The sequence below is a fragment of the Ambystoma mexicanum genome, chromosome 14 (genome assembly GCF_040938575.1).
Source record: "Ambystoma mexicanum isolate Mex_15411 chromosome 14, UKY_AmexF1_1, whole genome shotgun sequence".
Lineage (NCBI taxonomy): Eukaryota > Metazoa > Chordata > Amphibia > Caudata > Ambystomatidae > Ambystoma > Ambystoma mexicanum.
Window position 1 is genome coordinate 209,143,429 of NC_090940.1, and position 72,089 is coordinate 209,215,517.

General features: G+C 48.1%; 1 long non-coding RNA gene across 1 annotated transcript; it reads left to right on the forward strand.

Moving 5' to 3' along the window:
- The first annotated feature begins 5,684 nt into the window (after positions 1-5,684).
- On the forward strand, positions 5,685-59,547 carry LOC138527275 (uncharacterized). The gene is made up of 5 exons (XR_011283847.1): positions 5,685-5,749; positions 17,605-17,813; positions 58,759-58,859; positions 59,040-59,134; positions 59,232-59,547. It is a non-coding gene; the product is annotated as an uncharacterized lncRNA (long non-coding RNA).
- The last annotated feature ends 12,542 nt before the right edge of the window (positions 59,548-72,089 follow it).

The following is a 72,089-nucleotide window of genomic DNA, read 5'->3' on the forward strand; positions in this document are numbered from 1 at the left end:
CATGGGACACCCCTACACCAGCCCCCTTCACCCATGACCCCAAACTGCAGGCAGCCCTCTCCACATGGGATAACCCCACCCCAGGCCCCATCACCCGTGACCCCACCCTGCAGGCAACTCCCTCCAAATGTGACTCCCCCAACCCAGCCCCCATCACCCATGACCCCACCCTCCAGACAGCCCCCTCCACATGGGATACCCCAGCCCCCATCACCTGTGACCCCAACCTGCAGGCAGCCCCTCCACATGGGATACCCCAGCCTCCATCACCTGTGGCCCCAACCTGCAGGCAGCAATATCCACATGGGACACCCCCACCTCAGCCCCCATCACCCATGACCCCACCCTCCAGACAGCCCCCTCCACATGGGATACCCCCACCCCAGCCCCCATCACCCGTGACCCCAACCTGCAGGCAGCCCCTCCACATGGGATACCCCAGCCTCCATCACCTGTGGCCCCACCCTGCAGGCAGCGATATCCACATGGACACCCCCACCTCAGCCCCCATCACCCGTGACCCCACCCTGCAGGCAGCCCCCTCCACATGGGATACCCCCACCCCAGCCCCATCACCGTGGGCCCACCCTGCATGCATCCCCCTCCACATGGGACACCCCCACCCCAGCCCCCACAACCATGAGCCCACCCTGCAGGCAGCCCCCACCACATGGGATACCCCCACCCCAGTCCCCATCACCCATGACACCACCCTGGAAGCAGCCCCCTCCCCATGGGATACCTCAGCCCCCATCACCCATGACCCCACCCTGGAGGCATCCCCCTCCACATGGGTCACCCCCAGCCCCCACAACCCATGACCCCACCCTGCAGGCAGCCCCCACCACATGGGATACCCCCACCCCAGTCCCCATCACCATGACACCACCCTGGAAGCAGCCCCTCCACATGGGATAACCCAGCCCCCATGACCCCACCCTAGAGGCAGCCCCCTCCACATGGGATACTGCCACCCCATCCCCCATCAACCGTGACCCCACCCTGCAGGCAGCACCTTCCACATGGGACACCCCAGTCCCCATCACCCATGACCCCACCCTGCAGGCAGACCCCAACACATGGGACACCCCCACCCCATCACCCGTGACCCGCCCCTGCAGGCAGCCCCCTTTGCATGGGACACCCCAGCCCCATCACCCGTGACCCCACCCTGCAGGCAGCCCCCTCCACATGGGATACCCCTACCCAGCCCCATCACCCGTGACCCCACCCTGCAGGCAGCCCCCTCCACATGGGATACCCCTACCCAGCCCCATCACCCGTGACCCCACCCTGTAGGCAGCCCCCTCCACATGGGTTATCACTGCATGACGAACCCTGACATACTGACACAGCATCACTGCATCGATTGTCTGTCGTGCACCTTGTGTAACTCACCAATAGCTGAACTGGCCGGGGCGTTGCTCAACCTGAAATCCGCAGATAAGAGGGAGCTGCTCCGGATAATAGTACAGCCCAAACTGTGTGTTTTCCCAAAAGGGATACACTCAGAACCAGACCTCCTCAACTTGAGGACCTCTTTTAGGCAATATACCTCTCTGCTATGTAAGATGACAGACAGAGTGATTGATTACTCAAAAGAGCGGAGATACCCACACCACTATGCCAAGGCTGTAAGGGAAACAAAGAACACGTTAGTCAGCTTAAAAAGAGATAATATTAGCACCACTCTTTCCTTGGTATTATCTATCTGTATAACCCTGGACTGGAAGGGATGATAGGAATGGTTCTCAACAATTTAGCCAACAACTAGGAAAAAATTAGAGAAAACAATAAAGACCCAGATATCCCCTATGTGATAATATAGAGTAGGAATTAGATCAACTAGTCTTACCCTATGGGAGAGAGGAATGAATCAAGTTATTAGAAAAAACAACAACAGGAGAAAATAACAAAGAGGGAAGGTTAGTACAGGGAAAATCCCCGGACGGCAAGCGGAACGCAAACTAGAGCCGGGATGGTGCACTAACCAGGATAGCGTCCAAAGTGCACAACAATTCCAGAGAAAACAGTTCCACCTGGAAGGAGTCTCTATGTGGATCAAGGGTCCTCTTTGTTCGAATAGAAGAAAGTTCCAAAGGGAACTAGAACAAAGTAATACTAATCCTTGTCCCTTCAGATAGTAACAGTGAAGTAATGTATGAAGACATAGAGTTGGCAAAAGCGCTGAAGGCTCACCTGCGAAGGAGGTAGGGCTGTATCCAGTTTCAAGGCGAGAAGTAATGGAAATACACTGCCTGTTGGAAAACGGCCAGCACGATTGGAAATGATAGGACGTGCTGATGCTTCTACACAAGAACAAACAAAAGGGCTGCAGCGGAAGAAGGTAGTCCACAGGACGCTGCAGTAATAAGGAAGTCTCAAGGGCAAAGTCCTTGAATCACCGGAGTAGACAAGTAGAAGAGTCAGGTGGAAATCTGTGGTCTGGTACACAAATACAAGGTTTGAAAATGGAATTTGGTAAGGAAACGTTAATTAGAAGCAGCATCTTCCTACGCGAGTAGCGTTTATGAACGTCTTGCCGGTGGGCGGACCCTTGACGCACCATGATCAGCTGGCCTGACACGTGACTTGGTGCGGAGCCGAGAGACGCGAGTCCTGCGTCTCCAAGGCAACCTCCAGTGTTGGAGGAAAGGAGACGTGCACCGCCTGAATGAATCTAAACGGGCATTGCGGGACCGATATGTTACACCTTGACTGCCGTGTAGTGACACCAGCCTGACTATACACCGGAACATGTATCCTGCAAACAAAATTTAATGCATTCACCCGGGCCACATCCATGAGTGTGGTAGCCTGGCAAACAGAATAGCTGTCTGCAACCATCCCCCAACATACACATGTAACAGGTGAATGCAAAAGTGAGGGCCTGCTGGCTCTGTAACAATGTCATAGCATCAATCCCCAGGGACAGATTGTTCACCAATGACAGATTCCAAACCACCCTCAATGTTTCCCACATGAAAAAACACTGGCCAGGTGTCCCACAGCCTGAGCAACATTCAGCTGCCATTCCTAGAAGATAATCCCTAATGAACACATCACTGGTTCGCCAATGTGTGAAGGACGTGGCAATCAGACAATGCACCACTCACCGAGGCAGCTGCAATGGGCAGCCAATGTGTAAATGAATAACGTTCAAAGACCTTGGCTGTGAAGCCAGCGGTGCGTGCTACACTCCTTTGTCCATTGCTACGTGGTTTCTTTAAGTTTGTGGTAGGTATATATCCAAGGTATGAAAAATCACATACTCAGTTTGTTTTATATGATTTTACTGAATATTTGTTAATAGTAATCTGAGATTTTAAATCTCTATTCATGAAGGTTCCATAAGGACGGCCAATGCATTTCAGAATTAACTTCCTTCATCAGGGCCTTACTATACTGGTTTCGATAATTGTAATACAAAATAAAATTTAAAAAATCAAGAATCATCAGCGACCCAGAAGACTGTGAGAGACAACTAGAACTACTCCAAGAATGATTGAAACAAAGAGGCTACCCACAAATGGATTTGCAAATGGCACACGAAAAAACAGAGACACAGGGCCTCATTACAACCCAGGCGTTAAGGGTTTAACGGCGCCTGATTACCCTTAACGCCTGATTACCATTTTAACGCCTGCTTTTAGCAGCCGTTAAAATGCAAGGCACTAACCCGCCTTGGTGCTAATTACGGCACCGTAATTTACGGTGCCGTAATTAGCGCCTTCCCCACTCCCATTATGCCCTATGGGGCAAAAATGTGAATGGGGAAGGGTAAATGGGGAATGGGGATTTACCGCCCCACTCACCTTGGAATGGGGCGGTAAATCCGCCATCCACCATGGTGTAAACAGAGTTTACACCATGGTGGTAAAGTAGGGAACTTACCGCCTGGGTTGTAATGAGGCCCACAGACACGAGATCAACTTCTCACTAAAAAACAGATCGACAGAATCCAGAATTAGTATTTGTCACAACATATTCCATACAAAGTAATAAAATCAAAGAAATAATTCTAGACAGATGGAGCATACTAACAAGTGACATAAGTATTAAAGATTTGTTTCCATAACCACCAGTTTTCGCCTACAAAAGAAGCAATAACCTACGTAATATGCTAGTTAACACAAGAAGCAAGAATACCAACAGGAAACCAGACAAGCACCCTGGCACTTACCCCTGTATGAGCTGCAGCAATTGCAATAACGTGATGAAGGGTAACACGATAACACACCCAAAAACAGGAGCTAAAATCAAACTCAAGTACCATGCTACCTGCCTGTCAGAAAACGTAATTTATGCCATTAAGTGCCCTTGTGGTATCTACTACGTAGGGGAAACAGCACGCAAGATACGAGTGAGGATCAATAAACACAAATCATGTATCGTTAACAACAATATGACCTCAGCAGTAGCTAGACATTTCAAGGCAAATGGACATTCCATAACACAACTAAGGTTTGCAGTACTTGAGGTACAAACCAACAAAGACATGAAGAAATGGAGGGCTCGGCAGGAAGATTTCTGGAGTGACAAATCAGACTCATTATCTCCAGATGGGATTAATGAGGAGTTTGATTTAAGTTGTTTTCTGCGACTCTGCATGATATTAGCTACATAGCTACCATTGAATTATGTGAATCATGCCTAACCATATTCTTTACCATGCGGTTCTTGACATAACCATCCTAGTTAACGCCATTTCAGGTGTCGAAGAGATTCCTTTGAACCATCCCTCCCGTCTATACATCATGTTTGATAGGCACAAGCTACGAGTAACTAAGAGTTTAAGTACAATTATAAATGTATATAAGATTAGTATGATACGCATGCATAAATGTTATTCTGTAGTGAATCTAATAGTTCATTTAACTGATTTAGGTCCCCTCAACACGCATTTGCAGTGTTGAGCTACCCGAGGTAAATATATCTATTGGAGACATTGTGAATGTCACTATATGGGCTGTAGTATTACACGTGTGGTCGCTAAATTTCGCTTATCTTAGAAATCAGGATGAGATATATATACATGTGATAACACGTGGTGAATACAATAATTGATGTTATTAATGAATGGCCCCTTAACACTGATTTTCAGTGTTTATGTTCCCCATTTCCGCATAATAACCCGATACCTCCTACATAGCATCATTTCTGTACCGATACCCCACGGGTGAATACAATAATTGAGCTTATTAATGAACGGCCCCATAAAACTGACCTTCAGAGTTTATGTTCCCTATTGCAACATAACAACCCGAGACCTTCTTATGGCACTATTTCTGTACTGATACCTCACGGGTCTGCTTGTAAATAGCACCCCGTACTATACAGAATTTGTTTTCACGTTAAACACACAAGTATATCTATTTAGGTCTTATCGTAGTAGTACCAACGTCTACAGAATTCAGGAATTGTGCACACTACTTACTTTTATCTTTTGACTATTGTACAGCTTTTCATGTTTTTTTAACATCTGGCGTCTCTTTTATGCTGACAAAGCATACGTTTCCTCACCTGCTATTAAAGTAATAGACATACTGAGAACCATGCACTTGATACACACAGCACGGCTACCTCTAGGGTCTGTGTACACATTACAACATGGCCGCCAGGCTTCACCCATAGCCATCCTTACCTTCAGGAGTTCCCATAGCAACCTTTTATCAACACTGCCGCTCGCAAGGAAACGCGTGCCCTTGCGGTTTCATGGAGAGTCAGAGCGAGTTGTTATGAGACATAGGTAAGCACCAGATAACGTTAGGACTCCGTAAATTGCTCAGAATGATCACAGATAATGACCCTCGCCCATGTGTATAAACTTTAAAGATCTACTTTGAGAGATCGAGTCTTTAGCCTACGATCGCATCTAGCAACGCAGGGAGAATCCCCACCCACACTGTAAACGTGCAGAAACCACGCAATAGAGATAAGAGGTCAGTTTCTACTGTTTCCTTTTTTCACACTTGAATTCAGTTCGACCATGACGCCACGAATAACACACTTTCCTTTCTCTTTATTTTTCTACACATTTCGCAATTTCATCATTCAAATCAATCATACCAACCCGTGTGTATACCCATCCATTTTTGTTACTAATCGCTTTATTGAATGATGTTGATATTCTCGTGTTTGCGATACATATGACTACATGGGACCAATACTTTCATGTATGGGGACTAACCTATTCTTGGAATGTCTGTCAATGGGATGTGATAACTATGGCTATTATAACTGTTAATGTTTGAAATGGGAAATATTCGTGGAATGAATATGGTTAACACTGGAATTATGTAACATTAACTCAGGGACTGCGGTCAATTATGTCATTTGAACATCGCTTGACTTTGGTGATTTTTTTAGTTTTATTTTGTGTTACAATTCTCGAAACCAGTATAATAAGGCCCTGATGAAGGAAGTTAATTCCGAAATGCATTGGCCGTCCTTATGGCACCTGCATGAACAGAGATTTAAAATCTCAGTTTACTATCAATAAATATTCAGTAAAATCAGATAAAACAAACTGATTTTGTGATTTTTCATACCTTGGATATATACTTACCACAAACTTAAAGAAACCATGTACCAGTGGACAAAGGAGTGCAGCCCGCACCGCTGGCTTCACAGCCAAGGTCTTTGAACGTTAGTCTTTTACAGTGCTACTTCACTGAGGCACTTTTTGTAGCGGGTTTGCACCCTGAATATTACGAATTGATCAAAAATAAAAGAAGAAAAGTTAATTATTAAAGGTAGTGCACACTCACCTCAAACTCTAACAGCCAATGTGTCAATACAAAGAAATACCAACAGTGTATCCCAGTGCAAGGGGTTGACCAACACCAGAGATGATGATAACTGTAAAAACACATGCTGGTGAAGGGGAAAGCACCACTTGTGTGTTACACAGCATCAAGCAAATCACGTGCAAATGTCCTGAACATGTAACACTCCCACAGTCACCCCACCCACCCCACTCACAAACACAGTGAGGGCAAACACACAGTGATGCTGTACATGTGAAAGGAAATGCCATTTGACAGTGCACACACAAAATCCCACTTCACACACCACCATGTGTATTGTCACCCCGCAAATAAACTCCGAACATAACACACGCACGTAAGCAAACACACACATCACTAACAATGGGCAGGATCGGGGCTACTAAATGGACTATCAAACAATCACACTGCAAAAATAACTGTGACTGACAATGACTGTGAGAGTGAAAAATAAATATATTGAACAGTTGTGTTTGAAACATACATACTGTAAATAAAATCATAAATCATAATCTTAAAAGATGTCCATGTAAAAATAGAAAAAGAAAATGCCCATATGTATAAAAATATTTACACTGTAAAATCTACAATATTACAAATAAAACACCTCAAACACACCAAAAAACAATGTACAAGAAAACATGGAGGATGGTCCAGAGTCCACTCCAAAACCAATAAAAAATAAAAGGAAACTTACACCTACAGAACTATGTACATAAAATGTAGTAATGTCCGTGATCCAAGCTCCAAATAATACAAATTTAAAGGAAACTTATATCTACAAAACTATGTACACAGGCAGCAAGCTAGTTCTCCATGTCACCATTGTCACTCAATGTCTTTGCCAGGGCATCATCAGAGACTGCATCCACTTCCCCTAGGCGGGCCTCCACTCTCTTCTCGAGTGCTTGCAGGGACTCAAACATGGACCTCTCCATCCCCTCCCACTCCCTGCAAGTATCCTCGAGGATGTCAGCCCGCCTCTCTGCCCTTTGCAGTGCAATCTCCACCTTGGCCATGGTGACTCTCGCCTCCAGAGCCCGCTGCCTCTCTGCCTGGATTTGCTGCCCGTATCGCACAAACACGGAAGACATCCTTGTTCTGAGGTCCACATTTGCATCCTGCCTGACGTCGGATACCTGCCTCCTTGAAATGGGATGCTCTGAGTACAATAGCCTCCTACTTTGAGCCTGCTGCTGCCAAATCGCCCAATGCCTGCTTTGTGTGGACACCCTCTGGGCTGATGGCATCACCCGGGGGTGTCAGGCCCGTGCCATGCTCCTGGGTGCCTGCTCTCCCTCCATCGCCATTGCCTCTGTCGTTCCTTGGATCGGTGTGGTGACCATCTCAGCTGATCCACTGTTGACTCCCAACTCATGCAGGGATGTTAGCTCCACCAGACGGGCCGACATGGGTGGGACTGGTGCACAGGGGATCCAGGTGGTATTTGGGTCGGAAGGCACCCGGGAGGATGACTGGTGCACAGAGGAACAAGATGAGGAGGGGGCGCAAAAGTGGCCAGCCCATGCATCCAATTCAAGAGCAGGAATGCTACTAGCCAGTTCAGGAGTCGCCAGACATCATTGTGATGATATGCAAGCACTTGAGTGCAAGGCTGCACATCATCATGAATGGTGCTGGTACGCTTCCTGATACTGACTAGTAGGGGTACCACTCTGTCCTGAAAGGCAACATCCGCAGGAAGTGGGGTGTCGGTCTGGGTGGAAATAACCAACACCTGCGCATGGATCCGGCCTGGGGCATGCCGGCAGGTGCATTCTGCTGTAGGCGCTGCAAGCGTCTTCCGCAATGGATGGCCCCTGTGTATGCTCACCTGTCGTGTGAGTGGGCCTTGCATCTCTGGCCGGTGGAAGCATCCTTGCTGCCTTGCTCCACAGCACCTTCTCCGCCCTCTTCTTCCAACGCAACTGTGGATAAGGAGACATAGAATACAAAATCAGGGTACTGCACCGATGTGTGTTTGGCACCAAAAATATGCACATGAAGTACACTGCTAAAGGTTACAACCATCATCACCCTCCACAACACACAGGTACATGCAATGTACATACATACACATACATGTAATTCCTTCACAACAGACAATCACATCCGTGGACATGGCACTGTCACAACCTATCAATTGCGCACGCTACACTCATGCATCATGGGCCATACACATGTCTTACACACATATCACCTGACAGTCCTCAAGCAGTGCACTGAGCTATCACATCAGAGTCCCCTCAACAGCAATCACGCAACAAGACTAGGTCACACATTGAAATGCACCTGTTACATCCTGTTACATCCATCCAGGAGTGATGGCCAGTCACACAGTCACATCTTAGACACATGCACATGAACACCATGCATGTTCATGATGTTGACTACACCACCCATCTGCCACACTTCTCACACGGCATGTCTCAGACACATGTGACAAACCACGTGCACGTCATGAAATGCTGCAGTACAACACACAATGCAAAAGTAAGACCATTGAAATTACACATGGTTCATAGAACATATGTAAAGCACTGTCTGGGACATGCACACAGACACCCTTACAAGAGGCATACTTGATGTAAGGCCAAGGTGCACACTCCCACCATACATCCACATGAACATGCACTGTGGAGGCCAGCAACACATGGACACTCACCTGACGACTCCAGACGGAGCTGGAAATCGCTGATCTGGGTGTGCAGCGCCGGGTAGAATTTCTCCAGGACCCGCATGTCAGTGGTGTTAATCCAGCCCCTGTGCCCCCCATTCCCGGTTTGGCACCAGCCTGGTGGAAGCACAGGGCCTTGCTGTGGGTCCTGGATTTGAGGTCTTCCCTGCGCTTGTGCACGTGGTGGTAGTCACAGGGTGTCACCCCCTCCGTTTTGATGGCACCCACGATCTGGTCCCAAATCAGCTTCGTCCTTCCTTGCCGACTTGTGATGTTCCGTGGAAGAGGTCATCACAATGCCCCAGGACATGCTCCACCAGGATGTCAACTTCCCTGGTTGTGAAGTTCACAGCTCTCTGCCTCGCTGCCATGGGGTTGCCACTAACCTCGGAAGATGTTGGTTGAGACATGGCAACCCCCAAGGCAGGTGTGGGTGGGCAAGGTGGTCCTGGGGCTGGGCTGTGGAGTGGTGGTGATGGAATGGCACGTTGGGAGTCTTCTGGATAAGGTGAGGTGGTCACAGGGCCAAGGACAGGAGCATTGGCAATGGCTTAACAGCGGACACTGAAATTGCATGGCAGGTGGGCAGCAGGCACACACACAGTGGGCAGGCAGCAGCAGATGGCTCATAGGATGCAGCTCAGGGCAGTAAGAGGCAGGTAAAAAGGCATGCAGGCAGGAGTGTGGGTCTTCGTGTTTGTTGCGTGGGCAGCAGGAAACAGAGTAACGGTTATTCTGCGTGTGCGACATTAGCGCGTACACGTGAAATCAGAGGAAAGGGCCTAATCGCGTAAGTTACGTGACATGTGCTGGCTGTTGGGCGTTGGAGTTCAGATTTGGGGCAAAGGAGTCCCTAGCAGAACATTACACTGCACGTGCGAGTTGGAGCGGACGGACGTTTCGCCTTTTTTGAGATTTTTGGGGTGCCACGCAATTTGTTCACTACGGTGACCGTGCAAACTTCTTATTTTGGTGGGGGATTTGCCTCAGCGCAGACACACGAGGCTAACAGTGAGTCGCGTACGCATTATTCATACTCTGGGTGCCCCTCATTATTAACATCACAGTGGCTTTTGTGAGCTTCGCGTACACATTTTTTCTGCTGCTGGGTGCCACAGCACATTGCGTAATGCTTTTTCTTTTCACGGGAGCTACCGAGGGGTCGCGTACATGCATTCTTTGATATTTGGGGTGCCTGTGCGTTACACCCCTCGTTAATCTTTTCACCAGGGGTAATATTGAGCCTTGCTGCACCTTTTACAACACATACCCTGCCCCCTAACTACTATTTCCCAGGACAATTGCTTGTCAGGCCTCCCATTGTACAAATCCATCTGTACCATGGTTGGGAAGGCCCCAAGAGGGAAAGGTGGCAGAGGTGGCTGAGGTGGCCAGGGTTGGGGACATGCACAGAGAGCTGTGCACCACCCCCAACAGGGTCAGGGAGCTGCAGGGTCATCTACTCTCCCAAGCACCCAGGTTGAAGCACCTGCAGATGCAGCTGCTGCCCCCAACCGCCCGGGTCAGGGAGATACAGCAGTATCTGTTGTCGTCCCCCCCAGGTACACAGATACGCAGGGGCAGCTCATATCCGTGTGTCCAAGGGGAAGGAACGTAAAGTTAAAGGCCCTGGACCCAGCTCCCATGTTGAGGGACCTGCAGGGCCAGTAACTGACCCAACATCAGTGAGTGATGGCATGGCCCAGGCCATTAGTTGTCCAGCCCCTAATGCCCTGAGAGGTCCCAACCACACAGGGTCTGCACCACCTTCCAAGCGGCAGAAGCGTACAGAACAGGGAAAGGCTCAATCCCAAAGCACGGCAAAGGAGACAGCCACGTCGAGCAGGAGGAGCTATAATGATGAAGAACTCCAGATCCTCGTGGAATAAGTGTGTGACCACCACCGTGACATGTGCATGCAGCAAGAGACCACACATACGCCTGCCCAGCATATGGTGCACTGGCAGCAAGTCACGGATCGCATCAACGCCTTGGGGAATGAGAGGCACACAGCTTGTGAGGTCATGAAGCGGTGGAATGACCTCCACGTCGAACCAAATTGAAGCTGGGTGCCAACCTCGCTTCTGCTCTGGTGACTGGAGGTGGGTCACCACAGGAGCAGGAGCTCACGCCACATGAAGAGGCCATGAGTGAGTTGATTCATGTGGATCAGCTGCAAGGCGTGGGAGGCCTGCCAGATTATGAGGAAACGTCCAGTGAGTGATGAAGCATGTGTATCCTTAATAGTGTATGCAGATTAAATAAATGTGTATGATTGTGTAGGACTTCTGCCTGCATTTGTTTGACTGCCATGGGTGAACCATGTCAATGTGTACTGGCCCGTGCTAAGTGCACTTCAGAGTGCATACAACCCATGTGCTGAACATCGGTTGAACATGGCTTAGGGACAGTAGTCATCCACAACCGTTAGATACTAAAAGACATTTCCGGCATGCCAGCACAATGTGGCAGCCCTCTGAGTAAGGCCCACTGGCTGGAACTGTTTTCTTTCATCTGCTTCTCACTGAGAGTGAGGTCCTGTTTCCACCCTCCTGGTCATCTGTTGTTCTCCTGCACATGTGCAGTTTGTTCCTGGCTACTGACCATTCCATTAGGTAGGTGCACTTTCTGTGCATTACTACACCTCTAGGGGAATTATTGATCCTGAAATATTGAAATTTGAAAAAAAGAGAAGAAAAAGAAAAAAAACTAAATTTGCATAAAATTGTTGGAAAGGACTGTTTTATTTGGCATTTTCATCGTGCTGCCATTTTCTTTTAGCTTTTTAATACCTGGAGCTGCTTGCTATTTTGAAAGCACCATTTTTTCCCAGATGGCTGCCGTGGTTTTCTTTGTTGTGTAGGCAGGCTGTGCTGCACCACCTCTCCCTGTGCTGCACTCTCATTGGTTGCTGAGTGTTTTGTTCAATCCAATCAGGGACCAGCAGGCTTCAGCCGGCCCTCGCAGCAAAGGCTCACTTCTAAGGCCCCTGTCTGCTCCCTGTCCGCTTCCGGAACGCTAATTGGGGTCCTCCCTGTACCTTAACCACAATGATGCTGCCACCTCACTCCTTTAAGAAATCCGGACTGCCTTGACTTTGCCTCCTCCAGAACTTTGGGTTAGTTCCCTCCTTATGGACTCACTCCTACCGCCTTTGACTATCACTGTTCTTTGTGCTTGTTACTGCCATGTTGTCATCCTGATGTGCAGTGCTTCCTAAAACCCTTTGCTAACATCCGATTCCAAGATTGAAAAGTCAAATCTTGCTGTTTTTGCTTTGTTCTAAAGAGTCAAATCTTGCTGTTTTTGCTTTGTGCTAAAAGGTCAAATCTTGCTGTTTTTGCTTTGTGCTAAAGAGTCAAATCTTGCTGTTTTTGCTTTGTGCTAAAGAGTCAAATCTTGCTGTTTTTTCTTTGTGCTAAAAAGTCAAATCTTGCTGCCCATTGTGAAATTTTCTGTATTTTGCTTGTATTCTGTTTCTTCTCTGTAACTTGCCAGCCCAATAACCTCACCACTCTCTTTTGTCCCACACCTACCTGCCTTAGCCCCCCCAGTATCTCCATCCTCTCCTCGCTTCCACCCCAATGGCACTTTCTATTTCTCCTCTCTTTTCCAACTGCTTCTCCATTGACTATCCTTCGTCTTCTCACTGAGTGTGGTAGGAAAAGTTCAAAAAGGATATCTTGGCCTCTAACTCTGGTCTTCCTATCGCAGACACCTACTCCAATGCGTCCGCCAGACAGACCCTCACCGACATCCTCTTTGTCGTTCCTTCGCCAGATCTATGGACTCCTCATATGGTTTCTGTGCTTTGCCCTATCTCCTCCTCTCCCATTAATGGTGGCACTTGCTGGGAAGTTCTCATGGCTTCCTTTGACTCCTCTAAAGTCATCATTGATGTCTACCTAAATGGCACTGTCATGGTCTAAGGCCCTCAGGCCAATCTCCTCCTCTTTGATAGGCGCTTCCGTCGCCTCATCAATTTCCTTTCATCTCCTGCTGTCCCCTCCTCTCCCCCCTTGGCTAACTTGCCCTCTCTCTCCTCATCCTCCTCTGCCCCTTCTAGGGCTCTTTCTCCTCCGCAGGGCATACTTCTGATCTGTACCCCTCCCCGGAAGGTCTTTAAGGCTGGCAACCTTCTTCATATTGCCACTCTCAACTCTCATTCTGCTGTCAAACACTCCTCTGACATCTGCCACCTCTATGAAGAACTAGACCTTGATGTCCTTGGTCTTACTGAGGCATGGTTCACGGCCAGCTCTGTCATGAGCTTTGACACTCTCCTCCCTGATGCTACAAGATCCTCTCAGCACCCAGATCCTCCCGGTCTGGTGTGGGGGGGGGGGGTTGCCCTGATCTTTCCTGAGTGGATTCCTGCCTCTATCATTCCCACTCAGACCTACTCCTCTTTTGAATGCCTTGTCTGTAGGCTTTCTCTCTCGCCTACCAATTCTCTTACTGTGGTTACCATCTACCGGCCTCCGCAGACCTCTCCTCCTCCCTCCTGGCCTCTACCACTCAATTCCTCCTCCTCAGTGACCTCAATATACATTTAGACTCTCCTTGCTCCTCCTCTGTACTCATCCGTGACCTCTGCGACTTCCTCTCCCTGTCCATCCTCTGGCCCGACTCACTCTGCAGGGCACACACTCGATGTATTGATCTCCTCTGACCTCCCCCTCGGCATTCCTCTGACCACTCCTCTCTCCTGGAGCGATCACTCCCTTCTCTCCTCTCATCTCGCCCTCTCTTCCCCCCAAGCCAAGCCTACCCCAACACTGCCACCTACCTTCTCGGACATCCAGCCCATGAAGCGTGTGTCAGTTGAGGCTTTTGCTGCCACTTTCTCCCCCCCCCTCCACCTTTGGCTGTCTCACATCCTGACACAGCCCTGTCTCTGCTCTACTCTTCAATTTCTGATACGCTTGATGCTATTGCCCCTGTCATGAGGATCCGTTTGAAGTCCAAAGCCAAGTGCAATTCCTGGTATGACTCTGACCTAGCTACACGTAAACGTAAGTGTAGGGTGGCTGAGAGGAAATGGAGGACTTCCTGTTCATCCTCTGACAAACTGGCCTGTCGCCTGCTACAAAGGCAATACCGACTCTCTGTCCTCACCAAGAAGAGCATCCACATTCAAGCTCGTGTCTCTGCGGCATCTAACAACTTGGCCGAAATCTTTAAAATCTGCAAGGAGCTGGCCAACCCTGCTGCAGTCTCTAACCCTCCTGTTGCCTACCAGGCTCTTTGCAATGCCCTTGCCTCTCACTTCATTTAAAAAACACATGACATCCTGTCCACCCTCTCCACCCACACCCCTCCTCTCCCGTCGCCATCTGTGCTTGCTGACCCTTTAGCCACCCCCACCATCCTTCTCGTCCTTTCCTCTTTTCTCCCCTGACGAGGTCGCTAGACAAGTCGATCTACGAAAGCCTTGTCAAAACAGGTTCATCCCTGTTCCTCTAAAACCATCAAGGGCCACATTGACACCCTCGCTCCAGCCCTTGCTGATTTTTGCAACCACTCCTTTGCCTCTGGATCCTTCCCCTCCCCTCTGAAGCACTCCTTTGTGCATCCTCTTCTCAAGAAACCCACAGCTGATCCTTCTTGTCCAGCTAACTATCGCCCAATTTCCATTACTCCTTTTCTTGGCAAACTCCTGGAAAAGTTGTCCATCTCTCATTTTAACCTTCATTCCAATTCTGTTGACTGTCTACATGACCACCAGTCTGGCTTCAGAGCTGCCAGAAGCACGGAAACTGCTCTCCTGAACATCCGTGAAGATCTGCTCTCCAACCTTGACTCTAACATTCCCTCTGTCCTCATCCTCGATCTCTCTTCTGCCTTCGACACGGTCAACCATACCATCCTGCTCAACCATCTCCTTGAAAATCTGGGTATCACTGATCAGGCTCTGGCCTGGCTGGCCTCTTTCCTCTCAGATGGACCCTCCTAGGTCCAACTTGGGTCCTTCCTTTCATCTATCTTCCTCTCTACCTGTGGTGTTCCCCAGGAGTCTAACCTCTCGCCCTGGCTTTTAAACCAATACCTGGCAACTCTCGCCCACTGCATTGCCACTTTCTGCTCAAATATCCAGTGCTACGCTGACGACACTCAACTCATTTTCAGGCTGCCCTCTGCCACCTCCTCTCCCTCTCTCATCTCTGATTGCCTAACTGCCATTCAAGATTGGTGGGCCGCTAATGATCTTTGTCTGAATGCCAGTAAGATGGAGATCCTCCTCATCGGCACACCTTCACCATCCTTTCCCCTCACTCTCTGGCCGGCCTCCCTTGGCCCTCCTCCTACCCCCACCTGCGAGGCTAAGAACCTCGTGGTCATCTTCGACTCCACCCTTTCCTTCTCCGCCCACATCTCTGAGGTCTCTAAAAAGTTACATTTCCGACTGCACCTCCTAAGAGGTACTCTGCCTTTCCTCTCCTTCCCCTAGAAGCTCATGGTATCCCAAGCTCTGGATCTCTCTAGCTTGGATACTGTAACAACCTCTTTCTAAATCTACCTACCACTACTGTCCGCCCTCTGCAAATAATCCAGAACAGGACTGTGAGACTTGTCCTTGGCCTCAAGCCCTGGGATCGTATCTCTCCAGCTCTGAAATCTCTCCATTGGCTCCCAGTGGATGCAAGGGTTGAATTCAAAACCCTCTGCACTGTCCACAAGGATCCCTGAGGCCTGGGTCCAAAATACCTTCAGCTATCCCTCCACAAATACCTCCCCTCTCGAGCTCTTCACTCCTCTTCCTCCAACTCCCTCAGGGTCAGTCGTTTTTCAAAGAAACAAGCTGGGGGGTAGATCTCTGTCTTCGGCTGGGTCCTCCCTCTGGAACAGCCTCCCTGCCACTCTAAAACTTGAGGAGAATCATCTCTGGTTCCTGGAAGCACCTCAAGACCTTCCTCTTTTCGTCTGCCTTCGCTCCCCCTCTCCCCTGCTGATCTGCTCTCTCTTGGCACTGTGCACCTGGCAACCCTCTATCCTCCGGGCCCAGGTACCTGCTCACCCTGCCACCCTCCCGCAATGCCTCCAGGCCACCCCTTGCACTGGGGTCTGTATCTGTACCCATACAGCCCCCCTTTTTCTTCATGCACTTATCAGACCTACCCTGTCTGCTGCCTTAAACCTAGCACTTGCAAATTGCTGGCTGCCCTAAAACTGTTTGTTGCCTTTATTACTTATTTATTGTTATTTATCTGTCTCCTTTGCTTCGCACTTTTCACTTCTCCCCCCTTCCATGCGCTTTTCCCCTCCCCCTCTCTCATGCACTTGCGCGTTCTCAATGTCACTGGGCCTAGTAAGATCGCTGTTTTGTTCTCCCCTATTCCCCTCCCTTGCCTTGTCGTGCTCTGAAACACTTGTGTACGAGTGCGATAGAAATAATATATCAATATCAATATCAATATGTACATCAGTGATGTTGGTGACTCAGTTATGCTTGTGTCTGAAGCACGTGCTACACATCATGCACTGCATGTCATAGAAATTCCATCCACACATGTCCATAGGTGGTTTCATGCTACCCGTACCTTCCATGAACACTGTCAGCGGGCGTGACATTGTGCCATGAGTTACATAGCATTTTACTACACTGTGAAAATCCCTGCCGCAGCTATGGCACCAACCCCCTTGTAAGATATTTGTCTGAAGTCATCCATGTTGACCTGCCACACTCAACACACCCCCCATGGGTGCATGGCCCTTTCCCTCTTGTGTGTCACAGCCCCTTCTTCCCATCTCCCAGCACATGTCATTACTCTCTCCACATCACACACCTGGGACAACCCACTCAGGGAATTTCCACATTGTGTGCACTCTCTGTGCCAGTGGTACACTGGTGTTAGATGTAATTGCAGTGGACTTGGCTGTGATTAGGTGTGCACATGTTCTCCTGTAGGTTAATGTCATGTTGCATATCCACTTGATGAGTCACAAATCAAATGTTTTAGTTTACTATGGCAAGTCTGCACGCGCTATTATCTCAGGGATTTTTGTACATAGTGTGTGTATGCAAATTATGGCATGTTAACATGCATGGCAATGTGTTACAGGACAGCATTGTGATGACGATGCATGTAGTGGATGCAATTAACATGATTCTTCATGTCTTTATGTGTCCATGTGCAGGTGATGAGCCATCAGATTCAGGGGAGGAGGTAGAGGAGGAACTGGAGCCTGAGCCCCAAGAGAGCACCAGTGGAGGGCGTGTTGTGGCAGCCCATGAGAATCCACTGGTGCTACAGGTCATCAGGGGCATGACTCAGTATGAGCCCGACACCAATGATACCAGTAGCTCTGGTATTGAACCGGATATCCATTCCTATTTGTTGTCGGAGGTGAGTGCATCAAGGGTTGGAGCTGTTGTAGCCCGTGCATCTGCATGGGGTCACCTCCCCTCACAAGGCCAGTCAGTGTTGCCCCATCCGTCTGTGGTGGTTACGGTTTCAAGGCCACGCTCCACTGTATTGGCTTCCAGTCCTGGTATGGATGACCAAGGGAGGGATGCAGTCCTGCAGCCACAGACAGTGGCTTCACATCAAGGGCCATGCTCCCTTGGGTCCGGAAGACGTGGGGCACGCCCACATGGTGGACATGTGGCGGCTGGGAAACAGTGTGGGAGCAGTCTATGTATAGTATTGCACAACAACAGGGTGCTTCCTATGAGATGTTGGCTCAGGGCATGGATAGGGTGGCCAATTCCATATTCTCCTGACAAACACAGGTAGAGCACCAGCTGCAGGCATTGTGGTCCACATACCACTCACACAGGCCACACATGGAGGCCAGCAACAGGAGCTGACGGGCCAAACTGAGGTCTATGCAGGCATCCCTGCTTGCAGAGGGTCGGGCCCACAGGGAAGCCCTGAGGCAAGAGTTTCTGGCCCTCAGAGCTTCTATGGAAGTGCTAGAGGCAGCCCGCAGTAAACAGTACCAACAGCGGATGCAACTATTGAGTCATGCATCCTGTGAGGTGTTGCAAGCGGACCTCTGAGGCTTCATCTTGCAGATGCATTCATCTGGGTCCCGCCTGGCTGCTGCCATGAGGGATCAGACCAAGGCTCTACGAGGTCTACATCCCGTACCACTACCACCTTTGCGTTCTACACATGAAGGTGGTAACAGCAGCAACAGCCCTCCCAATCCATGATAGCCGTGCGGTCCATGTACCCATGGAGGGAATTGCTTTTTTCAACATGCACACATGTGGGTGTTGATGTGCACCCACATGTGTGCATGTTGAAAAAAGCACACATGTGGGTGTTTTTCCATGGCACGTGTGTGCTGTGTCAATCATACTACACAATGGGTGTTTTAATATGTTCGCCCATGTTGTTCCAGTAATCCGTGATGTGGCAGTGACAGCTGTCCCAGGTGAGACATGCTGCACCATTCGAAGTCCACACTCCTCATGCCCTCCACCAGACATTGTTGTTCCTTTAACAAATTAGGAAACACACTCAGGTCATGTGGGATTTACAACATGCAGATACAGTTATTTGGTAAGCATTTGCACTGTCTTGCATGTTGGGCATGCTTCATTGTTGGGCATCTTTGATGCATATGTCGGTTCTCTTATATGTCCTTTGCATGCTCACATGGCGTTGTGGTAATTTGATTGGAGCTCATGTCACTGTGTAAGCTACCTATGTGGATACCTCAATGGGCGCACTGACTGTACTGTGCAGCATGTCATTGTACATCGATAAACTAGGCCATGGACTCCTTGATCTGTCATTTCCTTGTTATTCACTCTCTGTGGCACTCTCTCTCTCTCTCCCTCGCTATGGTGTGGTACACTGTACTCCCGTACAAATCATTGTCAATGGCCATTCACACTGTGTCACCCTGTGTTGCTCCTGCACTCTGTGTTGTATGCATATTTTCTTTCTGGTGTCAACTGTTGTCATGTATGTGCATGTATTTTGTACTGTTATTCTGCATTGCATTCCGTGTGGGTAGTGCGTCTTCCGATGGTATGCATCATATGCAAGGCAGGTCAGTTCCATGGACAGGTGAGTGCATGGCATTTGCTGATACTAAGGTGGTGTTTGCATGGGAACAGGGCCCTGTGTGTGTTCACTCTGGCTTTACTAACCTTTACCTCTGTCACTATTACTCAAGGGTTGTATTACTCACCCAGGGGTGATGCCAATGATAGTTATGGTCTTGTTAATCTGATGGATTTCTGGGGACACTCTTTACTGATTATGATAACTGTTCTTTCTAACTGTGTGTTCACTTTTCATGGTTGGTTGTGAGTGTGTAGCATGGTCAACTGTGTGTGGACTGTAGCAGGGGCAGATGTTTGAGCTGAGGTGTGCCTCATTCAACCTTCATCAGGTCTAATGAGTGACAAATCTGATCCCTATCAGGGTTTGGTGGATTAGGAATGTTTCTCAGATTGGCTGCGTTGAATTTATGGTTCAACTATTAGTGTGTGCTTAATCCATATCTGCTAATGTTCATTCCTCAATGCTGTCCCTCCAGAGCCATTTCATCATGTTACTCTGACCTTCTTCAGGTGAGGCAGTGATTAATGGAGATGTTTTCCAGGGGATCTTTATAGTCAGCATGGGCCAACCTCTGGGATACACATCCTGCCGCCCTCGGTTTGGGGATTAATTTCTTTGCTTTCCATGACCTATGCATGTGTTACATCTTCTTCTCTTCCATCTCTCTCCCTCTTTCCTGCTAAGCAATCCCTCTGCTCTCTCACTCTATCAATTCCTTTTGTCCTGGCTGCTTGATGACTGTCTGCTTGATGTGCCTCAAGGTCTCACACGCCCCTGTCAACCCCAGCAATTTGTGGGGCAGTTGCCTCAGAGACGTGGACTGGTGTCATCATCACTGCACTTGCGGAATGACCAGAGGGAGTTTCATCTCTCTGCACTTACCTAAGCATCCACTGACTGGTTGCACTTGAACCACCCCTGAACTTGTTACCACCCTCTGAAAACCACACCCCTCTGAACATCTGTGCCCTTGCTCCTTCTAATTGCACCATGCAGGTACAGTGTCTGTCTGTTCCACCCTGTCTTCGGTCCCTGCATGATGGCATAGTGATGCACTTGTGAAAATATTATGAATACCTGTCCGACAGATTCACTGTTACATGCACTTTTAACAGTGTAGTATATTTTAGTATGCAATTACTGTTCCTGTCCAGAATATTATGGATCTCTATGAGCGGGTATTATTTTTGTACTTGTTCCATACATTATTGAGCATACTGAGACACCTGCATTATGTATTGCCCATTTATCTGTCTCCTTTGACATTACATACCATAGCAGAGTCTGTTGATAATTGAACATGACATACGGGATGGTTTATGTGACACACAGGCAATTGGATGTCTGGTTTGGCATGGTGGTAGTGGCCTAGTCCCTCATCTATGTGTTTCTTTTGGAAACCCAAAATTAAATTTGTTTTAGTTCTAAGGGATGCACACATTGTTGCACCTCCAAGGACACATTCTCAGGGTGGTTTGGAGGGCCCAGATGATTGGCCCTTTGTCATCATTCAATGGCACCTGGAATGGATCAGGGCTATGTGAACTCCACAGGGTTTGGATTTTAGGTGAAAAATGTAGCCACATGCTAGGTACGGGCAGCCTCGGCACGTGTCCTTTGACCTGCCGTGCGCAAGCGGCATGCATGTGGTTGCGGGTGTGGGGGCACCACCATGTCCACCGGTATGCCACGCCGTGTTGCAACATTATGCAGGACACATGCTGCCACAATGATCCTGCACACTAGTGGTGGTGCATATAGCAACTCACCACCAAAGTGGTCAAGGGAGCAGAAACGTGACTTGAGCACTTCGAATGTGCGCTCCACTATGTCCAAAGTTACAATATGGGCTGTGTTGTATTCTGGGGTGGTGTGGCAGGGTTCCGTATTGGCATCATCATGTAGGTGCTCAGAGTGGGGGAACTGTCCCCTCTACAGGTGAACATTTTTGTCATTGGTGTGTATTTGTCTGTATGTGACATGCATGCAAGTGCAGGGGCATTTAAACTCACCAATGAGCCATGTGTTCCCATGCCTCCCAGCTTCCAGGGCCCGGTGTAGGGGTGACATTCTGAATATGAAACTATCCTGGGTGGACACTGGATAGTTTGCATATACAGAAGTAATAATATCCTTGGCATCACATACAACCTGCACGTTGATGGAATGCCAGTGCTTGCGATTGCAATATATGTGCTCTGTCATCCTAGGTGGACCTAGAGCCACATGGGTGCAATCGATGGCACCAAGTACTCTAGGGAAGTGCGCCACCCCCTAAAATCGTGGACCACGGCCTGCCTTTCTGCAGGTGTTCTGGGCATGTAGATGTGCCTGCAGACTGAGGGGCGTGCAGTCATTATTTCCAACACCTGGTGCAGGCAGCATGACTGCGTGGACTGTGAAATGCCCCCAACTATGGCAGTTGTCCGCTGAAATGGCCCAGTGGCCAATAAATGCAGAACATTGAGCATCTTTTCCAAGGAGCTCAGTGCTTGGGAGCACACAGTGGGTGATGTAAGGTCCTCCTCCCACTCTGTGACAAGGTCTAATACGACAATCCTCCTGCCGTGTCTCATGATCACTGCTGCGACAAATGGTACATTCTTCGTAACTGTATACGCGTGTTTTTTGATCTTGCAGGCTTTTTATGCATTTAATTTTGTGCGCGTTGACGTATCCGTCAGCTATCACGTGGCGTACGTGTTTCCGGAGGATTTGCACATATTTTACAGCGCCCCGGCGAGCCCTGTTCAATTCCATGAATACAGGTTTTTAGCATGCATATGGGCGTTGCGAGGATTTTACTTTGGTACATCCCTCGTTATGCCCATACTTTTGCTTGTTGTTCCCCATTCCACGTGTTCCACCCCTTTTTTAGGTGACTGCGCAGAACCCAGCACCCCTTTGCTACAAGTCTCGTGCAAGGCGTTCGTGGTGTCGCAGTGACGTGTTGGACCAGCGCAGATTCCTCACAAGTCCCTGGTAAGCCCCGCGCATTGTGTTCCATGAATACACAAACTGGCACTTGCATGCTTTTTCTCACGCAAGCCCCCTATTTTCTGCGCAAATCATTCCACGAATTAGGGCCTTAATGTGTATCACTACAAGTATCTCTGTCATTTCAGAACAACTGAAGCAGACAGGGTGTCGGGCTCAGAACACAGATGAAGACCATACAGCAACCAGACAAGAAAAATGACTACTGCCTAGACTTTTTCCTGGTGATCAGGTGTTAATCAGGAACTTTGTTCACAAGTGGCATGAACCGTGCTTTCATGGCCCTTTCATTGTGGAAGATGTCACATCTTCGACAGTAAAACTCTTGGGAAGAGTAGCTTTGATATTCCCGGGCGACGTGAAAGTCTACACCGGAGAGTGCCCCTCACCCCCACCCCAGTTGGAAGCAAGCATCGGAGAAGAAGTTCAGCACATGCAGACAAGATCAATGACGAGTAAGAAGGACGTAGAGAATGTCCAATAGACAGATAAAGAGTACATTGGACTGTGGTTCTGTCGAGACACTCTTTATAGCTACTAAATGAGGAGTGAAAGAAGAAGCTATTTGTTCTTGAGCCACAGGAGCTTGTTGATATTGAACTGAGACACATTTAAGTCCTGATCGAGAAGGACAAGATGCCAGATTTGGAATTCCTTTTGGACGACTGAAAGAGGGAACAGTTCCCTGATTCCTTTCTCACTGAGTTTCTTTTTGGAGGCACCCATGGTAGTGCCTGATGGCCACATTCACTGGATCATTCTTACTGTTTTTCGTTTCATTTCTCGTGCATACGCTGCACTTGCGGGGAGAACTGTTAGTGTTCATATGTTCCTGCAGGATCCTAAAAATTGTCCAATTGTGAGGAGATTGCTTGCAGCCATAATAGAGCAAGTTCTCCAGCTTCCCGAGTACAGTTTCAAAAACACAGATGCCCCTATCTGAGGACAATGCTAATTGACTAGTTGGAATGGTCTTTCATTTCCTGATTGAAGAACGTCCTCATCTTGTTGGAAGGCAAACTGATGTTCATACTTTCCTGAGAGATCCAAGGAACCTAGGGGCAATCAATCAATTGCTACGTGACATCGTAGAGCAAGTATGTCTATTTTCTGAGAGAATATAAAGAACAATCCTGAATGAGGCTTTCGAAGAAAGACATTCAGAACTTACAAACCTTGGTCTTCTATTACTTACTGGAAGCACATCCTCATTTCGTTTGGCGAAAGCATGACTCCTTTGTCTACATCAGGAATCCTGTAAATCATCCTGCAATCAGCCAACTGCTTGAAGAGCTTGTGGAGCAGATCCAGATGCTGCCAGAGTATTTAATGATGTTGTCTGAATGAAGTTAGATGTTTCCTTCCTTAAAACAGATTAAGAAAGGACAACATCGATAGCAATAATAACGTTGCTAACAATGAAAGGCCCCCACGACGAGCAAGAAGCTATTGCTGCATCAAGTGGGCCTATTGGTATGTCATTTATACCTACATCTTGTTTATTGTGATTCTTTTCTCACTTACAGTACGTACTGTCTATTATGTGGACCCAAATAAAGCAAGGGTCCCTGTGTATCTTCCTATGCAGCAGGAGGGTACAGATGTGGCAACTACGAGACAACCAAGGCCTTATGTAATTGTTCCTTCACAAGTAGCACATATGAAGACACCCAGTTCACTGATAAATGCTCCTATGATTTCCTCAGTGAGAAGGAATTATGATGAAATACTTCATAACATGATTAAGAAAGCTCATAAGATAAGAGGGAGACCTATGAGAAGTACACAGGAGGAGTTGAATGATTACCTGGATAGTACAGCACATTTGCGAAACATGTGGTATCAGCACATGAAAGAAGTGGGGCTCTTAAACACTTGTGTATGAGCACGATATAAATAAAATATCATAACATATCATTTGTGCACTCCTGCCTTATAGTATGGGGATGTGTAAGATTTTCATAGCTATTGAAATAGATATCCTGACAGCACATTGTCTGTCACACATTGCATACTGCCGAACAAGAGGTCAGTTCATGGGACAAACAGCCTATCTAAAATGGGCAATGGAATGGATGGATCCGGATGAAGAGGACTACGTTCAAGACACAAAGGCAAGACTAAGAGCGCATAAAAAAAATCATGTGATCAGATACGAACAGCCTGGAGTAAAAGGAGCTGGAATTAGATGGGAAGTAAACAGAAGACTTGAGAGTCCAGGAAAATCTGCAGAAGAAATTCGAAGATGGAAGGAAAGAGGACAAATGCAGATCTGGGGTTCAGTACTTTTACCAGATGGCTGGGAAGAAGGTGTGGTAATCTGCAGAGGTTGGGTAATAGTTGGTCATTACAAGCCAACTGTTGAAAATGCGGAAAGACTGTGTAAACCATTATGGTCAAAACTTGCAAACTATTGACATGGGTCAAAGACAAAGGAGGGCCATTGCAGATAGTGCCTCTGGAAAGTGAAAAGCTGTGTTTCAGAAACAATGGCACAAGAAAAGTTGGGGAGAACCAGAATTGTGGTAGAGTCTTTGAGGCACCAGGAATGAGCATTGGAACAGCAGTGATAATGGGTCACTAATGGGCTTGTGGATCCAGAGCTTACATGAAGCTGCCCAACGATTGGGGAGGACTATGTTCTATAGTAAATGTTCATGTTCCAGCATTGGGGATTCCTAAGAGTGACTTGAATATTGGAGAATTTCGAAAGGCAGATGCTCATCTGAGGAAGAAGAGATCTGTTGAGCTGATAAGTCGAAAGAAGAGAGAAAACTATTTCTCAGCCAAGTCAATATAAGTTTTTGATTCCATAACCTATGAAAACACATTGTTCAGTCAGACGTCATTTATATTTAGGATAATATTCATGCCAAGGATCCAGACAGCAGCAAATACTAAGTGGTTACAGAAAACCAGATGGGAGCTGTTGCAGACAATCAGCACTACCATAAAAGGATTCAATGCTATCAGGGAAGAGCTGAGAGCCATACGACTGATGACTCTTCAGAACAGATCCGTCCTGGACATGATTACAGCCATGGATGGAGGTGTTTGTTCCAAAATTGGAGAATCGTGTTGCACATTTATACCTTCTTGTGATGACAAGGATGGCACCTTGACAGGGGACATAGAGATGCTGACAAAGCTACAAGTCCAGATGGTAGACGAAGTGGAAGATATTGCTGATGACAGTTGGTTTGTATCACTCTTTTTGTGGGTTCCACAATGGATGGCAGATATGTTGAAGTTCATTGGACCCCTGATAGTGATGTTGTTGCTTGGATTCTGTGTAATCAGATGGGCTATTTCACAATCCAAGAAAACTGAAAAGAAAGCTATAGGGAAGAAGATCATGATTGATGTTGCATCTTGATGGAAAACTAAGGAGCTAACAGAAATCAGAGATTATGGTAAAGCCAGCATCCATGCACCTGAGGGAATGAAATACCTGTTCCTAAAGAACCATAAGAAGCATGTTGGAAAGTGGATCTACTGCAGTTCAAGTGGACAGTGCATGCTTATGATCTGGAACAAAGATGAGCAACTGAAATCAGTTGAATGGCTGAAAGGAGTAATAAAGATATGGGTCCCGAAAAAGCATTTCTTCAGAAAAGGATGTCTAGATGTGAAGGATGATAGGAGAGTGGTAGATGAATTGCCTGGAGGCGGGAGTGAAGAGAGGGAGCTAAGTACCCCCACCTCATGCCCCCACCTCATGCATCGCGCCCATGTTGCCTATATGCTGGGAACCAGAATGTGAAATATGTGCAGTGCCAGTGAAGATACCAATACTAAGGAGAATCCTGGAAGCACGGTTCCCATTGAGAAAGCCATATCTGCATACACAACAACATGAGGGCCATTTAAATGAAATACCAGAAGAAGTGTGAAAAGTGAGCAAAAGAGCAGATTGGTGACGTCACACGAAGCAAGACTCACGCACCCAGAAGAGATGCAGAGACAAGAGAACATAGATATTCTATAGGCATCAAGAAAGTATCAAAGACCAGTAACATTTCAGGATCGAGATGAAGAAGGCTATGTTACAAAAACGATGAAGATATCAAGTCATTTTACACATGTACAGATGCAAAGAAACGCAAGTAGACAAAGTATTCTTAAGGCTAGCTATGTAGTGAATAGATTGCAGCATGCAATATATATATATATGTGAGTGAACTATGGAGGATTCCACTACACATTTTAGCAGAGCTGGACCAAAAAAAGGAAGTGTGTTGCAGCTGAAAAGCAATCAAATTACAGAAGTGAATCAAAGAAGGGTGAGGCTGGACCAGCCCCAAGAAGCCAAGGCCGCTCTGGGCCAGCATGATCAGACGGTAGCTACAAACGTGTGAAAGAACAAACTCCTGTTCAGAAGATGGGCACGAAAACAATGAAGACGTCAGAGGTTCATTAAATATTAGTATTTCAAATGCACCAAACGCTCAAAACCATGGTATTCAGTCATGTGGATGGCTAAAAATGAACAATCATGACGTGTTACACCTCCGCAAGGAAATAGAGTATGCTATACTCCCTTTTATTCTCAGGCATGAAGAACAAACTCAAGGCCAATCTTCAAAAGGATAATTGACTGGCAGACAGCAGTGTGATGATGGATAGTATAATAATTAGTGGGCAGCTATGGTCAAGCCCAACCCACCAGCACCTGGAGGCCAGCCTGCATGCTGCTGGCTTATGTTGAAAAGTACTGACAGATGTAAGGGTCCCAACCAATTATAGAGGGCAACATAGTAAAGAGCCCTATAGTTTGTGTAACCAATGGGACGTCATGTATTTGATGACGTTCATAGTGACCTGTTTAAGGGGAGGGCTTAGTTGCCCCACCTGATATTAGAAGCCCTATCACTCTCTTAGACAAGTATGGAACTTATACCTAGATGTTCCCTTAGACCCAATCACTTTCTCCAAAAGGATTTTGAAGTTTGCCACATGAGATGACGTCCGCAATGACGTGTTCTTACTACATAAGATGCTTTTTTAAAAGATTTGTTGAGTGAGCGAGAAGATCAAACAAATTGTCGATGTTCGTTGGAACTCCCTGTTTTAGACAATTGCAAATAAAACAGCTTTGATTTGCCAACTTCCTGAGTTAGTTTGATTATTGATGTTATTGATGTTTGAGGATCTTCTGCATCCCCATCCATCTCAAAGAATTGCTACCTCATCTTAAACGGCTGGGCCGAGAACCCCAGTTCACACCACTAAAGATGAAATCTCCTACACTGGATGAAATTTCTATCCCCATCCGGTGCATTGCATGATATGTCTACAGACACTGCGATAGTTCGCGGATTGCACGTGCCACATCTGGGGCTTTTGAGGATGGCAGGCATGGAAATGGGACTGTGGAGGCCAGGGGATTGGTCAATAAGATTTCCTGGGCGTGGTGTGCAAGGAGAGAGTGTAGCAGAAGGTATGTTTACTGAGAGGAGTGCAGATTGCTAATGCTAAGGCTGTGTCTTTCAGGAGGCAGAGTGTATGTATTTTGTGGGACTCATGTATACATTGGTTGGAGGTGCATGCAGAGCACTGTGGAGTGGATGCACATCTTGGATTCTCTCATGTGGATGTGCACTGGTATGGAATGCGTGGAATTAGGTGGCTGGATTTGCTTCCTCTTTGTGCCACTTTGGTGACGCAGCATCATCTAGACATTATTATTGTTCATTGTGAAAGTAACAGTTTAGGACATGTTACCGGAATCTCATTGCCGTTTGCGATGAAGGAGGCACTTGGGAAAGTCATGGACATGTTTCCAAACTCCCGAGTCATTTTCTCTCACATTGCCCAGAGACAGATGTGGCTGCACTCTTCATCATTTAGTCTGCAAATGCAGAAAGGGAGGAGCAATATGAGCAAGGATGTTTGCGCCTTTTTGAGAGATGTTGGCATGTCCTCCTTCCACAATAGAAATATTACATTTCATAGCAGCAACATTTTTCGCAGAGATGGAGTCCATCTTACTGATGCTGGCAATCAGCTTTTTTTGCAAAATATCCAAAAGGCATTGCAGCCCTTTTTGTAACTGTAGCAAGCATTTTTGCAATTGGTGTTGTGCACTTCAAACCTTTCACAAACAACAAAGAAACCCCAAAAAGGCTCTTTTCAGAGCCACCACTTTCTCCTGGAAAAGATTGCAATGTTTATGATAGCGCCACCCCTTACATTTTTTAGAAGTTGTCCGTGGACCACCACAGTGTCCGTGTTTTTTTCAGAATGCCCAGGGCCCTGCACCATTTCATTGGCACTTCTATTTTTAAACTGTGAAAGGTGGCTCTGAAAAGAGCCTTTTTTCCTTGCTTTTTCATTTTTTTGTATTTCTTACACACGATACACAAGGGAGGGAAGGGTAGGGAGGATAGGAAAGGGGCACCAACCACAGGGATAAGAAAGGGCAGATGGAGAGAGGAAGATGTTGGGTGTGCCTCATGGAGGTAGGGGGCACTTTCCTTTGTGGTCCCGGACTGCAGCCTCAAAACCACTCTGGAACTGCTCACCCCTGCAGAGTACTGCCTCACAGTACATACACTAAACAGTGACCTTTGAAAGGTAAGGATCCACTGTGGGGCGTATGGCCTGCGAGGCTGCTTCGGGAATCCTCTGTCCCACAGAAGTGTCCCTTGTGGCAACAGGAGCGGATGTCGAGGATGCTGCACTGGAACTCAACCTACTACACTGTTCGAAGGGGATGACCTTTCAAACTGCTGCTTTGTGGTTGGATCTTATGTGTCACCACATGGAGGTAGTCCCATAACTGTATAGCCCAGGTTTGCTGCAACTGAGTATGATGCCACAATCATTGCAGTGACCCTTGGCCGCACTAGCCTTGGGCTTACCACCAACGGTGCTAAAAAGCCTCCACACCCAAGACTCACGTGAGCAGCAGTGACTGTGGACTTCCACTACCTCATTCTCTTCTTCCTCTTCTTCCTCCTCTGCATCATCATGCCTGTTCCCCTCTCCAGGCCCTTGTGGAGGTGGTGGTGGTGTTGCTGGGTGTGGGGGTGCAGCTGAGGCAGAGGCAGCAGGAGAGGTAGCCATGGATGCCAATGTCTAATCCAGGAACTCAGCAGTCTAGCAATCCAGGAATTAAGCAATGTGGAGCAGTAGTGCAGCAATCCAGCAATGTGGAGCAGTGTCTGTCGTGAAAATCCAAAAACAGAATCAGGAGCAGCACTGGGGTGTGGCCTTTTATAGGGGTTCTGGGGAGGGCTTCGCGGGCAGGCAAGCTCTCCGCGGACACTTCAGACCCCAAACTGAGCTCAAAAAGTTCCAACAAGACTCTAGATTGGCAGGGGCATGGTCTGGGACCTCTGCAAGGGTGAAGTTTCACAGTAAAGCAGTTTGGATTGCTCAAAAAAGCACTTTTCCGGTATCCGGGGCCCAGACCCTGTCCACGAATATGAACCGACACGCTCAGAGTGGGTGCAGTGACATGGTGACATCACGGACATTCGCGAAAAGTACGTCACAACTTTGCAGACTTTACGGACCAGCGCAGTGTCCACAGACCACCTCCATTTTGATTAATTGTAGACATCCCAGACAGACGTGCGCTCTGTGGACTCATAACAGGTTTTTTTTTTAAACACATGTTTTTTTTTTAAACACACACAGAGCAACATTACACAAATAAATACACACAATTAGGAAAGAGAAAGGGTAGCAGAAATGGAAACATATACAGGGGAATTAGGGTTTTCCACAGGTGGGGCTTCAGAGGAGGAAGGGAGGAAGGTCTCATCGTAAAATATTTATTTACAGGGAATTCGTGGGGATGGTTGGCTGTGATAGGAGGAAGGGGTACACGTGCAGGTGGGGCAGTGGTATTTAATTTTCTCCATGCTATGTCCCTGTACAAAATCTTTTAAGTCTGTAAAAGTGTTCAGCAATTGCTCAATTTTTGCATCCAGGCTGTCTAGTTTATTTTGTACAGTGTTTGCTTCATTTTCCATGTGCCCATGCACTTGTGGAGGAGTTATCTGTCAGGTATATGTGAAGCAATGTGTATTAACTGTCTTACTTTTCAAACTGTGTTGTGTAGCAATTGAGTTAGAGTCTTCACTCATTTCATCCCGAGGGAAAGTCTCTTCAAGCCATTCCAGGGTGCTTGCCATTTCTGAGTAAAAAAAGAAAAATAATGTTTCCTAGTATTGTACACTGATCAAACTGTGCAGTTATAGGAAAAAATGTAGTGTATTTACCACTTAGTAGTTCAGTTCTGCTGTCAGTACTTTGCAGTTGTCCCGCTAACAGTTTTTTCTCAGTTTGTATGTAAAGCAGCACTGGGGTAATATTCTTGGAAGCACAGGTTATTTTTCTTGTTGGTGCATTCCATTATGTTGCATAACCAATGCAATTGCACTTTTGCTTTCATAAGTACCGAGTTTGTAGACATACTTCCTTTTTCCTTCTAATTCACTTATGTTTTGCTCTTTCAACATGTTCAGTGTCTTTGCTGCATGGTACAACAATGTAAGAGAACTCCTGACCTTTTGGGCAGTGTGGATCCTACCCGAGGTGCGCGAACGGTCGCACGGTCCGCAGACCCTGTGGTTATCAGCATGGGGCCATGGGGTTCCATATGTTGTATGGTACATCTATACAAATTAAGGGTATCCTGGTAAAAACCTATGAAATTCAGTGAAAAATCTTTGTTAAAAGGACGTTATCTTTAAGTTGCACTAAAAAAAACTATGAAATTCAGTGCAAAAACTTTTTTAAAGGGACGTTATAGTTACTTTGCACTAATAACAACCTCTGCATATTATGGTTATTACAAGTAAAACCGAAAAACCCCAGAAATTCCATCACCGTGCATTGCTAAGACTAACATCCATGACATCAAAGATGACATCACAAATGTCATTAATTACATTACTGATGACATCACGTGCATTTACTTTTCAGGAAAAGTCTCTACAAGGGATTCTTATTATAATGTTGGCAAAAAAGTGTCAGGGGTCATTGGGATAAATATTATGAGCTACGTACTTTATTAAGCAAAGCATTGCTATAAATAGCATTGTATTATGGAGTTCTTTCAGTATAGGAACCTACTCATGTAGAAACATAGGTATTGCGTGCAGCATACACGCTAGAGGTGCAATATTCATAATCTTGCCATGTTGGATAGTAAAATGATAAATGCTTTCATATTAGTGTTTTGCGGACTGTGAAACATGTAATAAGTAGCTAATAAAGCCCCACTTACTACATAATTGTATTACTACAGGCAAAACATAAAGAGACCACAATGCATACAAATATGAGCATATACAGGGAAACTAAAGTAAGCAAAAAAGCAGCAGTACTACCAGAAAGTGTTCATAACCTAACTGATTGGGCCTCATTACGAATCCGCCATTCCGGAATCCGGTGATTCCGTGACGACGGTGACACCGTTTCCGCGACCGCAAGGCTTGTGGGTTGTGCGCAACACACCAAGGTGGAAACAGTGTCGCCGTCGCCACGTAAACACCCACGCACACGGACATACCACCACAAAAAGTGGTGCAAAACCTGTGTCCTCCCCCGCCGTCACAGACACGGAAGCGGAAATAGTGTGACTGCGAAAAAACTGGAAACAGAGAGGCGGCCATTATTTAAAGCACAATCCAGTGCCATCCTGAGACACCAAAGGTCAGATCCCCTCCCTGAGACTGAGAATACATCTACCACCATGGTATCCAGGATTCCAGCACATAGACAGCGAAAGCAGCGCTTCAGTGAGGCCGAGCTGACAGTACTGGTGGAACACATTGTGGAGCATGCAGAACTGCTCTTCAGCGCAGACCAGCGGTGCGCTACCCAGCAACGCCACAAGGAGATGTGGGCCGAAGCAGCACGCAAGTGCACAGCCGTCAGGGTGACGACACGCACTGTGAAGGACTGCCATAAGAGGTGGGATGACCTCAGGCTCAGGGTGCGCAACCTCATCGCTACACACCGCCAGCACAGCACTGGCACCGGTGGAGGTCCTGCATCCCCTCTTAAGTTGCAGTCGTGGGAGGAGTGCTGCAGCAGTGTCCTGCACCTCGAGGGCATACACGGCATCAGAGACGCAGAGGCAGGAGTGAGCCCCGGTAAGTGCACTAAGTACAAAGCCATAAGTGTGAATGCACCCCAGGAGTAACCCAATGGACCCAGTGACAACCCCCAAGACCCCAGCCAGAGCAGGAGTAACCCACTGGACCCACTGAAACCCCCCCACCCCAAGCCAGGGCAGGAGTAACCCAATGGACCCACTGACAACCCCTCCCACCCCCAGCCAGGGCAGGAGTAATCCAATGGACCCACTGACAACCCCCCCCCCCCCCAGCCAGGGCCGGAGTAACCCAATGGACCCACTGACAATCCCTTCACCCCCCAGCCAGGGCAGGAGTAATGCAATGGACCCACTGACAACCCCCCGCCGCCCCAGCCAGGGCAGGAGTAACATACAGTGCGAGCCTGAGTAAAAGCAGAGACACACACACCTGAGTGCATCAACAGTAATATGTGTGTACATGCAAGTGCTCACGGATCGTTCAGTTGATGCATGTGATGGACACATCAAGTAACACCACACAACTAACAGCATGCCCTCTGTATCCCCACAGCCATGCCAAGTGACGGCGACGACGGCCAACAGACGAGACAGCGTCCACCTGCACGTGCCCAACGCAGCACTAGTGCCCAGGAGGACGATGCTAGCTGCTCTGGCACACAATCACCAGCTGCATCAGGCACAGATGCACCAGCGGATGCCACCATCCCCATGCAGGCACCCACCATGGCCCCGGATGCCATCCTGCAGCCCATCTGCACTGCTGAGGAGGCTACATCGAGTGATTACAGTGCCATGGCCATGCAGGCCGAAGTTGCACAACAGGGTGAGGGGGACAACACGGATGAGCTGTCATCCATCCATGGCCTACAGTTCAGACCCCAAACAATGCACAGCCTCATGCGCTCACCAACGCCCTCCATGGCTGAACTCAGTACCGGCATGCAGCGGATTGAGGAACAACAGTTCACCCTGACGAAGCTTGTGGAAAGGCAGCAGGAGGAGGCCAGGCTGCAGCGTGAAGAGCAAGAGCAATGTGACATTGATGCGTCGGCTCTCCAGGTCCATTGGACGTTTTGCCACGACCATCGTCACCCTGGCATGCCATGTCAGGGAAGGCAACAGTGTGCAATCCAGCATAGCGGAGTCAATGTTGGTTTCCCAGCAGGCGATTCATGGACGTGTGCCCTCAGTCACACCCGCAGTCCCCTCAACCAGCACCACCCCATCAAGCTCTGCCACTGCCAGCCGATGGAGGCACTCTAGTCAGCTCAGTGGACCCGCTGGCAAGGACACTCCTGCGCATAAGCGCCCCCGGAAATAGTGCCATGTGGGGATGGTGATAGACATGACATTCGGGGACGGAAATAGTGCCATGTGGGGATGGCGATAGACATGACATTCGGGGACACAATGGGTTTATGGGGTGGGTACGTTTGGGTGGTGGGGAGGTCCATTAGGGGGTTAGTATTTTGGGGCCTGGTTGGAGGTGGGTACGTTTGGGTGGTGAGGGAGGTCCATTAGGGAGTTAGTAGTTTGGGGGTTGGTACGTTTGGATGGTGGGGGAGGTCCATTAGGGGGTTAGCAGTTTGGGGCCTGGTTGGGGGTGGGTACGTTTGGGTGGTGGGTGGGCACGGGTGTACAGCTTCCCTACCCAATGCACCTTCTTTCCTCTTTTGTTTACAATATATCACCTTTGAAAAATTCTATAATGAGTGGACATCCGTCATTTCATTTGCATCGTCATATCCATGCAATGCTGTCAATGTGCAGTTTCTCAAAAGTAAATGCGAATGAGTGTATCCCGTGCTCATTGGCCATCTTGTGCACCCCCGGGAGGGAGTGGAGCCATCCCATCCTCATCCCCATCCCCGTCACCATCCCCATCACCATCTTCAACTCCATCATCCTCTGTGTCTGGGGGCAGCAAAATTTTCCTGCGCATGCACAGATTGTGCAGCATGGCACATACGAACACAATTTTACCCGTCTTCACTGGGTTGTAGAGCAGTGAACTGCCAGATCTGCTCAAGCAGCCGAGCCTGGCCTTCAGTAGGCCAAATGTCCTCTCAATCATGCCACATGTGCGGACGTGTGCCCTGTTGTACGCCTCCTCATGCCTGTTCCTTGGCCTCCGTACAGGCGTCATCAGCCATGGCGTGAGTGCATATCCAGCATCACCTACCTGGGATGTAAATGTGGGGCACATGTCAGGGTTTGTGGTATCATGTCTTGATCAGATGCAGTGCAATCTTGTGTCATCATTAATTCATCCATATGGGCCAAGCCGTGGGCAGACCGGTGGGTGATTACCATTCCTGGGTCAATGTTGTCGACGTTGGCAGTTGGACATTGCCCAACGACTTGCTGTGCATATGTAGTTCCCCTTGCAGACAATAGTGGTTGGTAAGCATGGCATTGTGCAGTGATGTACACACATGGAGGAGTCAATCAATAGACTGTGATGATGTGGTCAATGCAGGATGTCTCATGTGCATTGGGGGGGCAGAGGTGCATAGTGTGGGTGGCTGTATTGAGTGTCTCAAGTTGTATGGGCTTGTGGTAGTATTGGTTGTGTGTCTCATTTTGCAGGGTGTGTACGGGCACACTGTGGCAACCTGTCATGTGTAGCTTTGTGATGTCTGGGTTGTGCTGACTGTCCATTACATGGGCCGGGGGGTGATGCATGTGCAGTTGTAGCAGCCCACTCACACAGGTCATTGCCCTGGACACACACCCCCCTTCCAGAAGGCCTGTGCATTGGCAGTTGTACTCACCCAATAGCTTTGTCCAGCGTAGCATTCCATGTACTGTGGCAATGTCGACTTCTGCAGGACCATTGAGTCATGTGTTGACCCCGGGAAACGTGCGCAGCAAAAACTTGTCCGGTGTCACATACCATCTGTACATTCAGTGAGTGGTACAGTTTCCTATTGCGGTACACCATCTCCATTGCACATGGTACTGTCAGCTCTATGTGGGTGCAGTCTACTGCACCTATTCAATTTGGCATGGCCGCAATGGCATGGGAGGCCAACGTATGGCAATGACCTGGGCAAGGGTACGGGGTAGGGCGATGTGTTCCGACACATGGCGCAGCAGGGCATCCAGTACCTGTCCCAATATTTTCAAAAAACAGGGTTGTGAGAGCCCGTGCAGCTCACTGTGTGCTGATAAGTTCCGGTGCCAAGAAAATGCAGTACCGACACCACCTTCGGGACGGGGGGATTGCGGTCCAAATGCCAATGTGGCTGCTGATGTCGTCCTCAATCATGGTACATGATTGTTGGAGGGTCCAGCTGGTATAATATGTGGATCTGTCCTGGGGTCAGGTTCCAGGGTGAGGGCCTGATGCAGGGCAATTGCAGACTGCCTGCGGGGTCGTGCCGGCTGCACAATTGGGTTTGGCATGGGTGCAGGATTTGCTAACTGCCGCCTGCGCCTCCTCCGCCTCCGCCTCATCCTCCTCTGCACCATTACTGCCACCATGTGCAGTGCTGCCTGTAGGTTCAACAGCCCCAGTCCCAATGCTGCTACAGCTTCTGCCTGCATAGTTGTGTTTGGAGTTGGCCTGGGTATGGGCCTTTTGTAGGCTCCACGGTATTTCCGCCATTTTTGTGGCGGTGTTTCCATGTCCGTGATACTCGTAATGTGCACAGTGTTACGTATTGCCGGTAACTGGGGGTTTCCCAGTCGATGCAGTTTACGGTACCTTAACTCCGCGGTGGCGGTTTATGGTGGTGGTATTTCTGGGATCGTAGGTCGGAATTTTCCGATCACGGAAACGGTGCCGGTATGATTATACCGGCAATGTTAAGTCCGGACCGGCGGACTCGTAATGAGGCCCATTATCTTCATGCACAGAAACGATTGCTGGGTTTCAAGGCTGCTACTTCCACTATGTATGTATATCATATGATGTGACTAGACCCTAAGGAAAGTAGTGTAAGAACATATTTGTAAGGTAAGTCTACTAATATAGTACCTTTTGAATTTTTAGTTCCTGACTATTAGTGAAGAAAACTATGTGGCCTAGATATGTCAGTAAAGAAAAAAAACGAGTGAGCCAGACATGTGATGCCATCAGTGTTGTCAGCAATGACATTTGTGATGTCATCTTTGATGTCATGCATGTTAGTCTTAGCAGTGCACGGTGGTGGTGCGAGTTATGGTTCCTTAGCTTACCATAACTGGTGAATTTCTGGGGGTTTTCGGTTTTGCTTGTAATAACCATAATATGGATAGGTTGTTATTAATGCAAAGTAACTATAAGATCCCTTTAAAAAAGTTTTTGCACAGAATTTGATAGGTTTTTCTTAGGGCAACTGAACCATGCCATCCCTTTAGCAAAGTCTTTTCACTGAATATATATATATATATATATATATATATATATATATATATATATATATATATATATATATATATATATATATATACACAAAATGCAGAACCAGTAAAGATCAGGGTAGATCCTTCTAAGAAGCTGCCTCGTATCCCTCAATAACCTCTAAAACCTGATGCGGATGACGGCATTACCCCTGTCATTGATTCTCTTTTCTTACAAGCTATTGTTATTTCTACCAATAGCCCATTTAATAACCCAATATTGCCAGTTAAGTAGTCCAGAAATAACAATTTCTGATTTGTGCAAGACCTAAGAACAGTACATTCTGCTGTAGTACTATGATTTCCTGTGGTCCCAAACCTGCTACCATTCTAGCTTGTATATGTCTGATTACTTCTCATTCTACTGTTGTGGATCTGGCCTCAGCCTTCTTCTCTGTTCCCATACATGTGGATAGCCAATATAAACTGGATCGGTTTACCCCAGGGTTACACTGAATCTCTTAAGGAGTGTTGTGGACCGCTCTCGCCAATAATAATTTGCAGCTGTGTAGAGAGTGAGTGTATTATTTGGCACATGATGTGATCAAAGGACACCAAGTAATATCCCTCCTCTTGAAAAGAGTTGTATACAGGATTTCAAAATGGCAGATGATTACACAAACTGGTGCATTCCTCAGCAGGATGAGCTATGGTAGACAGTGGATTCTGGGTTATGCCAAGCTGGTAAGACCCTTGGAAATGAACATGAGAATGAATGAATGCTGTTGAACCATTAAAATGGTCTATTGAAGCTGAGTAGGCATCCTCTGAGTTTAGAGAAAGGTTGGCTGAATCACGGTCCTTATGTCTCTAACTACAAGAAAAAGTACACCTTATTTTGCTATGATAAAGGGGGTTTCTCTTGCAGTGTTGACTCAGAAACATGGGTTCCATCAAGAACCTATTGCATATTACAGCAAAGAACTTGCTCCAGTAGTTGCTGTTATGCCACCTTCCTTGTGGCCGGTAGCAGCAGCAGCCATGGCAGCACAACAATAATAAGCTATAGAATTAGGTTCTCTGTTAGAAGTGTCAGTTACACCTTTCATTGTATCTTTAATGTTGAAAACAAAACACAATTCATGTCTATTTCCAGGACTAACAAATAGGAAATATTGTGGTGAACTCTTCTAAAATTACCCTGACCATGTGCCTCACTTCTGAATCCAAAGTCTTTGCTCCCTAGTCCCAATTATGGGGAACTGCATGAGACTGATATCCATGGCTGTTTTGCAATTACTGATTATCTTTCTATGGCCAGAAGGGACCTGAGTAACGCCCCCTTACATATATCAGACTTCATTTACTTTGTTGATGTGTGACGTCCCGGAGATCAGAGAGGTGTTATGGTGGCACGGTATGTATTGTATCCCCCCGTGAGGTTGTGGAGAGTGGAAATATGCCCAAGGTCACCTCAGCACAAGTATCAGAACATGTAGCATTCATCAGAGCATGCAAGTTAGCATCACAAAGAACAGTCAGCATATACATTGATTCCCACTGTACCTTTGTGGTGGCCCATGATTATGGACAGTAGTGGAAGCAAAGGGGCTTTCCTGACCTTCTCAGGCATTCCTATCAAGAATCACCAGTATGTCAAAGTGCTTTTAGATGCTCTTATGTTTCGAAGCAGATTGCCAATATTAAGTGTGCTGCCCATCAACCCTTAGATGATGAAGCTAGTTGTGGTAACAACTTTGCTGACCCTGCTGCCAAACTGGCCACAGTAGCTGATTCTTCAAAAAAATACATATTGCCCATGAAGAAGCTACAGGAGTAGCTCCCTTTAAAATTTTGGAGGAACTGGCCCTTATGCAGGAAAACACTTTCCCTAATGATAAAGACTTGTGGGTACGCAAACGATGTAAACTTCTTGATGATTCTGCTTGGTGAGATGCTTATGGTTGATTGATGGCCTCGAAGATACTTTTGTAACACCTAGTGAGGATATACCATGAGCAGGTATATGTGGGGAAAAGGTGACATGATCTCCACTCTCAGAAATCATTTGTTTGCTCCTTACTTTGCATCTTTAGCACAAAAGGTCTTCAGAAGGTGTGCCATCTGCATCCAGAACAATGTTGGTAAGATAGTTCGGACAACTCCTGGAGCGCATCGTCCCATTTATGGACCTTTCATGAATCGCACCTTTCTAACAACTTTCAGTTTTCAGTATTGAGAGCAATGTTTTATAAAGTGTAATGTGCAGCCAAATGTCTTGCTTGGGACATTCTGGTAGGTTATAGTATAGTCATAGGGTATCTAGTAAGGAAAGTTACTAGTGTAAGGGGTGTAACAGGTAATGGTGCGCTAGCATCTAGTAAGGAACACAGATTTAGAATTAGTAGGTTAACTGTTTCCTTTTAATGTTTAATGCCAATCACCATTGATCAGGACTGCAAATCCAATTTAGTTTGCTATTTAATGTTGCAGTTGGCACCACTAATACCGTGCCATCAGTGCATGGATTTGGAGGTTGAGAGTGAATGCGCCTTTCAAGAAACTGTAACGCTCACCTGGTATCCATGGGGATGCCACTCAGCCTGCTTGGACATCCTACGACCTCAAACCCTTCCCTGGAATCTGTTTGACTGGAGACTGGGCCTGAAAAACAGGATTCCGGAGTTTAACTCTATTGTCTCTGGTTGCTTGACCCACTCTTCCCTTGGGGACCAAACCTTCCCCGATGTCCTCTCCTCACCTTGTTTTCTTTTGTGGCGTACTCTCCATCCTGCCCTTTGGTGCAGGGGTGTGTCGATTGATGTGGGCTCTGTGCAGCCTAGTTGCTTCACTGGCGCAGGCCCAACGCACTATGCTTGTTGTAATTCCAGCCCGACCGGAAGGTTGGATGATTCTTAATGAACTGTTCCTTTCCTGTCTCTTGTCCCCTTTATAACTTGTCTCTTCTCCCTTAGGTGTTGAAGGGGTCGAAGATAGCGTTGTGCTGCTTATGGAAGCTGAGCACTAAGCGGTGAGTGAAAGCGCTATGCGTGGCGCTGTTCACTCTTTCTTGAATTGACCAATGTCTTTCTTTGTGTCCCTTACAGGCGCTGCAATGTCCCAGCGTGGCTGCCGGCTGAGAGAATAAGGGGCAGTGAGTAAGCGCTATGTGGAGTGCCTTCTTATTCTTTCTGTAACGCTCACCAGATTCCCACAGAGACGCTGACCCGAACTGGACTGCTACCATTTCTTCTATCGTGAGGCGCAGGGCCCGGAAGATGCTCTGGACGGGGCCTCCGAATTTGGATTGCCTGGCTTGTAGAGTAAGTTTTCTGCAGGTGGAAGAAAAGGGATTGATTACCAGCTGGGGTGGATATGTGTTCCCACCAATCTCCCGTTTCTCACTCTTCTTGACCCCCAACTTGGTTTCTGCGAGCTCTCACCTTAGGTATTGTAAAGATGAGCTCTCCATCCTGCTTCAGGTGCAGGGGTGCGTAGAATCCAGTTACGTCACTGGATGGGAAATAGTTGCGGACACTGTGTCCTTTCATCTCTCCTGCGGTAGCCGTAAGTATGAGTGTCTTTTCTCCACAGGAGCCGGGGCCCAGAAACCTAAAGCAGGTAAGTCTCTTGGTGAGTATTTGTTCTCCGTGCTTAGTTAGTGCTCACCATGTATTCCTCTTATGCAGGTGCTGGGATGAAGCTGGCGTCGTAGCCGCGGTGGAGGAAGGTAAGTGAAAGAAAAGCGACTGCTTACTTCTAATGATTGTCTTTTTCTGCTTACAGGTGCCGAGATGCTGCCGGCGACACAGCCGCTGTCGTGCGTGATGAGGCACGTAGGTAAATGTGGCCGCTTTAGAGCGGGCACCTCTAATGACTGTCTTTTTCTGTTTTTCAGGTGCCGAGATGCTGCCGGCGTCGTGGCCGCGGTGGAGTTCGGCGAGGCCACGGATGGGTAAGGCAAGGCGGCGCGGCTGCGAGCGTTTGAGAGCGCTGCTAATCTTGTACCTTTCCTTTGCAGGATCGTCGGAGGTAGGATTGCTGAGGCCGGATTCCGGTAAGTATAATTTCTAATGCTCGCCTTCTCTTTTCTTGTCTGTTTGCAGGTGTTCCGGGTGCTGGCGGGCGTGTCAGGAGCCAGGATGCAGGAGCCGACTCCGTGAGCGTCCTGCTGCTGATGCAGAATAACGCGAAGCACGTGTATTCCATCGGGCGTGGTTTAAATAGCCGAGAAGTGCTTCAGTGTGTGTTCTTCCACCGGCCCCACCCAGGTAAGAAAAGAGTTCCTGAATAGAGGAAATAGTTCCTCCCAGCCCTGATGGCTGGGGACTTCAGCCAGACTGGATTGTTCTGGTTAAGTATGCAGCATGGTCTGCCTCAGGTAAGTCCACCCAAGCATTATTACACAGTTTATCAATATGATCCTGGCGCCTATGGCGCCGGGACTGAAGTCCTTTATGAGCCTGGCGCCAAAGGCGCCAGGCCACGGTCCAAAGGGCCCCTGTAGGGGTCTGCTGGGTCCGGAGATGTGGAAGAAGGGTCTGCTTCCGGGGGCGCTGGGCCAGTCCTGGCTCCTCGGGAGTAGTGCTCATGACACTTTCCATGCTAACCTTTACTGTCTTTTCCCTTTGCAGGTCGACGGGATGCTCTGGAGCTGAAGTTGCCCTGAGCGGCTCGAGTTCAGGTAAGTGTTTGACTCTTCTTGTAGTTTTCGGGTAAGCTGGGATATGAAGAATGCTTACTAATGTCTTTCCTTTTGTTCGTTATCTTTTCCCAGGATGCGGCGTGACGAGATGGATGCGACACCGCCATAAAGGTGCCCACTGGACTGGGGAGCGATGGATGGAAGCAGGATACTCCTCAAGGTAAGTAAGAATATTAATGCTGTTCTTGTTCTTGCAGGTGCGCGGGACGTTAAGGAAAGGCACAGGCCTTCAGGAGACCGATCCGAACATGGTGAGTGTCACGCTGCGGGTGCAGAAAAACGCAAAGCGTGTTTCTCTGTCCGGGCGTGGTTTAAATAGCTTTCAGGTATCCCAGGTATCCCTGGGTCGATCCACACCCAAAAGGCTAGACCGGATTCTCAGTTTATGAAACTGGGTTATGTGGGGGCATCCATCTTGCCCACAATGCATTACAAGTCCAATGCCAAGTTGTCCTCAAAGTTATGTGTGAGCTTGGCGCCATAGGCTCTTGGTCTGACTCCAAGTGGGTCTCTGGTAAAATCGAGAGGCCCTTAATGTCCATGCGGGGGATCGTGGCCTGGCTCCAGCATGGTGTCCCAGAGGGCTAGGGGTAGGGATCATGACAGCACTCCCCCGTAAGGCCCCTCTCATGGTAGTTCTCCTGTCTGGCCCTGGTTTGGTTGGATGGTTTTGATGGAACCTTTTGAGCAAGCGAGGTGCATGAATGTTTCCGCAAGGTTCCCATGTTCTGTCTTGCGGGCCATACCCTTTCCAGTCCACTGGATAGTATAGATTAGATCTGACATACTTTGAATCCAGAATGTCCTTGACCTCAAACTCTGGCTCTCCATTGATTACTACTGGCTTTGGTGGTGTTGTATCATGGGTTCCAGGTTGAACAGGTTTTAGGAGAGATATGTGGAACACAGAATGAATTTGCATGTTAGATGGTAAGGCTAGTTTGACTGCTACTGGATTTATCACAGAGGTGATGGTGAATGGACCCAGGTATCTTGGGCGGAAGGTCCGGGTTCCTTTAATGGGCACATGTTTAGATGCCAACCAGACTTCATCCCCAACTTTGTAATTGGGGGCCTTTACTCGGCGTTGGTCAGCAAATTTCTTCTGGCGGTTCCTAGCTTGGAGTAAGTGTTCAGCTGCCCTTTTAAAGGTTTGGGAAATGGTTGCGTGCAAGGTTTTAATTGCTGAAAATTCCAAGGTCGCAGGGGCGTCTAGCATATTCAGCTATCCATAACAGGTCTGACCAGCTTCCTTCTGCTTGGTGTAGCATACAACGTAGGTACTGCTCGAGCGGTTTGATTCATTCTCTCTGTTTGACCATCCGTTTGGGGGTGGTGACTGGTGGATAGTCGGATGTCGATTTGGGCAATAGAACAGCACTTCCTCCAGAAGTTGGACACGAATTGAGACCTCAATCTGAGACCAGTACTGAAAGAAACCCGTGGAGTCGTACGATGCCTTCGAGAAACACCTTTGACAGAGTGAATGCGTTTGGGAGACCCTTAAGAGGAATGAAGTGTGCCATTTTTTAAAACAGGACCACAACCACTAGAATGGTGTTAAACCCTTGACTTGGTGGTAAGTCGGTAATGAAGTCAAGGAATAGCGTATGCCAGGGCATTGGTGGAATATCCAATGGTTGTAAGAGTCCAGCTGGTTTCTGCTTGGATGATTTGTTTTGTGCACACACTCCACAGGATAGGATGAACTGGATAATGTCTTTACGTCGTGTGGGCCACCAGTAACTCCGTCCGTTTTACCTTGGCTAGGGTTTTTGCAGTTCCAGTATGGCCCTCGATTAAAGAATCGTGATAACCGGACATGAATTGTTCTTGTAGTTTTTTGTTTGGCAAGAATAAACGGTTCCTGAAATAGGGCAACTGGTCCTTTATCGTGTGATGTTCCCCTTGCATACTCCACTCTTGCAATTGCTTGGGACTCATTAAGCTTTGGATTTTTTAATGTAACTCGTTCTGAGTCATGGTTGCTGTGATTCCAAGGTGTTTTTCATTTGGAATGATGGCTATTGGATCTGGGGTCTTGTATCCCTGTTCATCAACACCCATACGGGAAAGAGCATCGGCTTTCCGTTTTTAACTCATGGTTGAAACGTGATCACGTAATCATATTCAGCGAAGAAAAGGGCCCAGCGTAGTTGTCGTGAAGATTGGGCCTTTGCTGTTTTTAGGTACTGGAGATTTCGATGGTCAGTTATTATGGTGATTGTGTGTCTGGCACTTAGGAGATAATGCCGCCAGGCCTTAAAGGCTGACTTGATGGGTAGAAGTTCTTTGTCCGTGATAGCGTAATTGAGCTTGGGTATTGTGAATTTATGCGACCAGAAGGCAACAGGGTGTTATTGACCTGTTTTTGGGTCCTTTTGTGAGAGGACGGCTCCCATAGCCATACTTGAGGCATTCGTCTCTACCACGTACGGGAGGTTTGGGCGAGGATGACGTAGAATCGGGGCAGAAGTGAATCTCACCTTGAGTTCCTGGAAGGCTTTTTCTGCTTCTTCTGTCCAGTGAAACTTGTTATTCCATTTCCTTAGTAATGATGTGATGGGATGCACTATTTGTGAGAACCCCGGGATGAATCGGCGTTAGAAGTTTGCGAAACCCAACATGCTCTGGACTCCCTTGAATGAATTTGGTGATGGCCAGTTTAGGATAGCATCTACTTTGTGTCCATCCATTCGAATTACATTTGGGGTGAGAACAAAGCCAAGGAATTCCACCGCAGAGACATGAAATTAGCACTTTTCGAGTTTGGCATAGAGCTGGTGTTGGCAGAGTTTTGCTAGTAAAGATCGAACATGCTTGACGTAGTCCTGCTTTGATGGGGAATATACCAAGATATCGTCAATATATACTAGGGCACAGAAATCAATTAATTCCCTTAAGAGATCATTCATGAAGTATTGAAATGCAGCAGCAGCGTTGCAAAGGCCAAAGGGCATTACTTGATATTCCTACAACCATACTTGGTACGAAAGGCGATTTTCCATTCGTCACCCCCAAATAAACGGCACTCTGCCAGCCCAGAAACACCTGCAGGGTCAGGCGGGGCTCAGACATGAATGGTTGGGGGAGTTGTGCTTACTGTGGACTTTGTTGGGAAAAGGTGGAAGCAGGTTTTGGACACAGAGCAGTCGCTGCACCTTTGGAACTATTTTCACAAAATTGTTTGCAGTGTTAGGAATTTATTATGTTGTGAAAATAAATCGGCTGCCTTTTTATGCCAAAAAGAAGACATGTCTCATTCTGCACCTTACTGGTGGGATAGGAAAGGGGCAGAGAGGAATGAGCAAGGATGATGTATGTTGGCCTAAGAATGGACAAATGCCCAGGTTATACACACGCGGGACGCCGCGAGACACCGATCAGGGAACTAACCGTTGTCTGCATAAGTGAGTAGTAACCCCTAACACTGGGAGGTTTAAAGTTATCAATGATAGTTATTTTCGAGATATATTTGAGAAACAACAGGGTGGTTAATCATTACTTTGTGTTTCATTTTTAAATTCTTTCTGTTGAAGGCACACACATCTCCAGTTGTGAAAATTGTTGAGGCTACTGCATCCAATATCTTTTTTAAAAACCACATGGAAATACAACTTTACAAGGGTATGTCTAAAAAGACATTCTTTGTGAAGCCTTAACTGAGAGAAGGATATGCAGATGTATTTACAATATATACGTTTTCTTTTTCTGGGGACACAGGTAATTTAAATCGAGTGTGGGACAAATCACCAGTAGAAATGACCATTTAAGTAAAGGGGTCAAAAGGAAATCCTTAAGGTTGGTTCCGATTCTCTCTTATTTTTTGAGATTAGTACCTGATTGTACGGGTGAAGGTGGTGTGTGCACTTCCTTTGGACTTGATCACAAAGATATGTTAGCACACACAACAGACCACCAGGGTCAAAGTCTTAGAAGCACTTCTCTCTCTTGACCCGCACCCTGCAAGGTTGCATGTTTGGCAGGTTGACAATCCCAAGGGGACACTCCACGTCAAGAGTTCACAACTCAGTGATTTATTCGGCAAGTTTTTTATCAAGTGAGATAAAATTGCTTTAATGAACAAGGTATTTTATAGCCATTTCTCATTCTTCAAATGTGAAGAATAGATTAATTCCACTTTATTCTGTGCTCTGACTGTTGTCTGCTTTTGCTTTCCCCCATTCCCTCTCCCACACACACCCTCTCACACTTCCATATCTCTTCTTCTTTATTTTTATCTCTTTTTTTATTTTTATTTTCAATGTTTGGGTGATGTTTATTCGACTAAACCACAAGGTTATCGCACCATGCATATGTACACACCATGTGATTTGAATGGGCAAAACATGTTTTCTACACATGTGGCTGGATACATTGGAATACAATTTGCGATGTAGTACCGCGTCTCGCCTGGGGCATTTCCCAGAGCATAACCCTGGGCTCCCCTACCCAGTTGATCCTCCCTCTCTCGTCTACACTCATGGTTGGGATCTGAGAGCGCCAGCCCTCTCCAGGCCACCTGAAAAAGGGACCCCCGAGGTTTACTCGGGAGAATACCCTCAGGTTTCTCACATATACACTATTACCTAAACGTTGGTACTCATTTATTGACCTCAGAATGATGAAAGGCTGAGTGGGCCTTGCTGGGATTCATACCAGCGACCTGCAGATCACACATAACCCGAAGCAGTGAGCTCTTAACCAGCTCAGCTATCTTACCAGATAAAAGGAAACTGTGTGACAATGTTATTCTGTGCTTACTGTAAAGCCTTTTCATCCTTCAGTACTTATCTTCTATTCTCTATCAAACATAGACATATTCCCATTACAGAATCATCTCATATGTTGTGCCATTGTTTTAGGAAAGTGCTTATGGTTAGTCACTGCAAAGAAGGCGAAGCCAAAATTACAGTCTATAGAGGTTGCTATAGCAGCTTTAGAAATGGATAGGATCTGAAAATAGCTCGGTGCAGCACACACAATATGGCAGGCACTCATTCGACATATGCACAGCAGGGGCTTTTCAGTCTATTCTTTTTGTAAAATTGCCCCAAGTATGCACTGTGCATTTAGTTGGATTTTCCAGCCAGGCCAGAAAAAAAGCAGTGGCAAAGCCAACAGCTTTGGCTTTTGTATAGGCATGGGTAAGGCATGTGCCAGGCACTAGCATAACGGTGCTATCTGGCCCTGAGATGGCAACACTTAGAAAGTTTGGTGATTACCTGGGCATATGATAGCAGCAAAACGTGTTGAATGTTAGTGCTTGTTTTTAATGGGACTTCAGTGCAATGAAATCGAGTGATTGAGGGCACACTTGGTTAAGAGATTTTTAATACACCAGTAGTACCTTTACTATTGCAATTAAGCCATTCATTCTCAACAGGATACATAGAATAAAAAATGTCATGCCAAGGCTTCATGTTTCAGCTTGATGGAACTAGTTCCGAGAGAATGCAGGAGGATGTGTTTTGGGAGGCACGGGTAGTTGAGGGATTGGCCGTTCTAAGTTAAAAGATCTTTTTATAAAGATCTTTTCACTAAAAGATCGATTTAGGACAGCTCTGTGACTGCACAGAGCGGTCTTTCTAAATCAAACGTTTCAGCCCCTGACGCACACAAGTGCGTACAGTGGCTGACAGGCTCTGTGGGACCTGGAAGCGGAGGGCGAGGAGAACGGGTAAGTGTGAAGGTGACGAACGGAGAGCGCAGCAAGTGGAGGAGGCACCCCGATAACCGGGGCAGGGGCCTTCCTCCTGGACGCTCTCTCGCCCCTCCCCCCCCCAGGGGCAGGGGAGAGGGCGGCAAAGGAGCCAGAGGAGAGGGCGACAAGAGCCCGGGAAAGCCCGCGAAGGGCAACAAAGGGAGGAGGCGGGGCTTGGGACATAAAAGCGGCGGGCGCCCGGCGCAGGGGCACTTGCAGCTCTTCCAGCAGCTGGGCGCCCGCCAAAAGTGGAGGACTTCGTTTTCGGTTGCTTTTTCTGAGTCTGTGATCCCGCGATGCTGTGGCTGCAGGAGTGCTTTTTTCGACCCAGAAAGACGAAGAGTGGCGATGTTGGGGCGATTTCCAGTGAAGGAGTGGAATGGTGTTCCAGCAAGGAGATTTCCAGTGAAGGAGTGGATGGTGTTCCAGCTAGGAGTATGCGTCGGGTAAGGAGCGGGGTGGATATAGCGCCATATATGCGCTGTTGTCGCTTCAGAAGTAGCTGGGTGCGCTCTCCGTATTAATAGGAGAGTAAGGGAACGGGTCGGCGATCGAGGTTAGGTGGGTTGCTGCAGGGGTTTAAGTTTTAGCGCTTTTGAAGCGGCGGCGGGCGCATATGGGGTTAATTCCGTGACGATCGGTCTCCTCAGTTCATAACCCCTGTGCTACTGAGATAAATCGAAAAAGTGTTCCTGTGTTCAGAGGAAAAGGGCTGGAATTTTAGAAACGTTTGGCAATGGGAACATACACTCGAGAAGAAACGCGTCGTAAAGTATCTGTTCCAAGTGGCACAGCGAGTAGAACGCTCGCTTTGACATCGGTGCAGAGTCTGCTAACGCAGGTTCGAATCCCGGCGGGGCCAAACTCAGCCTTTCATCCTTCCGAGGTCGATAAATGAGCACCACACACCATGGGTAATAATAAGAAGTAGCGCGATATACGTGCCAAATTATTGTTTTCTTCGCGGGCACATAGAGCAGAAGCAGGCTGCCCTCATTACTCGAGTTACCCGTTGTTATGTTTCCAGGTGCAGCGTCAGCGGTTTGGATGGCCTCTTTATTAGGTGGGTCCTAGTGGGGTCGTGTGGCGGCGAGCCCGATTGATTTTTTGTGCTGCAACACAGCAAACCTAAATGTTACTCGGGCTTGGTTTTGGGTCATGACATCTCCGCCCTGGGTCTACGTCACTCCGGGGTGTCTGTCCCCTCGGGGTACGCGCTCGTATTAAACGACAATAAGGGAGCTGGTCGGCGGTCGATCTTATGGGAATTGCCGCAGGGGTTTAAGGTTTTAGGTGCTTTTGATGCAGGGTGTCCAGTCCAACAGCTTAGTCGGGCGAAGCTGCGTTAGGGCAATCGTTGTGGAACTAAGTAGGAGTATACAACTAAGGAATAATTGTGGGAGTAGTGGTCCGATTTCGCACATTAATAAGCGCTGCAGCAGAACTTGCGGAGTAAATTACATATGGCATCTTAGGGGTCGGACGTGGGTACCGATCTAATGCCCACCCAGGTGACACATTTTAGGAAAGTTGGAGTTGCGAGCTGAGGTTGTCCGCAACACGCAGATCAGGCGGGTGGTTTCTGATAACACAGCACTGGGTGGGTTGTCACACACGAGTGGTCCCGGTGGCCTAATGGATAAGAAACTGTTCTCCTAAACCGGCGGTGGTTCGGGGCAATTTGGTTTTAAGGCGGCATTCTTACTTTATAAGGAGGAGGATAGCTCAAGGGGTAACATGCTCACCTTGGGAGCATGACGGTACAAAGCACTCCAGGTTCGTTCCGCGCATAGAAGCCCCTGGGTATTAAACACGGTATGAGTAACCTAACATAGTTCATACACAATTATTAAGAGGTTCTAGAAAGGCGGGCATGAATTCTTCCATTGCGGTTGTGCGGGCAGTAGTAGTTGTGGTCAACTGGTTTAGTATTGCAGGCACGGAAGGGGGCGTCACGAAAGTGACAATGCGTAGAAGCTACTATGGTGTGTTACTTCACTGTGCGCCTAGCAGTTTTGACCAGTTACTGTACGATAGTCGTTAAATTGCACAATTTACGACACATGTTACTGTCAAACGCCTCCTTGGGAACTATTTAAACTGTCGGTACGAAAAGGAAAGATCTGACGTTTGCAACGGCGGGACAAGCAGATACGACTCTTCCCAAGGGATGGGGGAGGCCTCTGGGCAGGGACTACAAAAGGGCACTATAAACAGTATTGAATGACGCCTTACATTATGTGTGGGAGCGCCACGAGGCAGGTAGCACCCAGTTGCGCTGCAAGGATTATGGCATGCCTCTTTCCAACGTTAGGGGGTGCATCACGAGGCAGCGGGGACAAAATGTTGTTATTAAGCATTATGACTGGACTCTGGTGTCGGGTGTCGGAGCACCACGAGGCAAGATGGTAGGATTGAGTTGCATGATGGTGCGACATGGGCACAAATGTGGGCTAAGAAGTATAGCAGGGACGTAATAGCAAAGTGCGGGGGAATTTTATGATAGGCCAGTTGTAACGCACCGGTACGCTAGTGTTTTTAAGGCGCGATTTTGCGTTTAGGGGTGGCCTCTCCCCCCATGTTTCTGTAGCTCAGGGGATCAACAAAGATATTGGGGTAGTAATATAACTGGTCAGTTCGCTACTTACAGCGGTATAAGCAGGTGTGATGTGCATTTGGGACGAAACAGGGCGAGCTTTTCACTTACGAGGGTTCGCTTAGGGTCAATGGGCAATGCACAGTATGGTATAGGCGCAGTGTTCGCTGGTATGGTTGGAGGCCGTGATTGCATAAGGAACGGATAACCCCTAAGGTTGGTGTGGCAATGTTGTGCCTTTACAAGTGAGGTCCAGGTACGGGCACAGCTTTAAAGAACTGCTGCAATACTTGCGGGCTGAAATGAAATGGGGTCAGTGGCCGTGTTTAGGGGTTGCGTTTAAGGTTTTGAGCCCATTTTGGTGCATTATGGGAATGGTAGTTGGGCACAGGATTGGTATCAGATTGGCTTTTATTCGGTAAATTAATTTATGCCAGACGCAGTCATGCCCCTGGCCGGGGTTTAGTGCCCTGTATACCTGCAAGACTAAGTCCCAGAATGCGTTTAGGCATTTGCCATGTGCATTTCTAAGTAAGGCGGATTGCATGCAGCTGCTACGCATTGGTCAAGGTGCTCTCTATTGTTTTGGAAATGGAAAAATGGCGGCTTTGCAGTGAAGACATTTTCTTTCCTTACACAGGCATGGGATTGGTTTTTCCAAAAAACAAAAGTAATCAGAGTTGGTTTCCAGTAATGTCCACACGAATAATAGGGAATACTTGCTACGAATAGGGATTTTCTGACCATTGATGTTAGTAGGTGCAAACATGGTGTAAGTGCATGGCCACGGGATATGGTTGCCCGTGGTATTACTGTACATTGTTGGTAACAGGTGTACGCACAAGGCCATGGAATATTGGGGTATTTACTAGCCATCGATGGTAGCAGGTGCAAGAAGGGTGCAGGGCCAGGGGATTGTGCCTGGCGTATCCCTTAGGCGTATACACAGCCCACAACTGTTGGGTTTGAGAGATGGGTGCGGGTATATCTCCTGGGTTGATCGGCTTGGCTTTACGGCAGGGGGGCATATGGCCAGGCAATTGGGGGGACAGCCCCGGGTACTGTTGCGTGGGGGGGGGGCACTGCTGCGCGTAGTGAGTCACTGGTCCCTCCCGCGGGAGGTGAATAGTTAAGTACACTTGCCATAGCACAGCAACGTGCGGAACTCGCGTGTCTGGATTTTTATGCAACATCCAAGAAAAATGTTAGGGTGCATCTGGACCGAGTAAAGGTTTCTTAAAGTGGGTTTCTACGTCTTTAGGGCAGGATAGCGTGCCACGGGACTTAACATTCTTTTAAGAGGCACAATTACTGAAAGATTAGCGGAAACATGGCGGGTGGATAATAAAATTATGGCTAATAGTATAGGTTGTATGGATACAAATAAGCCCCACTTCTGGATAACGAGACTACAAATACCAGAATGCAATTCGGCAGAAGGCTGTAGCATGGCCTGAAGTGTTTAGACATGGGAGTACTTAGTAGTTATGAGGAAGGTCGAGGGATAATAGGCTGGTTGGTTTTCAGGAGCCACTCGAAAGGGTTTTCCGGGAGGCATTCCTTGGGGGAGATGATCCATACGGACAGGTAGCGATTGCACCAACCAAGATTTCCCTGAGATGACAGGGTGGTCAATTATTCACTCAGCTGACAAAGGCATTTATGTATGAGGGAACGTACCTATCCACGAGGCAATGCTTTTGGGACACAGCCTTCAAGTGTCCACAGTATGCCTCATGTCTGCATTGGGTGGATAACAAATTGTTTTCTGTTCAAATACAGGCAGGGGTGTCTGGTGTGGCAACGAGGGTTCCGCTTCCTCGAACAAATGGTGTTCTCTCAGCCCAAAAACATCTGCGGGGGCAAGGTGGTATCAGGCACGGAGGGTTGAGAGAGTCGTGTCTACGAAGGAGATGGTTGGACAAGGCAAGGAACGGAGTCGGACCAGCCCCCCTGGGGAGCCTGAAAGAACAGGGGCGTCTGGTGGTGGCAACGAGGGCTCCTCTTCCTCGAGCAAATGGCACCCTCTCAGCCCTAAAACATCTGCAGGGGCAAGGTGGTATCAGGCACGGAGGGTGCAGGGAATTGTGTCCACGAAGGAGATGGTTGGGCAAGGAACGGAGTCGGACCGGCGCCTCTTGGGAGCCTAAAACGGCAGGGGCGTCTGGTGGGGGCAGCGAGGGCTCCGCTTCCTCGAGAAAATTGCGCTCTCCCAGTCCAAAACACCTGCAGGGGCAGGTGGGTATCAGGCATGGAGGGTTGAGAGAGCGGTGTCTACAAAGGAGGTGGTTGGACTATGCAAGAAACGGAGTCGGGCCAGAGCCTCTTGGGAGCCTAAAACGGCAGGGGCGTCTGGTGGTGGCAACGAGGGCTCCGCTTCTTCGAACAAATGGCTCTCTCTCAGCCCAGAATCACCTGCAGGGGCAGGGGGATAGCAGGCACGGAGGGTTGAGAGAGTTGGGGCTACCAAGGGATGGTTTGAGGAAAGGGGAGGCAGTTGGCCTCAAAGCGGTGGTCAAACCGAGAGCCGGTTGTGCAAGAGCAGGTCAAGGTATGACGGAAAGAGGGAGGGGACTGAAGTATCCCTAGATCAGGCACAACGGGCAAAGGTGAAATCCCTGGTCAAAGGAGGATAGACGGAGTTGCACCGGGCAGCAAGGTGTACTCAGAACTGCTAGAACTACAAAATAGGAAAAGGGGGAGCCACGGTGGGCGGTAACCCACCTTTGGCGTGGCGGGTTGTGGCAACCTATGATAAGACAAAGACTCCGAATGAGCCATTGCTAAACCGGAAGGGGCTTCGCCCATTCTAGACAGTGCCTCCTGGGAGCCTAAACGGCGGGGGTGTCTGGCGGTAGCAATTGGGGCTCAACTTCCCCCCAACAAACGGCGCTCCCCCAGTCCGCAAAAGACCTGCAGGGGCAGGCGATTTCTCAGACTCGAAGGCCTTGGGGGAGTTGTGCCTGCAAACAATATGGAGGTAAAGGGGGAAGCAGGACGAGGAGCAGTCGCCACACCTTTTGGAACTAATTTTTAATACCTGTTTACAGTGGTTATGTATATGTAAAAATAAATCTGCGGCCTTGTTATGCCAAATCAAAGGAAATGTCTCATGCAGCACCTTACTGGAGGGGAAACGAAAGGGGCTGACAAAATGGGTAATGTTGGATACAACGGCATAGCTATTGGACAAATGCCCAGGTTATGTGGGTGCTTGTGTGTTGGTGTGTGTGTTGTGTGTATGTGTTGTGGTTTGGGCGGGGGTTGGGGGCGGTGGGCTGGGGGAGGGGGCTGGGGCTGGGGCTGCAATCCCATGAGAGAGGGTGGGGCGGGGGTCTGGTGCGAGGAGGAACAATGGGGGGGGGGGTTCAGCGGCAAAACTCCCCGAACATTACAAAAACTGTATTTTGAAGGTCTCCAGCGAAGAAAGACCTTTACAATGCTGGTTTTATAATCAGTGCTTTAAGTGGGCCGGGGCTTGCCGGGGCCGGGCCCCGGCAGTCTCCAGAAAGTGGGGCTGAGCCGGGGCCCAGCCGGGGCCCCCCGTCCCACACAACATTGGCGGGATGCATTATCCAGCCGCGGCCGCAGCCGCGACGGGAGATGCGCCTGTCATTATGTCAGCCAAGCTGACAGAAGTGCCAGCCAGCCAGAGCAACGCTGAGGCTGGCAGCACTTCTGTCAGTTAGTGTAACTCCCTCTGATGACCCCTCATCAGGGTCATCAGAGGAAGTTACTGTCCCTTTGTTTTCCCTCCCCAGGTCACTGACCCCCACGGGCTCCGTGATCTAATATGCAGATTAAATCACGGAGCCCGCGGGTTCAGAGAGGGTGAAAGACGCCTCGGGCTCAGTGATCTATGTGCTCTGAGCAGATAGATCACAGAGCCCGAGGTGCCTTTCTCCGTCGGCAAAGCTTTATAAAAGATGCCTTGAACTGTGTACGTTTCAAGCCATCTTTTATAAAGGTAGAAATATTTCTATGTTTATAAAAGACGGCTTGAAACGTGCACAATTCAAGGCATCTTTTATAAAGCTTTGTCGACGGACAAAGCCACCTTGCGGTTTGTTTTGTCCGTCATCAACGCTTTATAAAAGATGCCTTGAATTGTTTACGTGTCAAGCCATCTTTTAGAAACATAGAAACATTTTACAAATATCTATGTTTATAAAAGGTGGCTTGAAAAGTACACAAACCATAGTAAGGTAAGCACACAAGTGTGCGTAACTTACTATGGTTTGTGCACTTTTCAAGCCACCTTTTATAAACATAGAAATATGTAACATTGCTATGTTTATAAAATATGGCTTGAAAAGTACACACACCATAGTAGTACGCATACAAACATATAAATGCTCACATACATTTATATATTTGTTTGTGCACCTTACTATGATTTGTGCACTTTTAGGCCACGCCCACAATGAAAACCACGCCCCCAAACGAGGGCCCCCCCTCAATTTCTTACCCCACTTAAAGCACTGTTTATAATCAAAAGAAAATCGGGCATTTTAAATCAGTCTTTTTCTCTTGAGACCTTCAAAAGGAGGTCTTTTCACATAGAACCAGATTGGCATGTCGATCGGCACTGAATTGGTGGTAAATAGCCAAACAATACCTCCAACCCCACATGTCTTCTCTCGCCTATCTGTACTCTAAAGCAATAGTGTTCCCTTAAAAGTGGCCCTTAATCACCACATACCAGCCAAAACTAATAAAAACAGATCCTATAAATGCTGCCATAAACACAGCCTTCCTGCATGTGACCATCCCTTGCCAAGCTAAAGTGCTTCAATCAGTGGCTGCCCAGCACTCCACCTGGTTGAACAACATTCCCTTCCGGCTGAATGAAAAATTGTTATCCGAGCCAAAACTCACCCTCATGGAGGTCTGTGAAGGGCTGTTCCCTACCACGCACCAGGGTCTGACATGCAGATACACAAAGGGGCCACTTACACTTGCCCTCCTCCTCTTCACTCAAACATCAGGTCCGCAAATAGTTTTTTTGCATTCGAAGCTCACCCCTCATTTGTACCACCAGATAACACTTCCAAACAGACGCAATCGTTGGCTCCCATGAGGGTTCCAGCTCCTTTTCACTGACCACCGCAGGACATTTCTCAACATTGCAGTCATGTCTCACCTTCACTATAGCAACAGTATCGACGCAAGATTCCCGGTGAAAGTCACCCTCAAACTGGAGCAAGTCTAGAACTTGTGCCTTGACTAAGTGCTGAAGCAATGAAATCCCACCCCCTGGGCCAGTACGCCTGTCCACTGACTGCCAGTGAAGCACTCTCTTAGCTTTAAAGTACTATGCATGAGATGTTAAGCCTGCAATGGGCAACCCTTCTAAAGTGCCTCCCACACGACAAGCCAACCTGACACCTTATTGGGTGTCGACAAAGCTGCTGGGCACTGACCAGTAAGCATGCAAATGTTTCGGTGGCCGAATCCTGCACTTTCAAGGCTCATTCCTCTGGAATTCTAGCCTTCCGCTGCTGACTCAAACCTATAAAAGCAGGCACCCTAAACGCACATGATTTCCAATAGACCAAAATAATGGACGCACCCCATTAGGGAATGAGACTATGGGCATCATTATATGTTTGCCGGTCCGGTAACAACAGTACCGGTAAGCTTGCTGGTACCGTTGTTACCTGACCGGTAAACTATAAGTTCTGCTTGCGGGTGCCTTCCCGCCCGCCAGGTCTTACCTTGCGGGCATACTGGCACCCGCGAGCATAGCATGTCAGATGCACCGGCACCATTCACAAATGGTGCCGGTGCACCCGACCTCCCCATTCCCATTGAGCCCTATGGAGCTCAAATGGGAATGGGGAGCATTTTTATACGGCGCCCGCGAATGGGCCAATACTGGGCCTGGAGGGCCGTAATGACCCGGTAATTGTCCATTCACGGGTGCCGGAAGAAATCACAAGTTTGGCGGCATCCTGCTGGTTTTACCGGCAATGCTACTGCCAAACTTGTAATGAAGCCCCATGAGATTAATTGCAAGGAGAAACAAAACTTTATATAAAGTAAAAATTGCAAGCAAAGAACTCTGCTGCCCGAGAGCGCTCTGCCAAACAATACATGGGGAGCACATTAAATGGACATACAGTGTCTTTGATGACGTTACAAATAAGGTGCAAATTCTAGCATCGGATTGGGGGGAGGCCTATGGCACAGTTGATACTACAAGGGAGGCAGGATGGTAATTGGTCATCGCTCCCAGTCGCTACTGGCACACGTGGGTCTGCTGGGCTCATCTCTGCAGTGTGAAGGTCAGGTCAGGTGTGCAGTATAACTCTCTAGCTAAACTAAACAACAGGAAGTGATAATACGAAAATAAAGACACGTGAATACAGTTGGTTAGGTCGAATGAGCTAATGTATTGGCATTCCAACCTTTTCACTCGAGATTCTCTTTGATACTTTTATCCAAGAACCAAGGTGCCCAACCCAGAGGATTTACCGGCCATCTGCCTCGCTTGAATTCTCCTGATATAGGTAGACATGTGTTGCTGTTGGGAGGATATACTGCAGTTTTAGGATTAGGCCTGCGGTGGGTCTTCTGGAATGGCCAACATGAGGTGGTCTGTTGGGTCTCAGCATGAAAGGGGGTGAAGGGCTGGTGGGACTTGGCCTGGCAGATGTTAAAAAGGGCATAGGTAGTTTAGTGGAGATGGATGGGCACTTGTGTTCGAGGCGGGCTATGATCTCATGCTCTGCAGAGAGCATAATCTTGGGAATGAGGCAGGACAATTGCAACAATAAAGGATTGGACCTCTGTGAGAACAAGGCTTGCACAGAGCTGGTGAGGCAGGGAGGTGGTGGGGGTTTGGGCTCTTTATGCTATGTGAGGCGCTGGGATGGGGAGAGCTGAGTTTTGCAGGGGGATGATTTCTGGGCCTAGTAAAAAGATGGCGTCTGCTCTAATACAAAATGCCCTTCATTAGTAGATTGTGGGTTAGGTGTTAAAGGTACATTTCTATGTTACATCATGTGATCAGATACCGTGGTGGTGGGGGCCTCTCCCCCCTTTGGCTTACATGTGGTTTGGATACAGTGGGAATGGTGAGGGGGTGGTATTGGACCACCTCCTCCCCAACACCTAATAGACTGAAGGTCTGGCAAGCACTAAAGACATACCCGTTCCCTTAAGTCTACAGGCTCCTAAAGTCTATAGTCCTGCTCAGATAATTAACCCTCCCCTCTGACATCCTGCCCTTCCCCGTCCAAGGCCCAACACACTTTACCCCTATAAACCTGCAAATTGAAATTGAAGGGGATCAGATGGAAAATAACATGCTTTATGAAGCCCTAATCAAAATTAAGATTAAATATAAAAACAAATGACGCAAAGTGTCATACACCACAATGCCTTCCATAGCATGTCTGTGCTCGTGATGGCAGACACGATTTCAGGATCCATCGATAGTCGGTGCCTAGAGAATCACAAGATCAAACATAAATGACGGACTATGAACTGATGACCAATGATTGCCTAGCTAACTGCTGTGCCACCATTCCATGCCACTCCCTCCACTTGTATATTTTAATGCTCTGATTACTTACCAGTAATCTTCATTACTCCTAGTCCTACTCTTTCTCGTCACAGTACTGACTTCATGAGGCCCCCCGCCTCCGACACAGGACCTTCTTCTATTTATTTTGTTAAGCATAACTCCTCCCCTTAACCCACAGCATCCAGTTTAACATATCCAAGCCGGAGCATGGGACCCCCCCCCACAGGGAGGAAGAGGAGGGTCGTCAGTACTGTGACGAGAAAGAGTAGGACTAGGAGTAATGAAGAGTACCAGTAAGTAATCAGAGCATTACCTCTACGTCGACTCTTCCTCGTCCCAATGCCTACTTCCTGAGGTATACCATAGCAGCAACAGGGAGGGGTCCCAATGAGACACAGAGGGCCTCATTACGACCCAGGCGGACTTCGCGGTGCTAAATGCACCGCGAAGCATGGCGGAAAGCCGCCGATAGCGCCATGGGGGTTGGCGGATTTACCGCCCCATTCCGACCTCGGCGGAGCGGTAAATCCCCAATCCCCATTCTGCCCTTCCCCATTCCCATTTTTGCCCCATAGGGTATAATGGGAGTGGGGAAGGAGTTAATTACGCCACCGTAAAATACGGTGGCGTAATTAACAACGAGGTCCCGTAGCGCCATGGTTTTCTCCGGCTGGTAAAACCAGGCGGAGAAAACCTCCATGGCGCTACGGGAACTCGTAGTATGGCGGAGAGGTACGCCATGCACTACGCTGGCGTAATACCCTCTCCGCCAGGGTCCTAATGAGGCCCAGAGACAGAAAGTGCAACAACAAAAAAGCACACCATTAATGACTCCAAAATCACATCCCAACAGACAAAACACCAACCCCGAACGAACCATCCTCGGAGTGGGAGACGTTTAACCGATAGTGGTTGAAAAGGTGCTCTGATCCGCCCAGGTGGCAGTGTGCAAATCTCCTGTAAAGAAATCCCCTGAGCATCTGCCCAGGAAGCAGCCAAAGGTAAGTGCCTGATTCTCGGTAGTGGCTAGTTTGTGATGTGGGACTCTGGAAGCTTATGCACACCCAGGATTACTTGCGTTAGGGGCTTAAAATTTGCCTGGTTAATGTTTGACTGTTTTTAAATTGCAGAGTAAGAAGAAAAACTTGCTATTTTAAAAACGGGCTGTCAACCGCCTCATAGATTCAGGGGGCGTATGCTAGTACAAAGCAAGATCAGTGTATCACTCGCTAGAATCCATTTTGTTGCCGGCAAATGAGGTTTTTAACTAAAAGATTCTGCGGATTGGACAACAGTTACAAAATAGTTTCTCTCCTGTGGCTTTTTTTCAGACAGTGGACGGCCTGTAATTGACAGTCCTAGAAGAACACTGTACCAAGACAGTACATCAGCCGCACATTCACCAAAGGGCAGTTTTTTCACTGCGCACAAGGTAAATAAATTGGGGGGATATGAGGTTTAACCATTTCTAGAGTAATAGTAACTTTTCCAGCCTTTTGAAAACACCTGTCTAGCTCCACGCCTGCAACTATGCAAGGTTTGCGAGCAACCCAGTCTCAAGACGAATGGCCCATTCTAACGGTTCCCTCAATTTTGATAAATTCATTTATAGGAGTTCGTGGAAGATAATAAATACCTTCCTACCGAATCTCTCCATCTGCTGGATATTTTCCTCCTTCGGGGGACTGACTGCACAAGGGAACTCAGGTAATTCATTTAACCATGAGTTCACCCTAACACCTTGAAAGTGTCTTTAAGAATACAGGCGAATTGCTGATTCTTTTCCTTTTGGCTTTATCAACAGTTATATCCTGAGAACAATGTTTGAAGCTTCAATTAAAGAAGATCCTGAATTAGTTTTGGAAAAGCTCTAATATTATAATGACCACTCTTGACGAAAGTCCCATTGCCATAGAGAGGACTGAAACATGTTGAGTTGTTAAATCTAGGAGTTGTACCAGATTGTACAGAATTATTTAGAGACCCTGAGAGATCTGAACCTCACACTAAAGGACAAAACCTTGAGGTTTCACTAATAATTGATGTATTTTTACATTTTTCTTCTCTATTTTTAGAATTGTGTTATGTCATTGTTGTATTTGTATATGCTCTTAGAGTTTTTTTGTTGTTTTTTATGAATAAATACGTAATTGCCTACTCAATTTATGAGATTTCTACCTCCAAATCTTGATAATAAATACATAGTTTTTTACAATTGACCTGCAGTATTTTTTGAAAGGACAACTGTTGATAAAGTCTGTTTTTCTACCTTCCATTTATATTTGATGTCTCATTCTGCACCTTACTGGTGGGAGAGGAAAGGGGCAGAGAAGAATGAGCAAGTATGATGTATGTTGGCCTAAGAATGGACAAAATGGACAACTCTCTCCAATTGGACGAGTGACGGACCTCCTCCGGAGCCCACAACCCCTGGTCCGAGAGGACACCCAACGTGGCACCCCAAGGCCTGCCGCTGGCGTCTGTAGTAAGAGTGGTCAAAGGGGGCTGGACCAGTGGCACCCCTGCTCGGAGATTCAAAACCTGCAACCACCACAGTAAAGCGGCCCTCAGAGCATGAAACACCGGGATCAAGGCCTCGTAAGCCTGTGAAGCCGGGAGCCAGTGGGTGACTAGATAAGACATCAGATAGCGCAGATGAAGACGAGCCCAAGAAACCAGGAAGACACAAGAAGGCACGTCCCCTGAAACATGAGCAACAGGTGAGCTGAGACACACCGCCGCCTGAAAACCCTGCCCAGAACAGACAGCAGGCACTGGACCCTCTCCTGGGACAGAAAAACCCTCCCCATTCTGGTGCAAATCTGAGCCCCGATGAAAACCAGATCCTGAGAGGGCTCCATATGAGACTTCTGCCAGTTCACCAGAAACTGCCAGTCCCGCAATGCTTGACAAACCAGTTGGAGATGAGCCAGGAGCGTCTGCCAGAGGGCCGCCTTGACCAAGCAGCTATACAGGTAGGGAAAAATCTGAATGCTCCCCAGGTGGAGATGTGCCACCAGGGGAGCCACCAGCTTGGTGAACACCCTGAGGGCTGAGCGCAACCCAAACGTGAGCACTCGGAACTGAAAGTGCCGAGACCCAACTGCAAAACTGAAGAATTTCATCTGGCAGGGGTGGAGAGACAAGTGGTAATATGCATCCTGGAGATCCAGGGACACCAGCCAGTCCCCCCTGCGCAACATCGGGAGAATGTTCTGCAAAGTCTCCATCTTGATCCATTCCTTCTGGATGAAGCAGTTCAAAGCCTTGAGGTCCAAAATGAGGTGAGACTTTCCCAAAGGTTTGGGGACCAGAAACGCCCTTGAGTAAAATCCCAGACCCCGTTGCAGAAAGAGAACGGGCATGATGGCCGCCTTCCATAACAACTCGGACAGAGCTGTCGACATAGCCAATTTCTTGGGCAGAGGGCGGGGAACAGCAGTCCGAACCATGCAACCCTGGACAGGGGGAAGACATGAAGTTCACTCGATAACCCCACCGGACAGTGTTTAGAGCCCAAGAATCCGAGCACCACCGGTCCTATACCAGAAAAAACAGCCAGAGACGTCCACCCACCGGCCCGCCCAAACCGTCAGGACTTCTGAGCCGGGCCCGGATGAGAAGAGCCCGGATGACCACAGCCCCCTTTGGGCATCTGAAAGGAGCGACAGGAGGAACCAGGGAATGACCATCTGAACCTGCACCCACACCAGAAGAGGATTTCTTGAATGTTGAGGGAGACTTCCATCGCAACTTATCAGCATGTTTGTCAGCATGAAACACTCTATGCACTTTATCCTCAAGCAAATCACCAAAGAGTTTGGAACCATCAAAAGGACGCTTAAGGGCAGCCGCCTTCTGCAAACTCTCTGTTTTCCAATCCCGAAGGGTGTACATGCCACTGGGCTGACACACCAGCTCCCATAGCCATGGCTGAGCCCGCACTCCATCAAACGCCAGAACGGACAAGAGTTCAACCTGCCGTTGCATTTCAGCCAGCAGCGGGGCACAGTCAGAGCCCCTTCCATGGCCTTCCTCAACTTCCTGAAAACACCCAGCACTGTTTCCGCAGTGTAAGAGCCATTGACATTCACCCTGAGGGCTAGATGCGCACCAGCATGAACCTTCTTCAGGCTCGAATTCACCCTACAGTGCACCGGGTCCCGGACAGCCGCTTCCTCGGCCGACATAGAAAAGTGACCTACCAGACTAGCGACAATGTCATCAACTTCAACAGCGTCTGAGAGCAACTTCTTACCCCCCTTCAATGGGTAGAGCTCGGCCATAAAGCGGGGCATGGCAATCTTCTCCGATCACGCCACTCACTAAGGATCTTAGCACGAATGTCAGAGACCAAAGGCAACCCCATCCTCGGGGTATGCTTATACTGTCTAATAGTGGGGTCAGCCCCATCCTCCTGCACAAAGGGCTCAGAAAACCCAACACAGTCCCAAACGTGTGTAAAGAACTTCCGCCACCTCTTTCCTGTTCAGATATTTCCCTTCTGCATCAGCCGATGAGGAACAGGAAGCGGCAGAGGCCTCTGCCCCAGAAGAGGATGACAATGAAGATGACCAATGCCGGTGCTTGTGCCCATGAGTGTGACCATGATGCCGAAGGAGCAACTTATTAATGTCCTTCCTGGACAAGGAAAAATGCCTCGACTTTTTCTCCTTCCTCCTCCGAAGCCCATGGGAAGAGGAAGATGAGGAAGAGGAAAGAGCCAAGTGCCTGAGCTTTGCAGTGTGCTTTCCCATGATGTAGTCAGAAGTATAATCACAGCAAAACAGGAACACTAGAAAACACCTGTTGAGTCATGACTCTTAACTCCAGGACCTGGAGAAGACAACCAATGAGCGAGAAAAACCACTTAATCCCCATGATAATGAGCCGTTCCAGCAGCACCCCTCCCAATCACAAATATACCGTGGGAGGGGGGGCCAACCCACCCCGGAAGGCACAATCACCACCTGTCCCATGCACCATGCACATGCACACGTGAAACAGACCTGACATGCCAACCCAGCCTCACAGAGGAACGACCCCGGGGCAGAAACAGGGCCCGACCCGCACACAACACCAGAGCAGAGCCCCACAGTAGCCCCTGACCTGAGCCCGGGCCTGTAGGACCCTGAGCGGTGACACCTCACATGCCAGCCACGATGCCCACAAAGAAACAGGAGAGGCTCCACGCTCAACTGGAGCCCAAGTCTTGGAGGGGAGTCAGGAGCATGCCGCACCTACAGGGAATCGAGGTCCCATCACCCAGCCCTAGCAGGGGGCCAGCAAATGTAGCTCCCTGGTGCCCCGCACCGGGAACAGACAACCTGCTGGGAGCCATGGGTTAAGGGGAGGAGTTATGCTTAACAAAAAAAATAGAAAAAGGTCCTGTGTTGGAGGCAGGGGCCTCATTAAGTAAGTACTGGGTCGAGGAAGAGTGGACGTGGCGATAATGTGTTTTCCCCAGGGGCTGGGTAATGTGAACAAGCAACTGGTTCATTTTGAAACTCGTCGTTGTAATGCTGCCATACTTTGGCTACATTTTGAGATTTTTTAAAAAAAACTTTATTTAACAGTTGTGGTACACAACTACAGTGCGGCAGCACGACAATTCAAGCATGTATATACCATAAACATTCAATACAGTCTCTCAGCATAATGTGTAATATTTACCGAGTAGGCGTGTTATTTGGCCCTGCAGGGCTACTGCTGTTCGAGTCCATCTCACATAAATATACCCTGAGCGGGGCCCAGATGTCCTTTGGTTTACATCGGCTTGGCAAAGTCATTACATAGTACTCTTCACACTCATTTACATACATTAATTCCTTGCGGAAATGATTTACGTGCGGTACCTGTATACTCTTCCATTTTTGCAGAATGCACTTTTTGGCCACCGCGCATGCGATGTTAAAGACCCTTCTGATCACCTCGGATCTCTTACCTATGTCTCCAAACAGGTATTTTAATGGTGTCAAGTCCGCCGGTATCTGCGTAACCTCTTCCAGAATTTTCGCCACCTCCCCCCAGAATGCATATATGTGTGGGCAGCTCCAATACATGTGGAACGAGTCAGCCTGCTCGGCCCTGCATTTCTGACATCTGCCAGGGCTGCTTCGTGTGAATTTCGCAGTTTTTTGGGGTGTGTAGTGTAAATTCTTAAATTGGATCAGCCGGAGGCCCGCATTCATGGATACCCTCTTGGTCAGATCACAGCACCTCTCCCATGACCTATCACTAATGGCAGCACCCACATTTGACTCCCAGGAGACCTTTATAAAGTTCACAGTATGAGTATTAGCCTGTATGGATGTGTAGAGTCCCGATATACTGGTTCCCGATCGGGTGGACAGGGTCGCCAGGCACGGGTGTGGTGGGGGCTCATCAGGGAACAGGGGCCATCTAGCCTTAAATGCCATTTTCATTCTATAGTATTGCAAAACCATCAATTGATATCTACCCATCCCCGTTTTGAATTCCTCCAATGTTATAAATTTTCCATTTGGGAATATGTCCTTGATTTTGAATTGTCTCTCTGGATCCCATGTCTTTTGCACATCAGAGTCATACGTGGGTGCTATACCTGGGAAGTTACAGAACGGGGCCTCCGAGTGGTATGGTGACTCCAGCCCGAGCCTGTGGAAGATCCTGGACCAAGCATGCACTGTTATACTAACTGCGTCGAATGGACATTCATGTTTGTGTTTGTTTTTAAAGATAACGGACCATAAGTCGGTCGGACGTGCTGCATGCGTCTCTAGGACTATGTGGGGTGAGGTGTCTTGCTTGTCATACCAATGTTTAACAAACTGGGCCTGTGCCACTAGGTAATATAATTCAAAATCTGGTGCTGCTATGCCTCCTTTGTTATAAGGTTCGATCATCTTTTCCCGCTTCATTCTGGCCGTCCCCCCACACCAGACAAACTCCACCACCATAGACCTAAGTTTATTGAAAAATTGCCTACCAGGCCATATCGGGACATTAGTGAATACATATAATAGTTTGGGGAGAATAACCATTTTTAATACAGCAACCCGGCCGATGAGCGATGTGGGGAGTTTGGCCCAAAAACGGAGTTTAGTGGCAATTGTGTCCAATAGGGAATCATGGTGGAATCATGGTTGTTCGACAATAGGGAGGTTCTATCTCTCGACACGATCACGCCCAAATATCTAATCTTATCAGGGGACCATTTTAGACGATGTGTATGTTCCGGACATTTAGTGGCGGGGGTCAAGGGAAAAATTTCCGATTTGGAACGGTTAGTTTTGTATCCTGAGTATTCTGCAAATTCCTGTACCGCCCCCATCACTGGCCCCAGGTGTGTATCTGGTTCTCGGGCATACAACAAAGCATCATCTGCATATAGAGAAATGGATTGGGTCAGGCCCGACATGTATATGCCCCTTCGACTTTGATGTTCTCTAATGACTGCTGCGACTGGTTCCACCGTGAGGGCGAACAATATTGGGGAGAACGGGCACCCCTGTTCGTACCCCTTCCCAGCATAAACCAATCAGACATGGTGCGATTCGTCAATACCCTAGCCCCTGGGTTGATATATGAGAGCTTCACGCACTGTAGGAAGTGTGGACCTAGTCCAAACTTCTCCAGCACCAACAACAGGTATCTCCATGACACCGAATCAAACGCCTTTTCGGCATCCAGAGACACTGCCACCGCCTGGGCAGTTGTCTTAATCTGGGCCATGATGCCAAAAAGCCTGCAGAGATTTAACGCTGTGGATCTGGTAGGGATAAACCCGCACTGGTTCGGGTGGACCAGTACTGGCATGTTAGGCAGGAGTTTCGTGGCCAGGGCCTTTGCAAATATCTTGGCGTCGCAATTTATAAGGGATAGAGGCCGATATGAGGACATTTCATTAGACGGGCATCGGGGTTTGAGGAGCACCATTATAAGAGCCTCTCTCATGGATGTTGGGAGTGTCCCCAGTTCCAAGGCCTCCTCCTACACAGACAGGAGCACCGGGGCTAGTTCCTCGCTGAGTTCCTGGTATAGGTCAGCCCCCAATCAGTCTGAGCCGGGTGCCTTACCATTAGCTAGTGACTTTATCGCTTCCTTAATTTCCTCGACCGATAGGGGTTGGTCAAGCAACAATCTGTGCTCTGTTGACAGCCTCGGGAGTGTAATGTTTCCTAAGTATTCTCCAATTTCTTGTGGTGTTTTCAGATCATGGTTAGCATACAGGTCTGTGTAGAACTGGGTGAATTCTCTATTTATATCTCCCTCACTTGTGGCCACTGTGCTGTCCCCCGCTATTATGCTAGGAATCATGGTATGATGTTTTTGGCCTTCAACAAGTTGGCTAGGGTATGACCCGCCCTATTCCCCTCGCCATAACGGCGTGCTTTAACTGGGGTTGCCATATACAGCAACTCCCTAGTGGCCAGTCTATTTAATTCCTGCAGGTTACCATTAATGTCAGCCAGGACACTCTCCTCATGCGCGGCTGTGTATCGCATCTCCAATTCGCCCAATCGCTTCTCAGTTTCCGCCAGTTCCATCCTGACGGCTCTCAACAGCCCCGTGGACTTGGAGATCAGACTCCCCCTCATCCAAACCTTAAATGTCTCCCATAGAGTTGTACTGCTATTCACTGAATCTTTGTTTGTTTCAAGGAAGAACTCCACCTCTGTGTGCAGTGCCTCCGTCACTGTGGGGTCTCTGAAAATATCGGGTGGCATTCTCCATCTTCTGGGAGGGGGCTTTATATTCTCCAGTGTCATATTTAAAAGGATAGGTGAGTGGTCAGATAGGGTACGGGGGAGCATCTCACTACTGTCAATTTGGTGCATGAGTGACGCAGACACCAGCCAGTAGTCTATACGGGACTCTGTGTCATGCACTGAGGAGTAAAAGGAGAATTGCCTTTTATGGGGGCGAAGAGCCCTCCAAGTGTCCACTAGCGTGAATTGTACCAGGATTTGTTGTAGGATACCAGCGGTTTTGGTGGGGTTTCTGTGTCTAGATGTAGAACGATCTAGTGTGATATCCAGAATGGTATTGAAATCCCCTCCCCACACCACTTGCTCGCCACCAGAGAAGTTCACCTCTTGTATTACATTTGTGTAAAAATCGGGATCATCCACATTCGGGCCATATGTGTTCACCAGTATCAATTTTTCCCCTGCGATGCTTCCCCACACTATCACGTAGCGACCTTGTGGGTCTATCTTGCTCTTACCAAATTGAAACCCAACTGAGGGGTGGATCAGGATGAGTACCCCTCTCGCCTGCGAAGAGTACTCGGTATAGTATCTGTGTTGACCCCATCCCTTCAAAAGCTCAGTGTTTACTTTCTGCAGAGCATGAGTTTCCTGTAACATGAATATCTGGGGGTGGTGTCGACTGACATAGGCCCCCACTTTTTTTAACTTGGCTCGGTTATTCAACCCTCGGACGTTCCATGAGAGGAGCTGTAGTCTCGACACTCGGGTCATCGTATTGGGGTTAGCCATATCCACATTTCTTCATCACGCTCCACCTCGCAATGCTATTTAGGAGAGTTACATGTGCCGCACTGTCACCACATTTTTTAAGAACTTGTGGGACTCTTTCAACTGATTCCCAATCTCCCAACTATCCCCGGTCATTTCCACAATGCTCAACGGAGCTAAACAACTTGCAATATTTTAATCCCCCACCCACATCATCTTCCCCAACTTCACAATGCCTCCCTGTAATTAACATTCCCTTGAACTGGTGGAGCTTTCCAGAGGGTCACTAGTTGCAGCCATCTGGCGCGCCCCAGCTAGAGACTCACGGCCTGGATGATCATGAGTTTTTGTTCAGTTCGTCCTTGTTAAGCAGTTATCGATTCTTCCTCAGCCGACAGGTAGCTGATTTTCATTCCATTTTCAGTCTGTTGGGTCTCGCCTCTCATCTCTTGGTTGTGGTCTCACATTTTGGTCCACCGCTCGGTCTCTGGGGGGTAAGGTAATGGACGCCTCAACATACGTCATGGCTTCTGTGAGGTTTTGAAAGAAGTGGGCCCGTCCCCCGTGTTGTATTCTCATCTTCGCCGGAAAGATAAGGGCATAGGGCACATTACGCATTCGCAATTGTCTTTTCACCCCTTCATATGATCTCCTTTGCGTTTGCACAGTGGTCGAAAAGTCTGGATATATGTGGATTCTATTCTGATCATGGTGTAGGGTTCCTTTTTCCCTCGATAGCCGAAGTATAGTGTCTCTGTCCCTATAGTTAAGGAGCTGTGCAATTATAGTTCGAGGGGGAGCTCCTGGTATTGGGTGCGGTGTTAGGGTGCGGTGGGCTCTTTCAATCAGAAAGTGTTCCGAGAAGGAGTCGGCGCCTAGGATGTCCTTCAGTAGTGTTTCTACTTGTTTCTCCATGGGTCCTTTGCCATAGTTTTCCGATACCCCGACGATCCGAATGTTATTTCTCCGGGACCTCGATTCAAGATCCTTGCACTTGGTTTGAGTTTTGTGCAATTCAGATTGGAGGTGGGCTATGTCTCGGCTGTGTTGTAATATCGTGTCTTCGCTTACACTTATCCTGTTTTCCGCCTCCGTAATACGCGCGCTCTCCTTCTCCACACGTGCTTTCAGGAATCCGATCGTCGCCACTATGTCATCTAGTTTTACATTCACAGCCATGAATACATTCTGTGCCAGCTTTGCCAGGGGATCTATCGGGTCCTTCTCCTGCCCATCTAACGTTGATGGTCCCTCCCCAGTCGCCCCTTGTGGTTGCGAACTGGTGTAGGTATCCATTGGGCCAGTCTTTTTCCCTCCTGTTCCCTTCTTCTTCTCGTTGCGGCCCATGTGATGTTATGTTCTGCTGGGGGTGGACTGTGTTCTCCCACGTATTGCCGCCCAATGAACTGCTATTTGACTCAGGATGGGAAGGGTCGTTTCCTTGTATGTCTTCCCTTGGTATATGGTGGTTCGCTTCTATAAGTTGAGTAATTCTGGCATATCTGCGCTGGTGGGAGCCCCCACCGCTCCGGTCTGTATTCGTGAGGGCCTTGTTGAAGCGTTGGGCAGTGCGCTCGGAGCAATAAAAGTGGCGTCCCCCAGTTGTGTCTGTACGTTCTAGGGCTTGAGGTCGTTCTCCCCCTCAGTTACATGTATGTGGCCCACTGGGACACCGGGATGCCCCCACTTCCAAGGATCCGTGTTTATTCCCCCGTATCCATTGGGGTTATATCTGGATCGAGATAACTGCGATGTGGGGCCTCCCCCTGTCGCAGCTGCCTCCGTGGGCCGCGTATCGTACGGGGTTCGCCTCTCGGACGTCAGGAATAGGGCCCCCGGTGCGGCCCAAAATCACTTACTTGATATGTGCGGGAGGTGACTCCCATCGCACGTGCCCCGAGCGAAGTTCGCAAACCCCAGCGGGCAGCGTCACGAGGAGCCGCCGGCAGCGCCGCCAGGTGCCGTGGGCTGGGGCCGGGCTCTGCAGCACTCCCAGTCCCACTGGATGAAGGTGGTCCACTTCCACCGGGTCCCGCTTCTCGTTTTTGCCTCCTCCTGCCTCCTTCCAAGGGTCGCGAGGAGCGATCACTGCTGCAGCCGCGATCGTCTCAGGGGCTGGCGGCCTCTCGGCTTTCTCCTCGTCTACAGGATCTCGTAGGCCGCGCGGTCCCCTCCCCCACCGCGGCCTGCAGTCCAAGCGTTTGTGGAGCCTCCAGGCGGCCATGCGGGTCTCACCTAGCCGCTGAGAACACCAGTCGCAATAACTTGCGAACACGGGCACGGATTTCCACTGCTCTTTCACCAAATGTTGCCTTATGTTTCTTGCTCTCGGATGCTGGCTTTTGGTGAAGTCTGGGACGAATCTGAGAGGATTTATGACAAAAAAGGATTTTGTCCAAGCCGGAGCTCTCACACTAGGCGGCCATACTTGATGTGCGCAACAGCGCCCCCACATTTTGAGATTTTAAGATGTCATGTAACAATAAAGATTAAATGTTTACATCGTTATCCAGACCCTAGAAAATGAATGTGCAAGTCAGCCTATTGGGAGTGCGACTCAACTGCCGGTGTTCTCACAGCTTGGAAGAAGATATCTATATATATATATATATATATATATATATATATATATATATATATATATATATATATATATATATATATATATATATATATATATTACACAGCCACGGTAGTGGCTGTGTGGTTATGGTTAAGTTGCTGTTTCCATAGGAAGAGCACTTTTTGGGCAGCTTATAACTCTGCAGCACTTGGACGAATCCTCACCAAAGTTTGCTTTGTAAATTTTGTGACAATCCATCCAGTAGTTCCCTTAAAAACTATCAAAAAGTATGTCTCTAAAAATGAGTGATATTTTGTCCGCTCTGCGGTCACACTTCCCTGTTCGCTCCTTGGAGAAGATTGCAATTGGCTATTCCGTGGCGTGCTGCCCGCACAACCATGCTGCGCTTTCACCGATTGGTTGTGGCACAGCGTGAAGTGCGTCTTAATCTTTCGATATGTCCGCCATGCACGTAGATGCTGTGAGTTATGGTTGCTGAGCTTACCATAATGGGGGAATGTGCAGTGTTTTTTGGTTTCACTGTGAAGTATAACATCTCTTTAACAAAGTTTTTTTACTGAATGTACATATAAATATATAGAACAGGGAATGAAAACAAAGGGGCTAAACATGTGATGCTGTCAGTGATGTCATCAGTTACATTTGAGATGACATCTTTCATGTTCTGAGTGTTAGTGTTAGCAGTGCACAGTGGGGATGGCAAGTATGGGGGCTCAGTCTGCCATAACTGGCGAATTTCAGGGGTTTTTCAGTTTTAATTTGAACCATAATGGGGAGGGCGAACATTTTTTTTTTTGTGAAGTGCGCAGGTTTTTCGTAGGGCAATTTAACCATAACGTCCCCTCAACAAAGTTTTTTTTGTAGTGTATATATATATATATATATATATATGTGATGAAAAAGAGGAGAGGGGCGCACTCCAGTTCCCTGCACGGTAAACCTTCTCAGCTACAGGTGTTCTCCTCCGACCGGTTTCTGTGCCAATACACGTCATCAGGGAGGCTGTCTTAACTTGCAGCTCACAGCAAGTGCAGGTGTTAACACTTAGTGATGATTCTGCTGCAAGGACTTCTGGTAGCTGTAGTCATCAGGTTTGCAAGGAACAAACTCACACCCAATCCCATAAATGGGAAAAGGGGGGGAGTAGCCTACAGTGAGGCCCTCCAAAGTAGGGCATATGTTACCCCGGTGCAGCACCCTATAAGATTTCTGAAGATTCCACCCTTCAGAAAACTTGCAAAATGTGATGAAAAAGAGGAGAGGGTCGCACTCCAGTTCCCTGCACGGTAAACCTTCTCAGCTACAGGTGTTCTCCTCCGACCGGTTTCTGTGCCAATACACGTCATCAGGGAGGCTGTCTTAACTTGCAGCTCACAGCAAGTGCAGGTGTTAACACTTAGTGATGATTCTGCTGCAAGGACTTCTGGTAGCTGTAGTCATCAGGTTTGCAAGGAACAAACTCACACCCAATCCCATAAATGGGAAAAGGGGGGGAGTAGCCTACAGTGAGGCACTCCAAAGTAGGGCATATGTTACCCCGGTGCAGCACCCTATAAGATTTCTGAAGATTCCACCCTTCAGAAAACTTGCAAAATGTGATGAAAAAGAGGAGAGGGGCGCACTCGAGTTCCCTGCACGATAAACCTTCTCAGCTACAGGTGTTCTCCTCTGACCGGTTTCTGTGCCAATACACGTCATCAGGGAGGCTGTCTTAACTTGCAGCTCACAGCAAGTGCAGGTGTTAACACTTAGTGATGATTCTGCTGCGAGGACTTCTGGTAGCTGTAGTCATCAGGTTTGCAAGGAACAAACTCACACCCAATCCCATAAATGGGAAAAGGGGGGGAGTAGCCTACAGTGAGGCACTCCAAAGTAGGGCATATGTTACCCCGGTGCAGCACCCTATAAGATTTCTGAAGATTCCACCCTTCAGAAAACTTGCAAAATGTGATGAAAAAGAGGAGAGGGGCGCACTCCAGTTCCCTGCACGGTAAACCTTCTCAGCTACAGGTGTTCTCCTCCGACCGGTTTCTGTGCCAATACACGTCATCAGGGAGGCTGTCTTAACTTGCAGCTCACAGCAAGTGCAGGTGTTAACACTTAGTGATGATTCTGCTGCAAGGACTTCTGGTAGCTGTAGTCATCAGGTTTGCAAGGAACAAACTCACACCCTACTGTGCAGGGAACTGGAGTGCGCCCCTCTCCTCATATATATATATATATATATATATATATATATATATATATATATATATATATATATATATATATATATATATAGTATTCCCTTTAGGACAGGGAAGCAGAATTTTCAAATTAGATCCAAGAGAACCTATGTGTTAGAGATAGCGGTATAGGGGGAGCACCAGTTCCTTTCTTCACTTCTTGCCAGTCCTGGGACTTTGTACATTAGAAAGAGAGCACAGTGGTGACCTATGGAGGCCAGAAGAAGTGTTAAGAATGACATGAATCCATTCAGTTTCTGTGGAGATCCCTGTGGAGTCATATGAGGCCTTTAGAGCAGAAAGCACCTTAATATGTTTCCATATGTTTTCATTGAGGTATACTGATGCTTGACTGTCCATACTTTTCTACAGTATCAGGGATATATTCAGGG